Below are 72,089 nucleotides of genomic sequence, written 5' to 3'. Positions count from 1 at the left end.
GGCTAAATATTGAAGGTCTGGTGAAACACACGCACAAAGCCCATCAGTGAAGGATAAGAGACCTACTGATTCCAGACATTTAAGGAAATCTCTATCCAATCATTAGCTGACCATTAAGCTAAACAAGCAGAGATTTTAATGGCCACACATGACAAAGAATACAGGCTTTACAAATGCATTCAGGAAAGTCAGTAAACAAACTGATAGCAAACACAATAACAAGCAGCAGCAACAAACCCCGAGGGGGTGAGTGACATTTCCAGAGTTGCCATATTATTTAAAATGTTAAATATCTCCCAATAAATGATAAAATTTTAAAGATAAATAAATAAAATGTTTCAAGGCAAAAGTAAAATAAAATGTCCATATCCAGTTTTCAACAAAAAAAAAGGACAAAGCATGCAAAGAAGCAAGAAGATATGGTCTACAGAAAAGTCAAACAAAAAAAAGGAAAGTTTGCTATTGTGAATAGTGCCACAATAAACATACGAGTTGGAACCAACCCAAATGTCCAACAACGATAGACTGGATTAAGAAAATGTGGCACATATACACCATGGAATACTATGCGGCCATAAAAAATGATGAGTTCATGTCCTTTGTAGGGACATGGATGAAACTGGAAAACATCATTCTCAGTAAACTATTGCAAGGACAAAAAACCAAGCACCGCATGTTCTCACTCATAGGTGGGAACTGAACAATGAGAACTCATGGACACAGGAAGGGGAACATCACACTCCAGGGCCTGTTGTGGGGTGGGGGGAGGGGGGAGGGACAACATTAGGAGATATACCCAATGCTAAATGACGAGTTAATGGGTGCAGCAAAACAATATGGCACATGGATACATATGTAACAAACCTGCGCATTGTGCACATGTACCCTAAAACCTAAAGTATAATAATAAAAAAATAAATAAATAAATAAAAATTAAAAAAAGGAAAGTTTGAGGAAGCTAGATATTGAAATTGTGAGGCAAAGACTTTAAATCAGCTATTTTAAACATGTTCAAAGAACTTTAAAAAATCATGAATAAGGAACTAAGAGACTATAAGAATTATGTCTCACTAACTATAGAATATCAATGAAGAGATAGAAATTATAACAAAAAAGAAAAAAATAATAAATTTAAAAGGATTAAAACTATATCATTTTCTCCTACCATAATGAAATTAAATTAAAAGTTAAAAAGGAAATTTGGGAAATTCACAAATATGTGAAAATTAAGCAACACACTCCTAAATAAACAATGAATCAAAGAAGAAATCAAGAGGGAAATATGAAAATAATTTGAGATTAAAGGAAACAAAAACACACCCAAAAAATCCATAACAAAATTTACGATATGCAGCTAAAGCAGCGCTTAAAGGGAAATTTATAAACACCAAATTATTAAAAGAAAAAATATTAAATTAATCATCTGTTTACCTTAAACTAGAAATAAAGGAACAAACTAAACCTAAAGCAAGAAGAAGGAAGGAAATAATAAAGACTAGAGTGGAAATAAATGAAATAGAGATTATAAAAGCCATAGAGAAAAACAAACCAAAAATGTCTTCCTTGAAAAGATCAAGAAAATTGACAAACTTTTTGTTATGCTAAACTGACCAAGAAAAAAAGAGAAAATACTGAAATGACTAAAATCAGGAATAGAAACATTACTACCAATTTTACAGAAATAAAAATGATTATAAGGGAATACTATGAACAACAATGACGTATGCCAACAAATTGGATAACCTAGATGAGAAAGACAAATACCTAGAAAGACGCAAACTACCAGAACTGACTCAAAGGAATAGAAAATCTGAACAGATCTATAACAAGATCAAATAAGTAAACAAAAAATATTCCGCAAAGTTAAGTCCAGGCCCAGGAAGCTTCACTAGTGAATTGTATCAAATGTTTAAAGAATTAGCCCCAATCCTTCACAAACTCTTCCAAAAAATGAAAGAGGAGACAATACTTCCCATTTTGCAATTATAAGGGAACAATGCTTAAAACTTTCATAATATTGCTCAAGCCTAATTTGCCTAATACTTCCCAGACTACATCTTTTTATTCTTCTTTCTTGACTTTTCTCTCTTTTCATAAGAATTCCCTAAGGTTCCATTTTCAGACCTTTAATTTCTGCCCTTTCTCAATCAGTCCTACCTGTATCTTTGGTAGTCATTTCAAAGACAAATTTTAGGGAAGTAGGTGAGCCATTTATTTTTAAATAAATATCTAATCTGACATGGTTTTGCCTATAGTCATGCAGGTGTGCACTGTCCAACCCCAGGAGAACTATTCACGTCACAGACCCATAGATTTTAATTTCCATTACAATTTGTAGGCAAATGGTAGTAAAGCAACTTTATCTCATAAAAATCAGTAAATGCAAACATGCTACAACTAACTGCAACTCACAGAGAATGCTATAATGACCCTAACTCTGACATCCCTAGTGAGTTAGGACTGCAAAGGAAACTGATGAACTCCTAAGAGAAATTTAGTTTTCTTTACTCAAGAGATCTTATTATTAAACAAGTCAAAATCTAACTGCTTTTCACACAAAACCTGCCTCTCTTTCTGACTTTCAATTTCAATATTTGTTTCTAACATTCACCTAGAGTTTAAATCAGCTAGCTCTCTCCACCCTCTAATTATTCTATACAGTAGAGTAAGATTAACCTGCCTCTGAGATATAACAAGTGTCACATTTAAGGGAGTTGATGATGTTTGCAGACTGCAAATAGGATGTGGTGCCACCAGGTGTGCAAAGGTAGCCTCTTGAGCTAACGTGCTTGCTCTAATGGTAAACCATTTCTACTTTTGCTCCAGGAATCTATTCTAGAGCAACATGTACAAACTCTACAAAAATCTTCTCATCTTCTGTCATTTCACGTTTAGTGTTTCTGAAATTAAAGTAGTAATTCTGAGTTCCTTTTTCATCTTTCTTCCGGAATTCACCTCTGAATGCTAAAGTTTCCTCCTGAGTATGACTAGACTGTATGATTCTCTGCCTCCTAGATATGCTCTGTGTGCATAGCTTGGTTCATTGACCACATTAATTCATTTACATGTTAATCACTTCAAAACCACAACAGTTTTAATAAGGTCCTCTGGGGAAACTCAGCTTCCTTTGTTAACTACTCTTCTTACCACAGAGAAGCATTTAGAGACCAAAGAGTAATCAGTGAGCCTAAGAGTTCTAATGAATCACCAGAGGCATCCCTTGGTCTTATCTATGATAATGGCATGAGCCAGAGAAACACAGGAGATTAATTAAAAAGTTGCATTTTCCTCTAGGTCTTCTTAAGAGGCAGTCTCTATTGACCTGTAACTTGTCAAAAGTAACCAAACTCTAGTCTTCTTGCCTCCAGAGCTTGTGTGTGTTACAGTCAACCTCTTGAGTGCCATTCGACCCAGCAGAGCAGAAGCAAATTAGTACCCTGTAACCCTATTCCTGCCTGCACAGCTTCCTTCAACATTAAGAGAAAACACCGTGTGCGAAGAAGACTTAATCTATAGTCACCTTCTTCACCAAGGCCCTGTGCGTGGTAGTTAGCCCATACAATTCACTTATTATTTTCATTTCCCACTGAATTGGTCTGTTGTCTTAGGCCCAATGGGAGATGCAGTTCAAGATAATAAATTATTATCCAAGAAATCTGAAGTTGAAAGAAGTCTTAGAGTTGACCTTTACAGGAGAGAAAGCAAACAGTCCAGAAGGTTACACAACTAATCTAAGATCATAAAGTTTGTGATTAAACAAGATTTACAGCTTGAATACTAGTCTCCTAGTAAAATGTTTTTCCAAGAGAAATTACAATTCTCTGTCACCTGAAGACAAGCCTGGAAAAAAGTTAAGGGATTCCTTCTATTAAATTGCAGTTAGAAAAATATGATTCCCTATCATTTCTTCCTTGAAATTTTGAAATCTCTGATAGTTTCCCTTTCCTCTCCATTCTCTTTGCCTTGTTTTTATTAACTCATGCTCCTAATGCTACCATACCCTCCTTACTTTGGCATCCATAATTCAGTGATTATTATTTCTAGTTTATCCTTTGCACCATGACTAAATAGTCTTTCTAAAAGGAGATCATGTCACAACTGATTTAATAAATGTAAACTATACAATCTTAATAATGTCATTGTTCTTCTTAATTATCCATGCTATATTAAGTGAAGTGAGGGGTCTAATCAGATTTTTTGCCTCATTTATCCATTTAATAACTTCAAAATACTTGGTTTAAATTTGCCTACTTTATTGATTTATACTCTCTTTTTTATCACATATTAGATTCTTAGGCATAGCGGCATTTATTTCTGTGCTGTTGTTGTTGTTCTATGCATCTTTTAGTTAGTTGCCTGTGCTTTACTTTGTTTTGACCACCATGTGCTTATACATTAGAAAAACAAACTGTGGTATAGCCAAGCAATGGAATGCTACTCAGGAATAAAGGTGAGTGAACCATTGGTAAAAGACATGACATAAAAGAATCTCAAAATGATTATGCTGAGTAAAAAAAATAAAAAATAGACCAAAAGAAGTATATATTGTTCATTTATATAAAATTCTAGAAATTCTGGAAAATTTAAACTAATCTACAGTGACAGAAAGTGCATTCATGGTTGCTTGGGAAAGGAAGATGGGGGCAAAAAGAGAAAAACAGGATCACAAGAGGGCACAAGAAAACTTTTGTGATTGATGGTTATGTTAATCAATTTGATTGTGGTGATGGTGTCATGGGTGTATGCATATGTCAGAATTTATCAAACTGTGTACTTTAAATATATTCAATTTATTGCATGACTGCTATACCCTAAAAAGGCCATTATGGGGGGAAAAAGTCTTTCTAAAATAACCATTATGAGGTCACTGGTGACCTTCAAGGGAACAGGTTCCATAAGATAGTAAGTGTGGAAACCCAAGACATAAAATTACATAAAATTATGTAATTATTATATAAAAGTACTTGATATAATTTCAATTTTCTGAAATTTCTTGAGACTTGTTTTTGTGGCATATCATATGGCCTCTCCTGGAGAATGCTCCACGTGCTGATGAATAGAATGTACATTCTGCAGTTGTTGGGTAGAATATTCTGTAAATACCTGTTAAGCTCATTTGTTCTAGGATATAGTTTAAATGCATTGTTTCTTTGTTGACTTTCTGTCTTGATGACCTGTCTAGTGCTGTCAGTGAAGGATTGAAGTCCCCTGCTGTTATTGTGTTGTTGGCTGTCTCATCTTTTAGGTCTAGTAGTAATTGTTTTATAAATTTGGGAACTCCAATGTTAGGTGCATATATATATTTAGGATTGTGATATTTTTCTATTGGACAATTCTTTCATCTTTATATAATGTCCTTCTTTGTCTTTTTTAACTGCTGTTGCTTTAAAGTTTGTTTTATTTGATACAAGAATAGCTACTCCTGCTTTAGCATCCATTTGCATGGAATATCTTTTTCCATCCCTTTACCTTAAGCTTATGTGAGTCCTTTTGTGTCAGGTGAGTCTCTTGAAGACAGTAGATACTTGGCTGGTGAATTTTTATCCATTCTGCCATTCTGTATCTTTTAAGTGGAACACTTAGGCCATTTACATTCAGTGTTAGTATTGAGATATAAGGTACTATTCTAGTCATCGTGCTATTTGTTGCATGAATACCTTGGTTTTTTATTGTGTTTTTGTTTTATAGGTCCTGTAAGATTTATGCTTTAAGGAGGTTCTATTTTGGTGTATTTCAAGGATTCGTTTCAAGATTTAGAGGTCCTTTTAGCAGTTCTTGTAGTGCTGGCTTGGTAATGGTGAACTCTCTCAGCATTTATTTGTCTGAAAAAGACTGTATCTTTCCTTTTTTTATGAATGTTAGTTTCATTGGACACAAAATCCTTTGTTGATAATTGTTTTGTTTAAGGACCCTGAAGATAGGGCCCCAATCTCTTCTAGCTTGTGGGGTTTCTGTGAAAAATCTATAATTAATCTTACAGGTTTTCCTTCATAGGCTACCTGGTGATTTTTCCTCACAACTCTTAAGATTCTTTCCTTCATCTTAACTTTACATAGTCTGATGACTATGTGCCCGGTGATAATCATTTTTGCGATAAATTTGGCAGGTGTTCTTTGAGCTTCTTTTATTTGGATGTCTAGATCTCTAGCAAAGCTGTAGAAGTTTTTCTCGATTATTAACTCAAATTTGTTTTCCAAACTTTTGATTTCTCTTCTTCCCTGCGAACACCAATTATTCTTAGGTTTGGTCATTTAATATAATCCCAGACTTCTTGGAGGCCTTGTTAATTTTTTTTTATTCTTTTTTCTTTGTCTTCGTTGGATTGTGTTAATTTGAAAGCCTTGTCTTTGAGCTCCAAAGCTTTTTCCTCTGCCTGTTCGACTCCATTGCTGAGACTTTCCAGTGCATTTTGCATTTCTCTAAGTGTTCCTTTTCATTTCCAGAAGTTGTGACTGTTCTTTATTTATGTTATCTATTTCACTGAATACTTTTTCTTTCATATCTTGTATCTTTTTTTTATTTCACTAAGTTGGACCTCAGCTTTCTCTGGCACCTCCTTGATTAGCTTAATAATCGACCTTCTGAATTATTTTTCTGGCAATTCAGGGATTTCATCTTGGTTGGATCCATTGCTAGTGATCCAGTGTGATCTTTTGGGGGTGTTAAAGAACCTTCTTTTGTCGTATTACCAGAATTGTTTTTCTGGTTCCTTCTCATTTGGGTAGACTATGTCAGGGAGAAGATCTGGAGCTCAAGGGCTGATATTCAGATTTATTTGTCCTGTGGTATGCTCCCTTGATGTGTGTTATCTCCCTTCCCATGGGGATGTCACTTCCTGGGAACCAAACTGTAGTGATCATTATTTCTCTTCTGGATCTAAGCACCCAGTGGTGCTACTGGGCTCTGGGCTGGCACTTGGGGCAGGGGCGGGGAGTGTCTGCACAGAGTCTTGTGATGTGAATCATCTTCTGGAGTCTCAGCCATGGATAGCAGCATCTGCTCCAATGGAGGTAGCAGGGGGGTGAAATGGACTCTGTGAGGGTCCTTAGTTATAGTTTTGTTTATTGTACTAGTCTTGTGTTGGTTGGCCTCCAGCCAGCAGGTGGCGTTTTCAAGGGAGCATCCACTGTGGTAGTAAAGGGAAGACCAGGCAATGAGCAAGGTCCTACAGCTCCTAAGAGAGTATGTCCTTTGTCTTCAGCTACCAGTGCATGTAGAGAAAGACTATGAGGTGGGGGCAGGGTTAGGCATGTCTGAACTCAGACTGTCCTTAGGCGGGGTTTGCTAAGGCTGCTATGGGAGATGGGAATGTGGTTCTGAGGACAATAAAGTTATGTTCCCAGGGGCATTATGGCTGCCTCTACTGAATCATACAGGTCACCAGGGAAGTGGGAGAAAGCCAGCAGTTACTGGCCTAATCCAGCTCCCGCAAAGCCCAAAAGGCTGGTCTCACTCCCAGCCTTTTGGTGCCCCCACCAACAGCACCAACTGCTTTTGGTGCCCCCCTAACAGCACCAAGTTTATTTCCAGGCAGAGGGTGAGCAGAGCTGAGAACTTGCCCCAGGCTACCAGCCTCCTGACTCAGAAAGCAAGCAGGGCTTACAGGTTTCACACCTTCCCACCTGCTTCGGCTTCTGTGCTGTGTCTGCGCTCTCAATTTCCCCCTCCGCTGAGTTCTGTCCAGGAAACTTTGAGTTCAGTCAAAACTGTTACAAAGTTCAGCTGGATGTTTCCTCCTCCCTATGGTCTTTCTCCAGTTCCTGTGGCAGCCCTCTCCAAGGACCTCTGTGGAACAAAGTCAGAAATAGCTTCCCTGGGGACTGAGATTACCCACAGGGCTCTTCCCACTTCTTCTACCCCTGTATTTCGCTCGGCTCTTTAAATTTGTCTGAGCTCCAGGTAAGGTTAAACATACTATCTTTGCAACAACACTAACTGTGAGAAAATTCTATACTTATTAAACAGTCATTCTCCACTTCTCCTCATCCCCTGGTAAACACTAGTCTACTTTCTGACTCTACAAATTTACCTATTCTGGATGTTCAATATAAAAAGAATCATACAAAATCATACAACAGGTGGTATTTTATGTCTGGTTTCTTTAACTTAGCATAAATCTTTTGAAGGTCAGTCAGTACTTCATTTGTTTTTATGGCTGAATAATAATAATTTGTAGCTATATCACATTTTGTTTATTCATTCACTGATGGACATTTGGCTTGTTTCCATCTTTTGGCTGTTGTGAATAATGCTACTATAAACATTCATATATAATAATTATTAGAATACCTTTTCTCAATTCTTTTGGTTATATATCTAGGATTGGAATTTTTGGATCATATTATAATTCTATATTTAACTTTTGAGGAATAGTCAATCTGTTTTCCACAATGGCCACACCGTTGTACATTTCCACCAGCAATTGATGAGGTTTCCAATTTCTCCACATTCTCAACAGCACTTATTTTCCTTTTTTCTAAATTATAGCCATCCTAGTTGAGTGTGAAGTGGTATAATTCGTAATTCCCTGATGACTAAAAATGCTGAGTATATTTTCATATGTTTGTCAGCCATTTGTACATCTTCTTTGTAAAAATGTGTATTCAAGTCTTTTGCCAATTTTTAATCAGGTTGTTTGTCCATTTGGGGTTGGACTACAAGAGTGCTTTATTCTAGATACTAGACCCTTATCAGATAAATTATTCATAAATATTTTCTCCCATCCTTTAGATTTTCTTCTTACTTTCTTGATATGTCCTTTTACAGACAAATTTATTAATTTTGAAGAAGTCAATTCTAAGAATCTAGTGGCAAGTCCAAGGTCATAAAGATTTACTCCTATGTTTTCTTCTAAGAGTTTTATAGTTTAGCTTTTAATGTAGATACTTGATCCACTTTGAGTTAATTTTTTCATATGGTATGAGATAGAGGTCTAATTTCATTCTTTTGCATATAGATATCCAGTTGTCTCAGCACCATTTGTCAAGTAGATCATTCTGCCCTCCATTGAAATGTCTTGGCACCTTTGTTGAAAATTAACTGGACCCTCAATCTATTCTATTGAGCTTATTTCTTGGGCTTATTATTATTATTGGGTTTATTTCTGGATGCTCAATCTATTTTATTGATCTGTATGTCTATCCTTATGCCATTAGCATAATGCCTTTGCTACCACAGCTTGTAGTAAGTTTTGAAATATAAAAGTGTGAGTCTTCCCACCTTATTTTTCTTTTTCAAGATTATTTTGGCCATTCTGGATCCCTTGCAATTCCATATGAATTTTAAAATCAGCTTTTCCGTTTCTGCAAAAAAAAAAAAAAAAAAAAAAAACGGGTATTAGGATTTTGGTAGAAATTGCATTGAGTCTGTCAACCATTTGGAGTAGTTTGCTATTTTAACAATATTAAGTCTTCTAATCCATGAACACAGAATGTCTTTACAGTTATTAAGGCCTTCTTTAATTTCTTTCAGCAACGTTTTATAGTTTGTGTTGTACAAATTTTATACCTCCTTGATTAAATATACTCCTAAGTATTTTGTATGTTATTGTAAATGAAATTGTTTTCTTATTTCATTTTCAGATTGTACTGTTTTATATAAATCCTCTGTTGCTTTTTCAATAATATTTCTCTTTAAATTAAGTGATTTCTTCTTGATTAAGTTATTTTTGGGAAGATAGTGTGCGTAAGCCTTCAGAAGAATGTTCTAGGCCAATAAGGATACTCCGTGGCTCACAGTGAAGCCCTAGATAGTACATATTTTGTGTCTGTGAGATTACAAGGTGATTTGACCTTCTCTCTTCATTGGTTAACAAAGGTAAATAGCTGTAGAGTTGCTTGTCATGCACAGATTCTTCTTCATAGTTAGTGTTGTTCAAAGATAGTATGTTTAAGGTTTCCTCATTCAACCTTGCCTCTTCTGTTACACTGTTGTAGCGAGTAGGTTACAGAGACTCACAGCCTTTCATGAGTATGTTCCAAAGTACGGCTAACCATTGGCCCCTATGGAGAAATCTATGCTGTGCTGACTCTGTCCAAACTCTATAATGTAGTCATCCTCTCCTGGCATCTTCCTTTACCCTGATCTAATTTCAGATGCACTCATTAGCTCTTCTAATGAGTGTATTTTCACACTTAAAGTGTTGCCTTTTAATTTAAAAAGATGATGTTTCTCCCTTTCTCATTCATTTTCCTTATTGTCTCCAGTTTATTTTAGAGATAGGGCAATAATGGGCAGTTAAGTCTTTATTCTGCATCTTCCATTTCTAGTTTTTCAAACCTAATCCCTGTTGAATCCTTAATATGTGCTATGGCATATTTTATGTGCATTATCTATTAATTCCAATTACCACTCCAATGATATAGACATTATTATTACACCCAACTTATAGATAAGGAAACTAAAGCTGAAAGGCATTAAGTTATTTGCTTAAAGTAACACTGATAACAAATGCTGGAATCAGGGCTTAGACCCAAATACATTTGACTCCAAAGCTACTTTCAATTACTGTGCTATTTTTTTATTTTAACATTAGGTTATAGTCTCCCTCCCAGGTCTCCCTTCTGGAGTTAACATTGGGTAAGTCTAACCCCAAGATAGCAAGCTTTAGGGTCAAGGGCCAAATTGAGACTGCAAATGTATATTGCCTGCCCCACGCAATGAATTTTAAATGTTTTCAATCAATCAACAATTTAAAACCTGGGTGATTTTTTAAGCAACTCAGGATTTCCACCTCCTTTTGAAAAAGCAGAAGATCTAGCAGCACTGGGCTGGACAGTTTCCACACAGCAGTAGTTAGTGTGTCCTAAGTAGTAGCCATTTATTTGAGAAGATGCATTTATTCCCTGGTTAGCAATAGTCCCTACCCAGTTCTCTTGATTCATTTATATTGCCTGCCTGACCCTGGCATATCTGAGTTTGTGACCCTTTATCTAAACCCTCTTTTACAGAAGAAACCTCAAAATGTTTTTGTACCACTAATTATTTTATTTTCATAGGAAGAATCTGTCTTCCTGTAATTATTTTTCACATTGCCTAATTTCCAGACCCTTCATCATCATGATTTCCCTCTGCTAGAAGTTCAGAATTTGCGAATGTGGGAGAAGTGAACTGATGGGGATAGAGCAGCAGAATTTATGTCTCTCTTTGGACTGTAAGACTTTACCTTATGACTATACAAATAGGCTAGGACCATATACATTTTTCACTAGAATTAAGGCAAATGACACCAAAACACCCTCCAAGAAAAGACTTCCAAAAGCAATGGGAAAATTAATATTCTAATTCTACATTCTAACCAAATTGTTCTAAACCATTGGTTCTTAAAGTGTGGTCTCTAGAACAGCATGAGCTCGGAACTTGTTATAAATGCAAATTCCCAGGCCCATATTAGACCTACTGAATCAGAACTTTGTGTTTTAACAAGTCCTCCACATGATTCCAATGCATGCTAAAGTCTGAGAACTACTGTCTTACACTACTGTTATTTTCAAAAAGCTGTGACTAACAAACCACGAGATTTAAACCCAGCTCTGCCTGACTCCAAACATACATCCTCCTTCTTTTTCCAACGTGTTTTCTTATTTCCTTGCCAGCAGTCACTGCTTTCTTGGCTAACTAGTCACAAACTTTTATCCAATGTATCCATTCTAGAAATATAGGAAAGACTGATGTCAACCTAATTATTCGTGATTTAGTGGTTATAACTTCTAACTTTTTTGAATTTTGAGATATTCTTCCAAATCTAATCTTCTCACATCTCTCTTGTTCTGTAGGACTTTTCAAAGATAACCAAAAAACTGTTTCTCTGCAAACGAGTCCGCTACTCTGGGGTCTATTTCATCTAGTCCTGATGACAGAGCCATTTTAAACGGATAGACATTGCTAGATTTTTCTTTTGATTTACAACTCTATTAATCATGCTTATTTTGCCATTTTCAGTCTTAGAATTATTATACCTGATATGGAACAATGCTTTTCAAACTTTATATGTCATGACACATGTAGAAAATAATAGTAATATTTTAACAGTACACTGTTGTGAAACAAATAGATACAACCAGTCTAAGGACTTCAGTCACCCTGGACCAGATGAAGGGACCAGTATCTCTGAGTCCTTATAATACAGCAAGATACACTGCTGTTGCAGGGCACATCAGGAACCAAGCTTTGATTTAGAAGTGGAAGCTTAGCCAAAATTAAGAAAGTATGCCAAAGTCCATCTCCTCTTATTTGTAACAAGTTTTGCTTTGGCTCGTTCTGTGCTTTAAACTTGTTTATTCCCACAGCTTCAAGAAATAACCCTATATATGCATTCTTGATTACCAGTGACAACCTTCAAGTACACATGCACATAACACACTTTTGCCTTTTAAGATTTGTTCTTAACTGAGACTCGTTTATAGAATCATATGATATCTTTAGGTACCTTTGCCTTTTCTTCCTTTACAAGGTTGTCAAATTGCCATAATTTCACTTAAAAAGTCCTAGGGTACTGGGAATGGTGGCTCACACCTGTAATCCCATCACTTTGGAAGGCAAGGCAGGAGGATTGACTGAGGCCAGGAGTTCAAGACCAACCTGAGCAACATAATGAGACCCCGTCTTTACAAAATTAAAATTAAAAACATTAGCTAGACATGGTGGTGTGCTCATACAGTCCCATCTACTGAGGAGGCTGAAGCAAGGCAGTTGCTTGAGCTTAGCAGTTTGAGGCTGCAGTAAGATATGATAGTGCCACTGCAGTCCAATCTAGATAACAGAGTGAGACCCTGTTACAAAAAAATAAAATCTATGATAATCTATATTATCTTTCAGTGTTTCTGGCCATGAAATTATACCTATCTCATTTTTTTAGATTAACTTTCCTAATATCCAGGAAACATCTAGCTATGCCCAGCAGTTCCTCCCCAATTTTTGCAAACTCCAAAATAATGTTGACACATATTCTCTCCAAGCTTCTGAGACTTCCATAATACATTAGTTTCCTATTGCTTCTATAAAAATTACCACCAATTTAGGTGCTTAAAACAGCACATATTTATTATCTTACAGCTCTGTAGGTCAGAAATCCAAAATGGGTCTCACAAGGCTAAAGTCAAGTTGTCGATATGGCTGCATTTCTTTGAAGCCACCAGGGGAGAATCTATTTTCCTGAATTTCCCAGCTTCTAGATGCTACCTACATCTCTTGGCTTAGGGATCCCAGTCAACAGTCTCATTTCCCTTACCTCTGCACTCTGCTTCTCTTGCTTCCTCTTTCACTTTTAAGGACACTTGTGATTACATTGAGCCCACCTAGATATTCCAGGATAATCTCTCCACCTCGAGGTCATACCCTAATCACATTTGCAAAGACCCTTTTGCCATGTAAGGCAGCTATTCAAAGGTTTCCCATATTAGGATATAAAGGTCTTTGGGGGAACCTCATTTAACCTACCATACATGTCATTAACAAGTTCTTTCCTATCAATCAGAATTAAATCCAGATTAACAGTATTCTTCATTGTCTCCATTACATTCTTTTCAATAAAATTGTCAGTGAGTCAAAATTTATTAAATGTTTTATCAATCAAGATTGTTTCAATTGCAAGAAACAAAAATTTCAACTCGAGCTGAAGGGGATTTATTGGCTCATAAAACTAGAATGCCCAGAGAGAAAACAGGGCTTCAGGCAAAGCTTAATGCAGTATATCTCAATGACTCTATTGAGATATGGGCTAGAGTCCAATGACTCCATTGAGATATGGGTTAGAGTACAATGACTCTATTGAGATATGGGTTAGGGAATGGGACCAATCAATCAATCCATTCCTCTCAAGCTTCATGATGCAACACAATAGAGAGGAGTGACTGGAATCTGGGGAGGCAGCCATTGTTGCCCATGCATATCCATGCCTAGCAGAATAAGACTCTTACTGGATAGTTTCATCGTTACCAAAACAAACACTTCATAGTGTCTTACATCTTACAAAGGCTTTTCACATACATTTTATTACTTTGAATAATTAAAATAAGTATGATTAATTCTCATTTTGTCAATAATGAAAAGGATAAAATGCAAATACTAGAACTCAAGCTCAGGTATTCTAAGACTGGGGCCCATGCCTCCAAAGCGACAGATAGCTTTATGAAATTAATACCACACCATCATGACTGCCTTGCCTCTTTACCAGTTTTGTCATTCTGATTAAGCAATCTGTAATATTTATTAAGAAAAATGTTTATTTTGCTCTAAAGAAATCTCATCGAAATTCACTCCCATACACTTCAACTCTTAACTTTATGGGTTTCCATACACTTATATACTTCTTAACATGCAGTTCTAGCCCTCCCCTCCCACGCCTTCATTTAGATGTATCTTATGAACAAGGTAAACCTTCTGTTCTAATCCTGAATCTCATCCTGCCAAGACTTGGTGGAAAATAGAGCAGGTTTAACAATAACCATTACTTTTTCAAATTGTCTTTCTTTGCTATTGATAAACTATATACTGCTGTATAGAAATTTGGAATTTAAAAAAAAATTCTAGCATCTCCCTTTTATTTTACTGGCACATTGTAAACATGCAATAAATACTAGTTCCCTCTTTTCCTCTTAACCCTATTGGAAAGCCACCCACCACTTTTGTTCATCTCTTTCTCTTGAGTTTATAACAAAACAAAACCATAAATATACATGATTGTCTTTTGAAGCACAGGAATTGTCCTTCTTTTCAGAATATTCACCTGTTGCTTACAACTGGAGCCTTTTGTGCACTCATATAATGTTTTGGTCTAAATAGCCTGAATAATTTATTCTAGCCATCCAAATAATATTTGAATTCTTATTTCAAACAAATGATAGTCCAGGCTTTGAGTGAAATTTTTACTAGTCTTCCTCATTTCTTTTTTTTTTTTTTTTTTTTTGAGACAGAGTCTGCCTCTTGTTGCCAGGCTGGAGTGCAATGGCACGATATCGGCTCACTGCAACCTCCGCCTCCTGGGTTCAAGCGATTCTCCTGCCTCAGCCTCCCGACTAGCTAGGATTACAGACATGCGCCACCATGCCCAGCTAATTTTGTATTTTTAGTAGAGATGGGGTTTCTCCATGTTGGTCAGGCTGGTCTCGAACTCCCAACCTCAGGTGATCCGCTCGCCTGGGCCTCCCAAAGTGCTAGGATTACAGGCGTGAGCCACCACGCCCGACTCTATTCTTTCTCATTTCTAATGAAGAAATGGTTCCATTCTTGAATACCTGTAACTAGTAAAAAAAAAAAAAAAAAAAAATTATGTTAAAACTTTAGCTTCTAGTCCCATTATCTTTTCTTATTGGAGATTATTATAGTCTTATTCCTGTTTCACCTGAGAGACTCCTCATAGGAGGCAGCTAATTGGTTCTTCTCCATCTAAAACTCTTCTTTTCCAGTTAAAGGCAGAATATTTTTATTTAGGCCCAAAGAGTGGTATGACAACTATTTGAAAAAAAAAAAAAAACAAACAAAAAAAACTTGCTTCCAGTTTTCTAAATCCACAAACCCCTTTTTCCTTTTGTTTATGAGAGGGCTGGACAAGCACTAGGAATACTGACTCAAATACAGAGGAATCCTCAAAAGTTTATTGCTAATTTCAGTCTTTTTTATGTTACAATAGTCAAGATACATCACCTTGCCTAAAACCTGTATCAGCAATGAAAAGCTTCAGTTAATTTAGTTCTAGGATTTACACTGAACTTTATGATTCCTTACACTTTACAGACCCTGCAAATGACAAAAATCCCTCAAGCTTCTCAGCTATTAGCCAAACTTCTTATGAATTATTGTTTCTTTGCCTTTACATGTCTTTTACTGTCCATTACTTTAACACTTACACATCACTGTGTATTACTTTAACGCTCTAACCCCGGTCACCTTCCTTACGTGACCCAAAGGAGAAGCCCATGACTGCTCACTTAAATTAGACAACAACTCATACCTTGCACAGACTTACAGACTCCCTTGGATATTCTTGATTCAATATTACATAATAGCTTATTATTTTTTAAAAACTGAAAATTGCAAAGCAGGTTATGCTATCTCAAGAGCTTTAATTCAAGAGCTTGAATTTACTCTTGAAAATTAAACTTCTCCCAGAATTTAAATCAGCTTGGATAGTCAAATTCATTGCCCTTGCCTGGACCTGCCAGAGGAAAAACAGTAAAGAAACAGACATTTATATTGATAGTAGATATAATTTTGAGTTAGTCTATTATTTTAAAATGCTTTGAAAACAAGCAAATTTCCTCATCTCTTTAGGAATCCCTATAAAATGAAAGAATTAATAAGCTTTTAGACAATTTGATATTACCTAAGGATATAGCCATAATAAAAGTGCATTTAACAAAAATGCTTCACAATATTATCCAAAATAATAAAGGTGCATTGACAATAATATTTAACCAACATGGTGGAATAATGTTAGGAATATTGCCAAAGACCTTTTCTATGCATGCCCTACCTTCTGATGAGATTATTCTGTGAGGATTGCAAAAGTAGGATACTGATAGGAACCAAAGGCTCAAGGCCACTTTGATCACCTCTGAATGGATTTTATATAAATGCCCCGGCAATGGACTATAAATATGTTCTGGTTATTATTTACTCTTGGGATGAGTTGACGCTTGTCCTTGACAAAGAGCTATGGCCCAGTTGTGACCAGAATGTTTAATTTCTTTTTCTCTAATATGGGAAATTTCAATTTATCTTTCTAGTAATAGGGGCATATATTTCACTTTTACTATTACCAAATAACTCTGTAAACCTGTATCTTTTACTTAAGACTTCACTATCTTTATCATCTACAAACATCAAGAAAAGTAAAAAGAACTAATGAAATTCTAAAACTAAAATTAGCATAGCTCTCAAAAATACTCAGACTTCTATTAGCCTTGATGCTAATGAGATCTACCAGCTCTGGGAACCACAGGTGATCTCCTTATGAGCTAATAATAGGCTACCCCGTTCATTTGAAAATTTTACTTCTAAACCTAAATTATGCCCTACTACAAGTTAATGTGACCAAATAACACATGAGACACATATGATGCTTCCAGCTTTAACACAAACAGGTTTAAACTACATTTTCAAAACGCCCACTGTCTGATCAGAAATAGGGAGATCTAGTCTTCTAGAAAATACATCAGAGAGAAACTGCCCTGAGCCCCAGTGAAAAGAACCTTGGCAGGGATTATTAACAACTGACACAACAGTAAAACTTCAAGGTGTTGATCGTTGGAGTCATGCTTTCTTATTTTTTATTTTTATTTTAGATTCAGGGGTACATGTGCAGGTTTATTACAAGGGTATATTCCATGATGCTGGGATCTGGGCTTCTACTGATGTCATCATTCAGATAGTGAACATAGTATCCAATAGGAAGTTTTTTTCCAGCCCTTTTCCCCTTTCCTCCCTCCTGACTTTTGGATTCCCCAGTATTTGTTGTTCTCATCTTCTGTGAGTACTCAAGGTTTAGCTCCCACTTATAAGTGAGAACATGGGGTATTTGGTTTTTTGTTTCTGTGTTAATTCACTTAAAATAATGGTCTCCATCTGCATCCTTTGTTGCTGCAAAGGATATAATTTTATGCTATTTTATGGCTATGTAGTATTCCATTGTATCTACGTACCACGTTTTCTCTATCCAGCACACAATTGTTGGAAACCTAGGTTGATTCCATCTCTTTGCTATTTTGAATATGCTGCGATAAACATGCAAGTGCAGGTGTCCTTTGGTAGAATGATTTATTTTTCTTTGGGTGTGTATATACCCAGTAATGGGAGTTAGGCTTCCTAACTAAAAAGATACATCTATTTCTTACAAAGCCTGGAAATCCATTCACTTGGAAGACCCCGAGTTAAGGATTCTTAAAAATTCTCTACAAGCTGATGACTACAGAAGTGGATAGCTTTCACCCAAGACCACAAAACAAGATTAATTTTCTGATTTCTCAGCCCTCTTTCTTTCATTTTGATCTGCAACTAATCTAACCTCCTTTATTACCTAATGAAAAGATGCATCAAGATAACCTTCCCTATCTTTATCCTGCTGATTTTGACACTCTTTGGTCTTCTACCACTTAGGGAAAAAAAAAAAAATTCAGGTGTGTCTTTCTTAGACCACACCTACTATTCTGTTTCAACTGACTGCCAGATTTGTAATACCCCACCTAATCCTGCTGACAAAAATGTAATTGTTGTTCCTTTAAATATTCCAGAAAGTAAATTTCCTTATATATATCTGCTCTGGTACTTACTTTTATCATATAATTAATCCAGTATTTCAGTCTTATAAAAATTGGATTTTGGGCCAAGCACGGTGGCTCACGCCTGTAATCCCAACACTTTAGGAGGCTGAGGCAGGCGGATCACCTGAGGTCAGGAGTTCGAGACCAGGCTGACCTACATGGAGAAACCCCATCTCTACTAAAAATACGAAATTAGCTGATGTGGTGGTGCATGCCTGTAATCCCAGCTACTTGGAAGGCTGAGGCAGGAGAATCGCTTGAACCTGGGAGGCAGAGGTTGTGGTGAGTCGAGATTGCACCATTGCACTCCAGCCTGGGCAACAAGAGCAAAACTCTGTATCAAAAAAAAAAAAAAGTTTGATTTTGACACCATATCAACAAAATGCTGCCTCTAAGGTTATTATAATCCTAACAACAAAACCCAACCTATCAAAAATAGACACTGATATTGGGGCTATCTTTGCTACAGTACTCATTCAGTTTGTTCTCTTTAGAGACCTTGCTACTTTGCAGGAACTGTTTAACTTCAATTTAAAAAATCTTCCTACCTTAAGATGGGACCAATGATTGTCTCTCTCCTATTAGACAACACTTATATTCCCAATAAAATGTGTCCCTCTAAGTCACTGCTATTTATGAAAATGCAGCTTTGCTCTGGAATCCCAAAAAGCAGTTTCGATTTTCATTCATTAGCCAGAGTTTTCAGGAATTAGCATGTAACTCTTAATTTCCTGTTCACTACACAGAGAAACTTTATGCTATAGCAAAAATTTCTTGATGCACCAATAAAACTATTGCAGATCAATTAAAACAGTCTGTGACTAAGCCAAAAGAAAGAGTCACTTGGTCCTCTAGAAAAGATCAGCCAAACTTTAGGTTACGTTTTATTGCTTGAGTTTGACCATGAAAGTTCCTGTCTTCAGGATTTGTTATAAGAACTAATAACCGGTAGTTTCCTGGGAGAGATGAAAGCAGGAACAAGAGCAGAGTGGAGCACAGTCCTCCCAGCATCAGCTCCAGCATCCCGCCAGGTGTTGCAGGTGTGTGCGAGGGTGGCTGGCAAGATGGCCGAATAGGAACAGCTCCCAGCGAGATCAGCGCAGAAGGCGAGTGATTTCTGCATTTCCAGCTGAGGTACCCGGCTCATCTCCTTGGGACTGGTTAGACAGTGGGGGCAGCCCACCGAGGGCAAGCTGAAGCAGGGTGGGGTGTGTCACCCGGGAAGCGCGAGGGGTCGGAGAACTCCCTCCCCTAGCCAAGGGAAACCGTGAGGGACCGTGCAGTGAGGAACGGTGCCCAGATCCTAGGCTTTTCCCATGATCTTCACAACCGGCAGACCAGGAGATTCTCCTCGGGTGCCTACACCACCAGGGCCCTGGGTTTCAAGCACAAAACTGGGCAGCCATTTGGGCAGACACTGAGCTATCAGCAGGAGTTTTCTTTCATACCCCAGTGGCGCCTGCAACACCAGTGAGACAGAACTGTTCATTCCCCTGGAAAGAGGGGGCAGAAGCCAGGGAGCCAAGTGGTCTAGCTTGGCAGATCCCACCCGCACGGAGCCCAGCAAGCTAAGATCCCCAGGCTTGAAATTCTCGCTGCCAGCACAGCAGTCTGAAGTCGACCAGGGAGGCTCAAGCTTGGTGGGGGGAGGGGCATCTGCCATTGCTGAGGCAAGAGCAGACAAATTCAAAAGCTAGCAGAAAACATGAAATAACTAAGATCAGAGCAGAACTGAAGGAGATAGAGACACGAAAAACCCTTCAAAAAAAATCAATGAATCCAGGAGCTGGGTTTTTTGTTTTTTAAAGATCAGCAAAATAGATAGACCACTAGCCAGACTAATAAGAAAAGAGAGAACAATCAAATAGACACAATAAAAAATGATAAAGGGGCTATCACCACTGATCCCACAGAAATACAAACTACCATCAGAGAATACTATAAACACCTCTACTCAAATAAACTAGAAAATCTAGATTATTTGCAATCTGGATGCAAGGCTGGTTCAACATATGCAAATCAATAAAAATAATCCATCACATAAACAGAACCAATGACAAAAACCACATGATTATCTCAATAGATGCAGAAAAAGGCCTTTGATAAAATTCAACAACCCTTCATGCTAAAAACTCTCAATAAACTAGGTATTGATGGGACGTATCTCAAAATAATAAGAGCTATTTATGACAAATCCACCGCCAATATCATACTGAATGGGCAAAAACTGGAAGCATTCCCTTTGAAAACCGGCACAAGACAGGGATACCCTCTCTCACCACTCCTATTCGACATAGTATTGGAAGTTCTGGCCAGGGAAATTAGGCAAGAGAAAGAAATAAAGGGTATTCAAATAGGAAGAGAAAGTCAAATTTGTCTCTGTTTGCAGATGACATGATTTTATATTTAGAAAACCCCATCATCTCAGCCCAAAATCTCCTTAAGCTGATAAGCAACTTCAGCAAAGTCTCAGGATACAAAATTAAAGTGCAAAAATCACAAGCATTCCTACACACCAATAATAGACAGAGAGGCAAATCATGAGTGAAGTCCCATTCACAACTGCTACAAAGAGAATGAAATAACTAAGAACACAACGTACAAGGGATGTGAAGGGCCTCTTCAAGGAGAACTACAACCCACTGCTCAAGGAAATAAGAGAGGACACAAACAAATGGAAAAACATTTCATGTTCATGGATAGGAAGAATCAATATCGTGAAAATGGCCATACTGCTCAAAGTAATTTATAGATTCAATGCTATCCCCATCAAGCTACCATTGACTTTCTTCACAGAATTAGAAAAAACTACATTAATTTCATATGGAACCAAAAAAAAGAACCCCTATAGCCAAGACAATCCTAAGCAAAAAGAACAAAGCTAGAGGCATCATGCTACCTGACTTCAAATTGTACTACAAGGCTACAGTAATCAAAACAGCATGGTACTGGCACCAAAACAGATATATAGATCAATGGAACAGAACAGAGGCCTCAGAAATAACACCACACATCTACCACCATCTGATCTTTAACAAACCTAACAAAAAACAAGCAATGGGGAAAGGACTCCCTATTTAATAAATGTTGGGAAAACTGGCTAGCCATATACAGAAAAGTAAAATTGGACCCTTCCTTACACATTATACAAAAATTAACTCAAGATGGATTAAAGACTTAAACATAATACCTAAAAACATAAAAACCATAGAAGAAAACCTAGGCAATACCATTCAAGACACAGGCATGGGCAAAGACTTCATGTCTAAATCACCAAAAGCAATGGCAAGAAAAGCCAAAATTGACAAATGGGATCTAATTAAACTAAAGAGCTTCTGCACCGCTAAAGAAACTATCATCAGAGTGAACAGGCAACCTACAGAATGGGAGAAAATTTTTGCAATCTATCTATCTGACAAAGCGCTAATAAATCTACAAAGAACTTCAACAAATTTACAAGAAAAAAAAACAAACAACCCCATCAAAAAGCAGGCAAAGGATATGAACAGACACTTCTCAAAAGAAGACATTTATGCAGCCAAGAAACATATGAAAAAAACCTCATCATCACTGGTCATTAGAGAAATGCAAATCAAAACTAAAATGAGATACCATTCACACCAGTTAGAATGACAACCATTAAAAAGTCAGGAAACAACAGATGCTGGAGAGGATGTGGAGAAACGGAAACGCTTTTACTCTGTTGGTGGGAGTGTAAATTAGTTCAACCATTGTGGAAGACAGTGTGGCAATTAGTCAAGGATCTAGAACCAGAAATACCATTTGACCCAGCAATCCCATTACTGGGTATATACCCAAAGGATTATAAATCATTCTACTATAAAGACACATGCATGCATATGTTTATTGCAGCATTGTTCACAATAGCAAAGACTTGGAACAACCCAAATGCCCATCAGTGATAAACTGGATAAGGAAAATGTGGTACATATACACCATGGAATACTATGCAGCCATAAAAAAGGATGAGTTCATGTCTTTTGCAGGGACATGGATGAAGCTGGAAACCATCATTCTCAGCAAACTAACACAGGAACAGAAACCAAACACTGCATGTTCTCACTCATAAGTGGGAGTGGAACAATGAAAACACATGGACACAGGGAGGGGAACATCACACACGAGGGCCTCTCAGGGGTTGGGGGTCTAGGGGAGGGATAGCATTAGGGGAAATACCTAATGTAGATGACTGGTTGATGGGTGCAGCAAATCACCATGGCACCTGTATACCTATGTAACAAACCTGCACGTTCTGCACATGTATCCCAGAACTTAAAGTATAATAAAAAAAAAAAAGAACTAATAATCATTGTGTTACTGGTAACTGCCTGCACTGCAGTTAATATAGCTAATGTACACTTTCCATATTCTTAAATTCTACCTCAAATTTATTGTCATGTCAAAGGATTCAACAATTTGTTATGCAACAAAAAGAACAGGAGAGACCAATCCTAGTCCAACTACAGACGACATTCTCTAGACAACCTCCTAACCAACATAATTTTGACAATGATGAAAACACTGTATGGATATTATAGATTAATATCCTGTGGCCTGACCTAGTCTGCTTTCAGCCAAAAGAGAGGACTATGAAAGAGAAAAGCTACCCTGATAACTAGAAAATGGCCTGGCACTATCACATAGGCCTTGGTGTGGCTAGGAGCTAGTCCAGCACTCATAGTTAGGACTTGATGATCTCCTATTAAACAGCTTCTCAGAACACCAATATCTGACAAGATGACTCAGTACCATAAGGGAGCAAGACTATTCCATATTCAAAAATAAGACTATTCCATATTCATGTCTGAACACAGACAAAAAGAAGACCGTGTCCAAACCGTAAAAATAACCAAATATTCCCCTATCCTGGTTATATGAGTGACTGTTGCTTTTTGAACCCATTAAAATTTTCATTTTCTCCATTCTTAACTGCCTTCTAGAGGAGAATTATCAAGATATCCAACTATAGAATTACTCTTACTTCCTAACCACAGTCATTTGAAAGAAAAGCCTGCTTCCTTGAACCTTTCCCATTATCACCTAACAAAAACCCAAACCCTATATGTTCTTTCTAAAATCCTCTTACTTACTGGAACTTCCATGGTCTCCCTTATTACAAGGAGTCAACAAACCCAACTTAGTTTGACTACAGATTTGCTTCTAATGGTGATTGGCTGGAGGTCATTGACAGCAGAATTAGATTTGGAGTGTTCTTTTTGGCAACCTCTCTCAAAGAAGTCCTCTCTCATGCGGTGATATTCCATCAGAGACCTGAAGAAAGTGAAGCAGAGAACCAGGTACTATAAGGTGAAAAACTAATCTAGACAAAGAGAATAGCTAGTCCAAAGGCCATGCGAGAAGAGGATGTTTAGTGTGCTCAAGAAACACAAGGAATTCAGTGTGGTTAGAGTTTAATGAACAAGAAAGGATAGAGGGAAGTGATTACTTTTGAGTACAAACAGGCACATGATTCGTTCTGAAGAATGAATCGGATTGCTGATTGGAGAGCAGGCTATGAGAGGAAGGCAAGAGTTGAAACAGAGAAATAGATAAGAAGCTGTTGCAGTAGTCGAAGAGCGATAATGGTGCCTTTGATTATGGCTGAGAAGTGGTGAGGTTCAGAATATACTTTAAGTGCAGAGCTATTTGTATTTGCTGATGAAAGTTTGACTGTGGGACATGAGAGAGAAGACAAAGATGAATTCAGAATGTCTTGTTTAGTAGTTGGATGAATGGTAATGCTGTTACAAAAATGGGGAGGACAATGGAGGTGTCACTTTGGGATAGCATGCAATTAAGAGTTTTGTTTTAGATTGCATTTAAAGTTTGGATGCTCTTTAGAAATCCAAGTAGAGACGTTAAGTAGGCCACAGAAGAATATACAAAACTATAGCTCAGAGAAGTTAGGGCTATAGATAAAAATTCCGGTTATCAGCACAAAGATGGCATTAAAATAATTAGCTTGGATGGGTTCACTTAGAAAACATAAGCAGAGAAAAGAAAAATCTGAGGACTGATCCTTGAGGCATTTCATTTAGAGGTCATGAAGAGAAAGAGGGTACTATAAAGGAGAGTTTAAGAGAGCAACCAGGAAATTGGGGCAGGGGGAATAGGAGAGTCAAGTGTCCTCTTTCAAAAAAGAGAAAGAGCCAGGCATGGTGGCTATCTCCAGTAGTCCCTAGTGCGACCCTTATCTCTACCAAAAAAAAAAAATTAATCAGCTGGGTGTGGTCATGCACAACTGTAGTCCTACCTTCTAGGGAGGCAAAGTCAGCGCACCACTCCAACTTAGGCAATAGAGCAAGACCCTGACTCTAAAAAAAAATTTGTTTTCTTTTTTTTGAGACAGAGTCTCACTCTGTCACCCCAGCTGGAGTGCAATGGCACTACCTTGCCTCACTGCAACCTCCACCTCCTAGGTTCAAGTGATTCTCCTGCCTCAGCCTCCCAAGTAGCCAGGACTACAGGCATGCACCACTATGCCTGGCTAATTTTTGTATTTTTAGTAGAGATGGGGTTTCACCATGTTGGCCAGGCTGTTCTCGAACTCCTGACCTCAGGTGATCCACCTGCCTCTGCCTCCCAAAGTGCTGGGATTACAGGTGTGAGCCACCACGCCCAGCCTAAAAAAAAAAAAAGTTAAATTAAAAAAAATAAAAATATAAACAAAAAACATAGTTGACCATGTTAAATGATGCTGAAAGGTCAAATGAGACAAGGACCAAGAACTGCCCATTGAATTTGGAAGTATGGATGTCACTGGTGCCCTAGGTGAGAACTATTCTAGCAGAGTCATTGAGACACAAAGTCAGTCAGAGTAGGTTCAATAAACAAATGATAGCAGATAAAGTGGACACTATTAGTATAGGTAATTCTGTCAAGGAATGTGGCTATAAAGAAAAGCAGAGAAAATAGGTGGCCGTTGAAGAAAAATGTGAGGTCAAGGAATTTGTTTTAATATTGAAATTATTACAGCATCTTTGTGTGCTGATGGGAATGCTTCAACAGTGACCGAAATGTGATGATGCTAGAGACAGAGCTGCTTGAGCAAAGTCCTTGAGAGGCAAGAAAGGTTGGGATCCCGGGTACAAATGGAGGGGTTGGCATTAGATAGAGCAGAATGCCCATTATAAGAATAGGCAGAGTTTGCAGTTTCAGATGCAGACTGGTAGATGTAGTTAGCAGTGGGATGGGGTAAAAGTTCTCTTCTGATTACTTTTTTTATTAAAATAATAAGCAGTTCTTTAGCTTAATCTAAAAGTTAGAAGGATTTACTAGAGATTTGAGTAAACTCAGTATAAAACAATTACCATGGAGAGTAAAAATGTAAATTGACTACAAAATATGTAGAGCTGCCTATTTGAGATTGTGGTCACAATTCTAAGACCTTCTATCTTGTTGTGTGTTTTCCGTCATCAGCTCAGGCATACACCCAAAATGGGCATTGCATTGAACTTAATTCCTGGGAAAACCTCCAGTGGATGGGGCAGATGAGCAAATGAGTAGAAGGTGTATGCAAAGGAAGTATTATAAACTTACACCTTGAAGTTTAAGTTGGATAAGGAAGGAGTAAGAATCTGAGAGGAGTAAAGGATAGTGAGAGGATGATAGGATCAATGGATTGGTGTTTCTGGCAGGTTTGAAAAAAATGTATAATTGGGAGTACTAGAATGAATGAACAGGAAAGGTTAAAAGTTGGTGATCAGAAAGTAGAATACTTGAAACAGAGCATGGACGGGTTGCTGTTATTGATAATGAAAATTCAGGAGCATGTTCATGGGAATGGCTGAGTTAGGGTTGGAGGGTGAAATTACTGTAGAAGAGGCTAAATAACTGAGGCCAAAGTATTGAATGGTCATCTGTGCAGATGATTATAATTGGCAAAATCTTTGAGGAGGGAGGGTGAGTAGCTGAGAGGATCACTGAAGATAAAACAAGAAAGGGTTGCAGTTGGAATAGTCTGTTAAAATTTTCTTCAAAGCATAGAAATTTCTACAAAGGAAGAAAGAGAAATTATCTGAATCAGCATGGTTTTGAAAAAAAAAATGGCACTTACCAAAACTTGAGACCCAGCATAGCAGAAAAACCCTGCACTGCTTAACAGGACTGCAGTAATGTAAAGGTAATGTGCAAAAAAAAAAAAAAAAAAAAGGTGGAGGTCATGTGGGATTCTGCTTGCAAAATGCTAACCAGAGTACATAATGAAGAGTATGTGCAGGATCAGAAAAGGATAAAAATTAGACTACAGAAAGTACCAAGCTTTATGGAGATAAGAGTCCATAAGGGTGATCTGAAGGTTCAAAGATACCATGAACACTGGAATAAACAGGCATACATAGCTTGAGGGAATTAACCTGATTGGTGTCTTTTGAAAGCGGGTGGGTAGGTGATGAGATCTAATTGTAGCTTCCTCTTAAGGTCTGGTTTCAGCAGTTTATTGTGAAAAACAGAATGATGGTCCCACCAGGAGAATGCAAGCTCCGTTGATTTCCTGTCCTCTTCTGTGGGGGATGGAAGGGCTCAGACGGAAGGTCACAACACATTTAATTCATATTGCATTTACTGGTATCACCTCAAAGTTTTTTCCTTTTTTTTTTTCTGTGTTGAAAATTTTTTATTGAATAATTTCAGTTATTCCTAAAAGTCAGAACCTCTTCTCTTTCTCATTTCACTTTGAGGTCAAATTTAAAAGTCTGCCCATGGCCACTTGGTAACTATATGCCTATCTGTCTATATATGTTTTCCAGGGGCCATTGACATTTAGGGGTATGACCATAGAATTCTCTCTGGAGGAGTGGCAATGCCTGACACTGCAGAGCAGAATTTATATAAGGATGTGATGTCAGAGAACTACAGAAACCTGGTCTTCCTGGGTGAGGATAACTTTAATACACAATTCCTATTATACTCTAGAAGTTTCTTTTTTTTTTTCCTTAGGCTCTATTTCTTTTTTTTTATTATTATACTTTAGGTTTTAGGGTACATGTGCACAATGTGCAGGTTTGTTACATATGTATCCATGTGCCATGTTGGTTTGCTGCACCCATTAACTCGTCATTTAGCATTAGGTATATCTCCTAATGCTGTCCCTCTCCCCTCCCCCCAACCCACAACAGTCCCGGAGTGTGATGTTCCCCTTCTGTGTCCATGAGTTCTCATTGTTCAATTCCCACCTATGAGTGAGAACATGCAGTGTTTGGGTTTTTGTCCTTGTGATAGTTTACTGAGAATGTTTTCCAGTTTCATCCATGTCCCTACAAAGGACATGAACTCATCATTTTTTATGGCTGCATAGTATTCCATGGTGTATATGTGCCACATTTTCTTAATCCAGTCTATCGTTGTTGGACATTTGGGTTGGTTCCAAGTCTTTGCTATTGTGAATAGTGCCGCAATAAACATACGTGTGCGTGTGTCTTTATAGCAGCATGATTTATACTCCTTTGGGTATATACCCAGTAATGGGATGGCTGGGTCAAATGGTATTTCTAGTTCTAGATCCCTGAGGAATCGCCACACTGACTTCCACAATGGTCGAACTAGTTTACAGTCCCACCAACAGTGTAAAAGTGTTCCTATTTCTCCACATCCTCTCCAGCACCTGTTGTTTCTTGACTTTTTAATGATTGCCATTCTAACTGGTGTGAGATGGACCTGTTTCCTGACTTTTTAATGATCGCCATTCTAACTGGTGTAAGATGGTTGCATGGGGTAACCAAATTAACATTTTGGCATCCTGGACAGAGAAAAATACATGTGACAAAACATAGACATTAGCCACTTTGCTTAGCCTGCAATGTCGAACTGGCAAGGCTCAAACTTGCCCCTGGTTGAGCCCTGTCACCTTTAATCCATTTTTAACCAAGACGCCCAGGCTGGAGTGCAGTGGCACGATCTTGGCTCATGCAAGCTCCTCCTCTCAGGTTCACGCCATTCTCCTGCCTCAGCCTCCCGAGTAGCTGGGACTACAAGCACCTGCCACTGCGCCTGGCTAATTCTTTGTATTTTTAGAAGAGTTGCATTTTTAGTAAAGTTGGGGTTTCACCATGGTCTCGATCTCCTGACCTCGTGATCTGCCCGCCTCAGCCTCCCAAAGTGCTGGGATTGCAGGCATGAGCCACCACAGAGGAGCCCTCATTTTTAAATGGGCTTCTATGTTGTTTATTCAGAACATTCCACTGTAAGTTATCTTTAGTAATATTTCACCATTTCTGTAAGACCTTGCTGCTTCCCAGGCCTAATGTATAAGCTGGCAGGAATGTATATGTTTGTATAATGTATGTATAATGTATAAGCTGGAAGGAACTCAGTTTTTCAGAAATTGAGGATCCCATTTTTACCTAAAATATTGGCGTGGCTCTAGGTTCCATTGATTAACTTAGCCAATGATCTTTCCTACCTAAGTGTGCAAGAAAAATGAAACAAAGGGGTAGAACACAAAAATCCCTGTGAATTTTTAAAAGCAAAATTGTATAACCCCTGCAATATTACCTCTTACTACCAGTTTCTTTCTGACCCAGTCAGATGTAAGAGGTTTCTAACTGGATCCAAGCTAGTTAATTATCTGATCAAATTTGATCCTCAACCCGTCCAGTTTCTGTCATGACTTTCTAACCCAGTTTGGATCAGAAATTTGCTCAAAGAAACTTGAAGGGCTCAAAACATAAATCTGTGGAGCTCCGAAATCTGAGAGAGAACTTACCACAATCCCCAGGCATTCTGAGACATCAAAGGACACAAATACGTTCATCAGGTACCTTGCTTGTTCACTCAGCGATTTTGGAGGTTGTTAGAAGATCTACTCAGATCCCATTTCTGACACCATTTGTTAAAAGAAAAGCTTCAGCCAAATTAAATTTAAAGAAGTTTAATTGAGCAAAGTATCATTCGCAAATCAGGCAGCCCCCAGAATCACAGCAGATTCAGAGAGACTCTAGCACAGCTACATGGTGGAAGAAGATTTATAGACAAAAGAAAAGGGGAAATGAAGTACAGAAATCAGAAGTGAGGTATAGAACAGCTGGATTGGTGCACCAGGTTGACATTTGCCTTATTTGAACACAGTTTGAACACTTAGCAGTCTATGAGTGGTTGAAGTATGGCCACTGGGATTGGCCAAAACTCAGCTATTGTTACAGGTGCATACTCCTAAGTTAGGTTTTCAATCTCGTCTGCCTATTAAGCTAGGTTACAAGTCATCCACAAGGACTCAAATATAGAAGTACAGAGTCCTTCTCAGGCCATATTTCCTTTGTTTTAACAGATAATTAGTATAGCCAGCATATCCCTCTTCTTAATGTGTCCCCTGATTTCCAAGGCTGTTACAGTGACAATACAAGTCCCACAGTGACCAAGTAGCAATATCTGTAAAGTTCTGTAAGCTACAGGTTCTTCACTACAGCCAAGTCTGGACTTTTATCAGTGATAATGAATCAAACAAGAAAACTAGCGAAAAGAAGCCCAAGCCACAAGGCCTTAGGAGAAAGCATTTTCTGTAACTTCTTATATGTTCACTCTTATTACCATCTTCTCTTCTACACACTGTCACATGGAGAGTTGGCTATAAGATTTATTTTATGCTACATACCCTTTATTTAAGATCTCCTAACCATCCCACAAAACTATTCAGTCTTGAAATTCAAACTGAAAGTATAATCTTCATACCTCTTCTTTGGGATCTTCTTTCACCAATTTAAACAACCAAGCTCATATATCTAAAGAGAGAAAGCAAAAAGAGAATTGGAACAAGAGGCTCTAAATTTTCACTGTTATCCAAAATAATGAAAAAATGAAGCCAAAAATGTTGACTGGTAGTAATGGTCAGCTGTTTTTTTGTTTGTCTGTTTGTTTGAATTACATTTAATATATTAATATAGGTAACATGCTAAGAACTACATGCTTTACAAAGATTTCAAGAGTTCTAAAAAGTTTTACTATTATTATTCATGCTTGATGGATGGAAAATCTAAGGACCATAGAAGCTAAATAACTTGCTCCAATTAACACATCTAGGACATTGGAATTTGCACCCAATCTGCTCTGGAGTCAAAGCACTTAATCTCTCTGTCAGAGAGCTGACTAAAATCTTAACTTCATTACCCTTCTCTCATCTCTGCATTTTTATATGAGTTAAATAAGAAAACAGGAAAGCCTATTATGTAATACTTAGCACATAATAGGCAGTCACTAAATAGTAGTTAATTTAACCATATATAAATACATCCTAAAGATTTAGATATTTAAGTACTGTTTTCTCACTCTTGGTGATTATTGCAAAGTCTGTAACTTCATTCCCCACAGAATTAACTTTTCTTAACTAGTGAGTAGGGCAAGCTGATGTCATCGCTTAAAAGTTCCCAAGGACATAAAGCCTATATAATACAGGTAGAACAACAGCAACACTACAGCTGCCAGTGCTTCTTTCTCTACAGATTCCCCTTCAGTACTTGAAGGTGGAATAATCCACCCAAAACTAACAATACAAAACTTGCACCTAAACAGTGTGCAGCAAAGGAAATAGGATGCTTCTGCCACGCTGGTTTTCTGAATAATTAGATCAAGTTTTGTGTTTGAAGTGTCCTAATAAACCTGAAGGGCCTGCAAAAGTGGCTGACTTTTTTTTTTTTTTTTTTTTTTGGACAGGGTCACTGTGTTGCTCAGGATGGAGTGCAGTGGTAAAATCATGGCTCACTGCAGCCTTGACCTCCTGGGTTCAAGAAATCCTCCCGCCTCAGCCTCCTGAGCAGCTGGAACCACAGGTGTAAGCCAATATGCCCAGCTAATTTTTTGTATTTTTTGTAGAGACGGGGTTTCGCCATGTTGCCCGGGCTTGATTGTGGCTTTTAATCTCCTCTACTCACCACTACAATCTGGAAAAGTGAAAAAATATATATTATTTCTGTACTACATTTTCTGTTAACTGGAAACCAATCCTAGAAAATCTTGCTGCAGTTACATATTTTGACATATTGAAAAATATGATAATAATATAGCTACAAAAGTGTGATTTTTACAGACAGCCTGAAATAGTACCTTTTGCCAGAAAATATCACCAAATACATCTACTGTGACATCACCAAAACTGTGAACAGGACCTAAGGAGGGAACTTCAAGGGCTCTCACCTTTCTTATTGGAAAAAGCAAGGTAAATGGGGGTTATCTGACTTGTCCAACTTCAAATAAGTTGTTATTTCTACTGGAAGATAAAAGTCTTGATATTGAAAGTGCAGGACTGACACTTCTGTTACTTTTGGAGGTAATAAGAGCATCAGAAACAACCCAGGTGTCTTTTATAGATATTTTAGTTGGATTTTATTTTTGTTCTTAATCATCTTTCCCCATTTCCCTGAAATGTATGCAATAAACACTAGGTTTTCTTCTTGTGCACCATATTCTTTCTACTACAGTTGAACACAGCTTCATTTTCCAAAGCATTTTTTTCCCGTGGCTCCACAGAAATAGAAAAAAAATGATAATTACCGAAAAGGTTTAGTTTAAAACCTATATTTATATTCTACGAGGAGGGAACAGAAGCCTTCATTTCAGACCTAGTTCTTGATCTGCACACCCTTTTCAGTCTGTGTAGGTGAAATTTCCCATACTGAATAAAATCCTAGCCCCATTCTTGGTCAGCTCTTCGGCTTTGAATTTTGCAACCACGAAAACAAGTGTAAATCAGTAACACTTAAAATCACTTCTTGGAGCAAAAGCTTCAAATGAATACTCGAAGAAAAATTTCTAAACAGTAAAATTAATCTATGGTTATCTTTAGATGCTGCTGTAGATATTAATCCAAACACTGGACACAGTGAGTTTAATTTTCAAGTGTTAACTGAAAGACTTCTCTAGCCCCAAAAATATCTTCTTTGCCACAGAATTGCTTTTCCAGTTCCTCGGTTTGACACTACTATTAGTCATTCCTCTGACATGGACAACAAAAAGGGCTGCTATCTCAGAAGGCCAGCATGATAAGGTATAGGACATAATTGAGGAGAAAAAGAGAGCTAAGAGGAGATAAAGAGCCTTCTCTAGCCTATTTTCACAAGGAGTGTGGGGTTGACTCATTAGTCTGCCAGGGAGCCTGATCTTAAGGGATGATATAAACTGATATAAATCTCCAGTAGTCACTCATGATAGGAAGGAAGTAGCAAGGATCATGGGCCCAAGCAACCAAGAGAGACAGCTTCCTTGGGTGGGCCACCCCTGGAAGGCTGTGTGTGTCAGGGCAGCAGCATGAAGGAGGAAAGCTAGAAAAGAGAGAGTCCCCCTAACCCTGCCCCACAATCTGACTCAGGACACCAAGGAGAGGAAGAGAGAGGCCACTAAGACATATTCTGCTTCACTCCCTGATTCTACCAACTACCACAAAAATTAGATGAGAGTGGCGGTAGAGCGGAGAAAGCCTGAAACAAGAGTCAGGAGACCTGAGCTCTAGACCCAGCTGTGACTCCCGTTCCATGTAACGTTGGACCAGTTGATTTGCCTCTCTGTGCCTCATTTTCTCTATTTGTAAAATGAAAAAAAAAAGATTATGTCAACTCTCAAGTCCCTTTAAGGACTAAAATCCTGTGGCTATAATGCATATACTCGTTATTTTAAAAAATAGTGGTGCTTGAGTCATAGGCTAATTTAAAAGAAAATAACTATTTTCGTTTCACTTGTGGGCCAGTAAGTCAGACAACAGAACGGGACTTTGAAAAGAGCTAGAGTAATCTAATCAAGACAGTAATGCTATTAGGCTTGGATCTTGACTCCCAGTTTAAGAATAAGTCTGCCCTCAGCTGAGGGGTGGAGGAGAGGTCAACTTCCACATTTTCCAAGCCTTCCAGGGTTTTATCCTGCCTTCTCCAAATAATTGTTCAAGAACATCACAGCCACATTGCCAGTTGTCCAGTAGCTTGGTACAAAGCTTCTGCCCTCTGAAAGTTTTATCGTGGAAATTACAGTCTCAGAGCCCCATGGCAAAGCCAACAGCTGAGCAAGTGGTTTGGGTTGATGAAAAGTGCAGTCTACAGGCCTATTAAAAAAAAACCTATGTTCAGGGACCAGATTTGTGTAGCCTTGAACAAATTAGGTATTTGAGTTAAAGAGAATCTTAACTTCTTCTCCTGTAAAAATCCATAACTTAAATCTAAGCGTTGGTATCTTAATACATTAAGGGAGAAATAATTTGTTTGGTCTTTCCCTCTCTCCTCTCCCTCTTCAAGATTGTTTTATATCTCTTAATAAATGAAGATTCTCTATTTCATTATTCCAAATGTGTATGTTAAGTACCTACTATGGTTGTATCACGACGTAAGATGTTAATGGAGATTTTTAAAAGAAATGCAAGATATTTTACCATAAATTCTAGATGGAGAGAAAAGGCATAAACACACAAGAAATTAAATGACCAAATGATTGATGCCGATACTAAGTGTTATATTAGACTTTTTTTCTAATTCTTTACAGGTTATCTAACAAAGAGAATGGAAGAGGCCGTCCTACTCAATCGAACTTCTTTAGTGACATATTTTTGGCTTAGAGGTTTATCTGTAAATCAGAAGGCACAGATAGCTATGTTTTCCATGTTCCTCATTTTTTATGTCCTGACACTGATTGGGAACATTCTCATTGTCATAACTATTATCTATGACCACCGGCTCCATACCCCCATGTATTTCTTCCTCAGCAACCTGTCCTTTATTGATGTCTGCCACTCCACTGTCACTGTCCCCAAGATGCTGAGAGACACCTGGTCAGAGGCAAAGCTCATCTGTTTTGATGCCTGTGTGACCCAGATGTTCTTCCTGCACCTCTTTGCCTGCACAGAGATCTTCCTCCTCACAGTCATGGCCTATGATCGGTATGTGGCCATTTGTAAACCCCTGCAATACATGATAGTGATGAACTGGAAGGTATGTGTGCTGCTGACTGTGGCCCTCTGGACAGGAGGGACCATCCACTCCACAGCCCTCACCTCCCTCACCATCAAGCTGCCCTACTGTGGTCCTGATGAGATTGACAACTTCTTCTGTGATGTACCTCAGGTGATCAAGCTGGCCTGCACTGACACCCATGTCATTGAGATCCTCATTGTCTCCAACAGTGGACTGATCTCCGTGGTCTGTTTTGTGGTCCTGGTGGTGTCCTACACAGTCATCCTGGTGAGTCTGAGGCAGCAGATCTCCAAGGGCAAGCGGAAGGCCCTGTCCACCTGTGCAGCCCATCTCACTGTAGTTACACTGTTCCTGGGACACTGCATCTTCATCTATTCTCGTCCATCCACCAGCCTCCCAGAGGACAAGGTAGTATCTGTGTTTTTCACTGCAGTCACCCCCCTGCTGAACCCCATTATCTATACCCTTAGGAATGAAGAAATGAAGAGTGCCTTGAACAAGTTAGTGGGGAGAAAAGAGAGGAAAGAAGAAAAATGAAAATGTCTACGTCCTTAGGATACGTGGTGCTCCAAATTAAAGAAATGCCTTGCAAAGAATAAGTTACATACCATATTTATCAGACTATGTGACTTATAAAATTATCCTTGGTCCAATATCTGACAGTCATAGCAATTGTTGTGGTTATTAATATCTTCTCTGTGCTGGAAATTATTCTAGGCACTGTGCATTTACTTAATTCTCACAACTTTGAAAGGTAGATATTATTACGCTTGTTTGTACATGAAGAAATTAAAGCTTGAGGAGAGCAAATAACATGCCCAAAGTCACGCAGCTAGAAAACAATGAAGGCAGCATGTGAACCCAAGTGTATCAACACAAACTCAAGCTGTTTTCATGACATATCCTGCCTCTTTCTGCTTTTCTGTTGGAGTGATAACCAAGGTCTAAACAAACCTTCAGATTTCTGGGCAGCCCTTGCCTGCACCATTCACTCAGATGCTTATATAAACAGCTTAGCAAACACTAGTGAAACAGACGAAGTGAGCTTCCACATGACTTTTGTGACAGAGAAAGAAGACTTTGAACAGGTGAAGTTTACTGACACTCTCAAGTATCCAGGCAAAATCTGCCATCAGAGCAATGAAATGGGGATATCTTACTATTCATTCATTTGACAAATATTTACTGAGCACTTATTACATACCAGATATTAGGTTTATAGCCATAAATAAGACATACATATAGTCTTCCTTCATGGAGTTTAGGGTCTAATGAAAATAGAAAACAAAAGTATGAATAAATAAATTTTAACTACAGATTGTAATAAATGCTATAAAACAGCAGGGTGCTGTTAGAGAGTATGGAAGAGACTTGCTTTAGATTAAATGGTAAAGGATGGCCTCTCTGAGGAAGTTACATTTAAGATTAAAAGGAGCCAGCCATAAGAAAAGAGAGGTGATGGACATTCTAGGCAGGGGAAATGGCCGGTGCAAAGATCTATGCTGGGAAAGAACTTGGCTTGTTCAAGGAAGTAAATGATCAGTGTGATTACAGCTTAGACTATAAGGCAGAGAGTGGCAAGAGAGTGATATCAGAGAGCTAAAAAGAATCTTTCTATATACTCTCAAGAAGTTTAGAGTCTTTTCCAGTACAATAAGAAGCCACCAGAATGATTTAAGCACAGGTGTGGCATGAAATAATTTATGTTTTAATAAAATTATTTTAGTTATTATGTAGAGAATTCACTCAACTAAACAATAGCATCCAATATTGTTCTTAGAGCAATGGATGACTGTTAAGTATTTAGTAATAAATACTTAGAAAACAACTTGGCAGAAACTTGGTAGAAAACACCAAGTTGGCTTCCTTCCTTCCTTCCTTCCTTCTTTCCTTCCTTCCTTCCTTCCTTTTTTCTTCCTTCCGTGGCCCACGCTGCAGTATACTCGACTTGCTGCCGACTCCCTGCGTCCGTCCTGCCTCGGCCTGCGGGCTGCCTGGGATTGCGGCCGCGCGCCACCACGCCTGCCTACTTTTTGTCCTTTGGCTGGAGGCGCGGTTTCGCCATGTTGGCCACGCTGCTCTCCAGCTCCTGACCTCGAGTGGTCTGCCCGCCTCGGCCTCCCGAGGTGCTGGGACTGCAGACGGAGTCTCGCTCACTCGGTGCTCCGTGTTGCCCGGGCTGGAGTGCGGTGGCGTGGTCTTGGCTCGCTGCAGCCTCCGCCTCCCAGCCGCCTGCCTTGGCCTCCCAGGGTGCTGGGATTGCAGCCTCTGCCCGGCCGCCGCCCCGTCTGGGAGGTGGGGAGCGTCTCTGCCTGGCCGCCCATCGTCTGGGACACCCCCCCTAGGAATGAGGCTGCCTGGCCGCCCCACCTGGAGGTGAGACTCTGCCCGGCCACCCCTCTGGAATGAGCCTAAGAAGTGAGGAGCGTCTCTGCCTGGCCACCGATCATCTGGGAAGTGAGGAGCGCCTCTGCCCGGCCGCCCCGTCTGGGAAGTGAGGAGCGCCTCTGCCCGGCCACCCCGTCTGGGAAGAAGTGAGGAGTGTCTCTGCCCGGCCGTCCCGTCTGGGAAGTGAGGAGCGCCTCTGCCCGGCCGCCCATCGTCTGGGAAGTGAGGAGCGCCTCGTCTGGGAAGAAGTGAGGAGCGTCTCTGCCCGGCCGCCTCTTCTGGGAAGAAGTGAGGAGCACCTCTGCCTGGCCACCGATCATCTGGGAAGTGAGGAGCGCCTCTGCCCGGCCGCCCCGTCTGGGAAGTGAGGAGCGCCTCTGCCCGGCTGCCCCGTCTGGGAAGTGAGGAGTGCCTCTGCCTGGCCGCCCCATCTGGGATGTGGGGAGTGCCTCTGCCCGGCCGCCCCGTCTGGGAGGTGTACCACGGAGGCCAGACGCAATGTGGGGGCTGGACGTGGTGGCTCACACCTGTAGTCCCAGCACTCTAGGAGGCCGAGGCGGGTTGATCAGTTGAGGCTAGGAGTTCGAGACCAGCCTGGGCAACATAGCAAAACATATGAAAAATAGACAAACCAACGAACCAATCCAGCAACAACAAAACAGGTCTACCCTGGAGTCATACTCTAATTTTTTCTGTTTTCCTCCCTTTCTGATCCTTTATCCCACTTTCTTTTTCTTCCTCTTCCTTCTCCTTCTTCTTTGTCAAATAGAGGATTGAGTTATTATCATTGATCCATACAAAGTCCCTCTCTCATTTATTTTCTTTAATTCCTACCCCCCATTTCTATTCCCCGTCTTCCAATGTGCAACCTTCCTAATATGTTTGATATGCATCTTTTTGTCTGTATGTATTTTTAGAAAATGTTTATTGTTTTGTTTGCAAAAAAAATTAATAATAAAACTGGCATGTCTTCAGGAAAAAAAAAAGAGTACAAAATTACAGTTAGACGAGAGTAAGTTCTGGTGTTCTATAGCACAATAGGGTGACTCTAGTAAATGATATTATGGTGTATATTTCTAAATATCTAAATAACTAGAAAAGAGGGGGCTGAATGTTCTCACCACAAAGAAATGATGAGTGTTTGAGGTGATGAATATGCTGAACACCATGATTTGATCATCATACATTGTACACATGTATTGAAACTTCCCTCTGTACCCCACAAATAATGTACAATTATTATGTATCAATTAAAAACAAAATAAAAAGTGAAAAAAAAAAAGAAAACACCAAGTTGGATAAACCATGGTCTATAAACCAACATCTTAAATCTCACTGTGGTGGCACATAGTGTAGCAGAATGGAATGTGGTGAGTCAACTGGGATATGAAGAGGATATCCCAGATAATGGCATCTCATATTCATGTTTACAAAAGAGCATGACACATTGGAAATCATCAGTTTGTTCTCACTCCATCACTAAGAAAGGCATGCTTAAATGCAGCTGGGATTTCCTAAGCACTCAGTGAGTGTATGATCAATAAACCTGTGAGCCACAAGGTCTGCATCATGATTTTTAGGAGGAAAATTTTTATTTGCTAGGAAATGTGTTAGGAAGGATATTCAAGTGACACAAGCCATTTCAGTTACAGAGAGGCATGATTTTAAAAGCATTCTGTAGGGCTTTCCGGGTATCATAAGTCAACTTCCAACAGACAAATCTAATAATTAATAGTTTCTTTCCCAAAGATAACCCCCTGGAAGGTATAAAATGATGTTTATTTGAACTTGGTGGAATAATTGAGCTGAATTTAAGAATTATAAAATTGATGTAAAATAAATGCCCTTTTATTATAGGCAATGGCGGACAATAAGGAGAAATATCTAAATGTCTTTCCAATGAGCCCAAATAGAACTGCTTGTGCAGGAATCAGCCACACAGAGGAACACGTGCAAAATTGTCATATTGTCTGTCAACAAGACAATGCTTCAAGGTAGTCATTAAGATTGTAGCTGGTAAAACTATAACGGAACAATGATGTGATGTTTGCTTATTTTTTTCATAGTAGCAAGCAAAATTTCTGACACTACCCATTTTTAGTCACACTAATTTTTACAACTCTCTGGGGAGGTAAAAATAAAACATTTTGTCTCTGTTTTACAGAAAAAAGCTTTTCAGACTCAGAGACAAGATAAAAATGTATTTAATTACTCACTAAATAAATAGAGACTCTTAAAGAACAAAAATAAAAGATCTTGACGCTTGGCTCTGTGGTTTACTTACTTTAACAGGAGAGAGGAATCATTATTTATTAATACAGAAATCTTCTCAGCAACTTTGTATTCAACAATTGAATTCTTCAGGTTACAACCATGTTCTATACAGTAAAGTAATTAATAGTGCCATAATACAAATAAACAAATAAGACAGTGGGAATTTATTTCTGCATAAAAGATACTAATGAGTATGAATACCTATGCACATAAAAGTCCAGAAACTAGAGGCATAATTAGATCAGTTTTCTAAGTTTTTAACATGTACATAGTAGTGATATCTGGACTTCATTTCATCATAGATATCTAAAACTCTTACTATGACTCAAGTTTTATATGAGAATTATAGGGGGCTGACCATATTCTACCCTTGTTTGTCAACTTGAAGTAATGATATTTAGATATTTTCATGAGCACCTCTCAGTTTAATGAATAGACTGCTTCTGATTCTTTGTCCTTTTGATTACTAAAAGGTAATCGTGTATTACCCTTTAGTTAGAGTTAGTGGGTCACTCACTCTGTATTGTGTATGTCTGTAATGTGTGGATGGCTATGTTGTCTGCTCTCCAGTTCTCCAGAATACTCAAGTATTATTTCTATAAGTTGACAGACCATGTGGAAAATAGTGACAAAGACCCCAATTAATTATAATTTTTTTCAGAATAAGCAAGGAAGCATATTTATACTTAATATTTTTATGATTAACTATATTTCATTTCATTCCATTAGCTCCATTAAAGTTGATATTGTATGGTAGCTCTCTGACCATCTATAGGATCTTTATTTACAGCTAATCCTACTCATTTTAGTCACAGAATATCATCATCATTACCTAAGAAATTTGTCATGGATCCCTCTTCATATGGACTTGCCCATTCCACAATAAACTGATATACTTCAGCCCAATGAGTGATAGTAGTTAATGATTAGCTGAGAGGGGCGGGTGGCTGAACTCAGGAGTTTTGAGACCAGCCTGGCCAACGTGGTAAAACCCCATCTCTACTAAAAACACAAAAGTTAGCCAGGCATGATGGCACGCACCTATAGTCCCAGCTATTCAGGAGGCTGAGGCAGGAGAATCACTTAAACCAGGAGGTGGAGGTTGCAGTGAGCTGAGATGGTGCCACTGCACTCCAGCCTGGGCAACAGAGTAATTAGAAAAAAAACACTTGGTATTTTCTACCTTTTTAATTTTTACTATTCTGGTGGGTGTATAGTTTTGTTTTGTTTTAACTTTTTATTTTGACAATAATTTCAGACTTACAGAAAGTTGCAGGAATAGTACAAAAAATTCCTGTCTCAAAAAAAAGTACAAAATAGATCTAGACATGAGAGAATTACATTCAAAAGCAACAAAAGTTTAATTCAATATAAATAAGTAAAGGCTTATTTATACACTTGAAAATATATTGGAAAGCAAGATTAAAAATACTATAATGTATAAATCACAGGAGTGATGTATAGCTTCCCAGAGGCAATAGCCCACAGAATAGTATAAATCAACAGAGTCAATTCTCACTCTACCTGCTCCTGAAACTGAGACTGAACTGAGTTCCCCAAATTGTATTCTTTTACTGATGAAATCAAAAGCTGTCTTTAAACTTTCCCAAGTTATTTTCCTTGTAACTTCCACTATGATCTTTTGCTTTATTTAAATAAGTTAATAAGTTCTTATATTTAATGAACAGAATAAGTTCTTATCTTTAATGAGCAGAAATCTGACCTGCTCCATGCCATTTTACCTAATTTACCAAGTTATATAAGTTGATTTTGACTCTTTACTTTTGCTCTTTCATTAAGGATGTGGTTGCAATTAAGTCTGCAATCCCAATGCCCATTATGTATATGATTTCGTGAAAAAAACTCGTCTCTGCCTGAGCTGCTTCATGGCACTTTTTACCTCCTCATTCCTCAAGGTGTAAATGAAGGGATTCAGCAAAGGGGTGACCACTGTGTAGAAGACAGACACCACCTTGTCAATGGAGAAGCTGGTGTCTGGCCGAGTATAGATGAAGATACATGGCCCAAAGAAGAGGGCAACCACCATGAAGTGGGCCGAGCAGGTAGACAGGGCTTTCCGGCGCCCTTCAGCTGAGTGTTTTCGAAGAGAAACCAGGATGACCGTATAGGAGGTGACCACGGCCAAGAAACAGGAGAGGGAGATGGTTCCACTATTGAACACAATCAGTATTCCCGTGAGGTATGTATCTGTGCAGGCCAGCTTGATAACAAGAGGCACATCACAGAAGTAGCTGTCAATAATGTTGGGGCCACAGTAAGGTAGACGAATAGTCAAGAAGGTCTGCCCTAGTGAGTGAACAGTAACCCCCAACCAGAGAGCAAAGACAAGCTGTATACAGACTCTCATGTTCATCACATTGGGGTAGTGGAGTGGAGTGCAGATAGCCACGTAACGATCGTACGCCATAATGATCAGCAGAAAGATCTCAGCACAGGCAAAGAGATGTAGGAAGAAGAGCTGTGTGATGCAGTTGTCAAAGGAAATGGTCTTTCTCTCTAAAAGCAAACCCTCCAACATCTTAGGCACAGTGACAGATGAGTGGCAGATGTCAATAAAGGAAAGATTGCTCAGGAAGAAATACATGGGGGTATGGAGACGTGGAGTAAAGACTGTGGCAATGATGATGAGAATGTTCCCCGAAAGCGTTAGCACATAAATGGCTGAGAATGCCATGAAAAACAGCATCTCCCGCACCCAGTTATCAGTGAGTCCCAAGAAGACAAATTCAGTCACTCTTGTTTGGTTTAGACTGTCCATTCAATGAGCTTAGGGGGAGAAAAATGAAAGCTAATTTAGTTTTATTATTATAGGAATAGAACTAATTGAAATGACTTTGTATTCTTATCTGAATTGCTTATTTATCATCAGAGCATATAGCTTATGAAATCAATTTAACAATAGTTGTTACAGTATACCCGCTACTTACCAGGAGACATGCCAGGCACTTCTATTTAAACACAACCACCCCATGGCACAGGAATCAATTGTTTCTGCCTTGCATATGAGATCAGTGAGCCTTTACAAGAATAAATCAATGCCCAAAACCCTTACGCATTAGTTATTTGGCTCTTTTCACTTCAAACTAAAGCACTGATAACATTAAGCTAATATTCCAATACAACTTCCAACTAAATAATTTGACTCTTCCTATCAAATTGAATATACATTCAAAGCCTGCAACAGTCTGCAGCACATTTTCATTTTTTCAATGTGAGTGTCCTTTTATTTTCCCTATTAATTCTTCTCTCCAGCCAGGCAAGTCACTGTCCTCCAGGCATCCTACCTCCACCTACTTACTTTCCAAAATCTTTGTCTTTGCTTTTTCTTTTCCCTCTGCTCAGAAAACATACACTCTATTCAAGTGTACTCTCCTCACCTCATTGTTGACTATTAATATACAAACAACTCCATTAAAAATGGGCAAAGGACATGAACAGACACTTCTCAAAAGAAGACATTTATGTAGCCAACAAACAAGAAAAAAACCTCAACATTACTGATCATTAGAGAAACGCAAATCAAAACCACAATGAGATACCATTGGCTATTATGAAAAAGTCAAAAAATAACAGAAGAACAGATGTTGGTGAGGTTGTGGAGGAAAAGGGACACTTTTACACTGTCGATGGGACTGTAAATTAGTTCAACCACTGTGGAAGACAGTGTGGCAATTCCTCAAAGATCCAGAACCAGAAATACCATTTGACCCAGCAATCCCATTACTGGGTATATACCCAAAGGAAAATAAATCATTCAATTATAAAGATACATGTACATGTATGTTCATTGCAGCACTGTTTACAATAGCAAAGTCATGGAATCAGCCTAAATGCCCATCAACAATAGAATGAATAAAGAAAATGTGGTACATAACACCATGGAATATTATGCAACCATAAAAAGGAACAAGATCATGTCCTTTGCAGGGACATGGATAGACTTGGAAGCCATTATCTTCAGCAAACTAATGCAGGAACAGAAAACCAAACATCACATGTTCCCATTTATGAGTGGGAGCTGAATAATGAGAACACATGAACACACTCTACATCTGTGGAGGTCTGGGCTTAATATCTGATGATCTGTGCTGTAAACCACCATGCCACATGTTTACCTGTGTAACAAAACTGCACATCCTGCACACGTATCCACGAACTTAAAGGTTGAAGAAAAAAATACTATTCATCCTTCACTTTGTCTTTGACTATTTCAAAGAACACTACCTTTAAGAAAACTTTCCTGACCCAGTCAAAGCCTATCTATTCCCTTTCAGGCTTCTTTTATGGTCCTTGACCTGTAAAATAAAGTAAAATAAGATGTTCATTTTTGCTCTCCACTAAATAAAAAAAAAAATTTTTTTCTTCGAGACGGAGTCTTGCTCTGTCGCCCAGGCTGGAGTGCAGTGGTGCGGTCTCGCCCCCCGGGTTCACATCATTCTCCTACCTCAGCCTCCCGAGTAGCTGGGACTACAGGCTCCCGCTACCATGCCCAGCTAATTTTTTTGTATTTTTAGTAGAGACGGGGTTTCACCGGGTTAGCCAGGATGGTCTTGATCTCCTGACCTCATGATCTGCCAGCCTCGGCCTCCCAAAGTGCTGGGATTACAGGCGTGAGCCACCACGCCCGGCCTAAAATTTTTTTGAGAGTAGTAACCACACAGGACTTATCTTTTGCAGCACTTAGTAGGTGCCTTGTACACAATGGGTATGCAAAAAAATTTTTACTTGAACTGAACCTAACTTCTTAGGCAGCCTGAAAAAGAACTCAAGGCTTCCTTTACAATGGAGCTAAGAAAATACTTAAGAAACTTACTTCTTTAAATTCTTTAATATGATATTATTGTATAAATACTAAAGTTATATTACCCTAACTTTTTATACTGATGGCTGGCCAAAAACTATAACAGTTGGGAAATAATTGTCACAAGCCACAAAAATAATTTATATTCTTGATCCAATTATTTCACTTGTAAGCATTCAAATTATGAAAAAAGCTAAATGCAAGGAAATATTAACTATAGTGTTATTTAAAATAATGTGAGGCTTACATTAGCAGTTTCCATCAGGAACAATGTCACGGGGCTTACATCAGGAACAATAGTGACAAAGGCCTACCAACATGAAAAAATATTAAACATAATGAATAAAAATGAGATAAAGCATGTTAAACTTTCTCAATAATTTAAAATATATAATGCCAGCCAGGCGTCATGGCTCATGCCTGTAATCCTAGCACTTTGGGAGGCCAAGGCAGGTGGATCACGAGGTCAGGAGTTCAAGACCAGCATGACCAATATGGTGAAACCTCATCTCTACTAAAAATACAAAAATTAGCCAGGTGTGGTGGTGCGCGCCTGTAATCCCAGCTACTCAGGGGGCTGAGGCAGGAGAATTGCTTGAACTGAACCAGGGTGGTAGAGGCTGCAGTGAGCCAAGATCACGCCACTGCACTCCAGCCTGGGCGACAGAGCAAGACTCTGTCTGAAAAAAATAATAATAATAACAAAATATATAGTGCCATATAAATTATCAAAAAAAATAGTAGACTTGAAGAAAATATTGTAATGTAGATAACCAAAAAAGAATACTCCTGTTATCCAACATCTCTTAAAACTTGATAAGAAAAGACAAACGACTCAATTAAAAATGAGCAAAGAATATACTTAAGTCACAGAAAAAGAAGTGACAATGACAAATAAGTATGAATAAAAATATGCTCAATTAGTAATAGATTAAAAAGAAAATCAAATACTTTTTGTCATTCATCAGATTAACAAAGACATAAGGAAAGGAGTACTCTTAACACTGCTACTAGAAGTAGGTATTATTGAGATCTTTTTGGAAAATAATCTAGCAGTGTCAATTAAAATTTTAAACACTCATACCTCTGAACCTAGGAACTTTACTTATAGGACTGTATTTTGTAGAAATAAAGAAACCAGTAACTGAAGAACTAAAGATACATGTTTAAAGACTTTTTAGTAGAGTGACACACTGGAAACAAACTGAATGTTTCTCAATAGAGGACTAGATAAACACATTTTAGTACAGCCACAATATGGAATACTATGAGCTATTAAGAATAATAATAGTGAGTTGGATCTAGATGTATAACCTAAGGCAGTGGTTCTCAATGTGGCTGCACATTAGAACCACTTAAGGAAGTTTTATAAATTTTGATACCCAGGCCTCAAGCCGAACAATCAATTCAGAATTTCTGAGAATTGGACCCATCAGCACTATTAATGCTCCTTGGAGATTCCAGTGTGCAGCCAAGATTACAATATACTAATTCATGGAATGTCAATAACATATTGTTAAGCAAAAGAACCTATTACGAGTATATTATGAACCTCAAAGGAAAGAAGGGAGTGAGAAGGGAGGGACAAAAGGAATGAATGAACAAAGAAAGAAAGAAATCAAAAAAGATTTGTGTGTGTATGCATATATATTTATGCATATATGTATGTGCATATGCTTCAACATATTAATATTTATACATATTCAAACATATATACATATTCATGAATTATGTTTGTATATATTTATTCCTACAAGGACACAAGATAGATGTTGAAGAACGCACATCAATTTTAACATTAGTTACCTCTAGAAGTATGGAATTGAAGGAAATGATAGGATTTTATTAATTTTTACATTATAGTTCATAATTGTTCAAGTTTGTATAATAAGCATGGGTTACTTTGTTTTAAAACAGAGTATTAAGAGCATGCATAGGGAAAAGCATGTGAGAAGAATACCCATAGCTTGTTCTTATCCTACTGCTGTTATCTTTAATTTGTTCCAATTGTATTATAAACATATAATTTTATATTCTATTTTTCACTCAGTATTATATCATAAGTGTATAACCAAATGGCATTTCATCACATATATGCATTCGAATGTATGTACCCAGTCCATCCTTTGTGGCCATTTATGATGTTTCTAATTTCTCACTATTAAAAATAATGGTACAATCTGTTCTCAACATTACAGTGAGAAATCCTATTAAAATATAGGTCAAGCTGGGTGCAGCGACACGTGCCTGTAGTCCCAAATACTCAAGAGGCTGAAGTGGAGGATCTATCACTTAAGTCCAGGAGTTCAAGATCTGCCTAGGCAACACAGTGAGATGCCATCTCTAAAAAAAAAAAAAAAAAAAAAAGATCAGATTAAATCATTTCACTAATTCAAAGACTTTCGATGGCTCCCTGTTCACACATTATAAGTGAAGTCTTTACCTTGGTCTGCAAAGCCCTCAATGACACAACTTCCCATTTCCTCTCTGACCTTGTCTCCTACCACTCTTCCTTTCAGCTCCAATCACGTTGTCCTCCTTGGTATTCCTCAAATACTCAAAACACAGTCCCACTCTGGGGCCATTGCACTGGCTGCTTCCTCTGTTTGGAATCTCTTCCCCCAGATATCCCATAATTCTGGGGTCCCCAACACCTGGGCCACAGATGGGTACCAGGCTGCGCAGCAGGAGGTGAGTGCTTCAGCATCACTGCCTGAGCTCTGCCTCCTGTCAGATCAACCTCGGCATTAGATTCTCAATCGCAAACCCTACTGTGAACTGCGCATGCGAGGGATCTAGATTGTGCACTCTTTGTGAGACTCTAATGCCTGATGGTGTAGGTGAAACAATTTTATCCTGAAACCAATCCCCCCCACCCCCAGTCCATGGAAAAAATGTGTCTTCCATGAAACTGGTCCCTGGTGCCAAAAAGGTTGGGGACCACTGGCATAATTAACTCCCTCACCCCCTTGATGTCTTTGCTCAAACATCACCTTCTCAACAAGGTTTATGCTGATGAACATATATAAAACTAAAACTCACCCAGATTCCAGCACTCCTGATCGCCTTTATCCTGATCTACCTTTTTTATTTTTTGAAAGCACTGATCACCTTCTAACATATTATATAATTCACCTATTTAGTCTATTGTTTATTATTTTCTTTCTCCTGCTGCCAGAATATAAATTCCAAAAGGACAGGGATCTTTGTTTTGCTCATGAGTCATCCAAATTATCTAGGAAAGTATATAGAACATAGTAGTTGCTCAATAAATATTTTTGAATGATTTTAACTTCTCTAATATATTATTCTGTTAGGAATAGATTACTAGAAATGAGTTTACTAGCTTAAAGATTATACCCCAAAATACGTTATTATCAAATTGCTTCCCAAAATATTTGCAAGATTAAATAATTCACTCATGGTCACTCAGCAACTGGCTAAAATGGAATTTGAATTTTTCAGAGCCTACGTTCTTAACCATGTGCCATGCTGCTTTGGTTCCATAGATTGAACTAAAAGAAAAAAACATAAAGTGGGTTGTAAGTAGCAATAAGATCCGACTCTGCACTCCCTGAAGGAAGGGAAATACCTCATTCATTTTTCTATCCACAGAGCAAAGTAACTGGCATAAAGGAAGAACTCACTGAATACTTATTGAATTAAATTTTTTAATGTTTTAAAAGTAGGACAAAGCAATCTTCCTGCCTCAGCCTCCCAGCACTTTGGGAGGCTGAGGCAGTAGGATTGCTTGAAGCCAGGAGTTCATGACCAGCCTGGACAACATAGTGACACTGCATCTCTACAAAAATTTTAAAATTAGCTGAGTGTGGTGGCACATGTCTATAGTCCTAGCTACTCCAGAGACTGAGGCAGGAGAAACATTTAAGCCCAGGAGTTTGAGGCTGCAGTGAGCTATGATCATGCCACTGCACACTAGCCTGGGCAACAGATCAAGACCCTGTCTAAAAATAAAATAAATAAAATAAAATTTTTAAAGATATTTTTAAAGTAACACTACAGGTAAGAATTATGAAAAATTCAAAAATTTGGAGGGAGGTTGATCTGTACATCAAAATAATTACCCATTTTAAGGCAATTGGCAGAAGTCTTATCTACAAAGGGGCAATTGAACCAAAAGCACCAGAATCCCCACTAGACGTCAGTATTGTGTATTGTGTACTGTGTATATTAGAATTCTTCATTAAAAAAAAACTGAAGGTCAATGAAATCTACCCCTTTCTGCTCTTTGTCTACCTTTTTAACCTTTCTTCCAAGATCTCTAGAGTTCCCACAGCAGTTCCACAATGTAGACAGCAACAACTTTCCCCTTTTTGAAATCGCACACCTGAAGAGTATCATGACTTTCCAGAGATCAGTGACCTCTACTCCCTGACCCCAGTTTCAGCCTACTCATCTTTACTTTTCATCAATGATACCTCCAACCCTATCTTTCTCTGCCTCTTCTCTGTTTCTACCTGATCTCTCTTTCAGCACTAAAGGCTCAATCCTTGGCAGGGACACACTTAGAGAAGTGTTACTTAGAGAAGTCTCCTTTTGCCAAGAGGAACATGATTTTCCTTCACAGTAGACCATTATCGTGTTGGCCTCAAATGGATTTGTAAAATCCAGAGCTTCCAAGGTCTCGCTTAGATGGACCTGATATAAGAGAACTGCCTAGACTGATTGAATGCCAGGGCTTAAACTCTAAAGAAGAGACAAGGCAGAAGTTCATAGGAACACGCTGTAACCTTTGACAGGTTCATCTCCCTAATAAAATGGGATGCAGGTAAGCTTCAGAGGTGTTCTGTGGCTTTCCCAGCTTTTGCATGGCAAGATTGGAATTCTGTCCCAATTCTCCTGTCCCTCGGCCTTTCTATTACTCAATAGTTGGCTGCAGAGAGCTGAGTTGGGTTAACTCCTAAATCTCTTTCAGCATATTTAATTTAGTTTATTTTTTGAAGATCTGATTCTTCACCATATATGAGGAGACCATCTACTCAGTTACCAACTAAAACTGGGAAAGAAATCTCTGAGAGAAAAAAAACTGCTGTGAAAGTCTTAGAGCTGAAGGTTGTTTAGGGAAGAACAAAATGATGTCCTTGCTTCTGCATACACAGAAAGCATTTAGAGGCTGGGTGCAGTGGCTTATGCCTATAATCCCAGCACTTTGGGAGGCCGAGGGGGCGGATCACCTGGGGTTGGGAGTTTGAGACCAGCCTGGCCAACATGGAGAAACACCGTCTGCACTAAAAATACAAAATTAGCTGGGCGTGGTGGCGCGTGCCTATAATCCCAGCTACTCGAGAGGCTGAGGCAGGAGAATCGCTTGAACCCGGGAGGTAGGGGTTTCAGTGAGCTGAGATTGTGCCACCATTGCACTCCAGCCTGGGCAACAAGAGCAAAACTCCGTCAAAAAAAGGAAGGAAGGAAGGTAGGAAGGAAGGAAGGAAGGAAGGAAGGAAGGAAGGAAGGAAGGAAGGAAGGAAGGAAGGAAGGAAAGGAAGGAAGGAAAGAAAGGAAGGAAGGAAGAAAGGAAGAAAGGAAGAAAGGAAGAAAGCATTTAACATCACAACTCCATACATTACAATGATGTAGTCACGGTGAGTTATGTCCCAAAGAGTGACCCTGGGTAGGAAATCCCAGAGGAGCAGAGCTACCGTGGCTCACCTGTAGTCCTCCAAATCTTCTCCAGAACAGCCCAAAACTAATCTGTACGCTGACTTTCAGAGCACAGGTTTGCTGCATGAGGACTTCCTTGCTCTTACAAACAAAGACTGGATGGCCATCTGCCAGTAAAAAAGACTTCATCTTTTCAACATTCAACATTCATCCTATAATCATGTGTGAGTGTCTGCTATATTCCAGGCACTGTTCTAGGTATTCAGATCCAAAAAGCAAACAGAGGTGATGGTCTTGATCCCTTACAACCTCAAGACTCCATAACCTATGGAGTGTTCGATAACTAGGAAAAGGAAATCAGTGCTGTGGCAAAATCTAAAGGTGACAAGTCATAACCCCAGACATCTTGAGGAATCCTGTTTTGTCTGTGTGTGTAGGTGCCTTCACAAACAGCAACATGTTAAAAAAGAATCCTGATTCCTTAGACAGAAAAGAGGTTAAAACAACTCTCATAAATTAAAAGGCCTTCTATTAAACTTCTAAACACACACTTAAGTGACATATCAGACAAGCGGCTGAGACAGAGTCTTGCTCAATACCATGTACTTATGAGCATACACGTGCAGACCCACAAAAAGTATGACGAGCAATGCAAGCAGTGGTAAAACACCAGTTTTCTCCAGTTGTGCAGGGATGCTTCAGCTAATTGTTATAATGTTACTGTAATGTTATTTCATTCACTTTTCTCATAATTGTTTCTAGAAATGAAACAGAAAAGCAAAATCCTAAAAAACATGAAATAAAATACACTCTGATTTGGATATTAGTAACTGGCTTTCGGTTTGAACAGTTTCGCCTTTTTAAATTGTGTGTGTGTGTGTGTGTGTGTGTGTGTGTGTGTGTGTGTGTGAGAGAAGAGAGAGAGTCTCACTGTGTCACCTAGGCTGGAGTGCAGTGGCGTGATCACAGCTCATTGCAGCCTCAACTTCCTGGGCTTTCGCGATTCTCCCATCTCAACCTTCCAAGTAGCTGGGAATACAGGCACACACCAACCATGCCCAGCTCATTTTTTGTTTTTTTGTTCATTGCGGTTTTTTTTGGTTGTTTTGCTGTGTTTCTCGTTTTTTGTTTTTGGTTGGTTGGTTGGTTTTTTTGTAGAGACGAGGACTTCACTATGTTGCTCTGGTTGGTCTCAAATTCCTGGGCTCAAGTGATTCTCTTGCCTCAGCCTCCCAAAGTGCTGAGTTTAGAGGCATGAGCCATCACGCCCAGCAGTTTCACCTTTTTAATATTGGTACTTGGTTTTTTTTAATCCTTTTTCTTTTCTGCAAATTTTTTATTTTTCCTTTACGATACTTTGACTTCTGTCAGGCCAACTAAGACAGAACGAAGTCTACTTGCCATTACCACTTTAATCGGTAACTACCATGGGCACCATTAGAACTGCATTTTAAGACATCCAAAAATCTGTTACTCAAAGGTCATTCATTCATTCAACAAATTTTTTTATAGAAAGAAAGCATTCATTTTTAGTTCATATTAATAGAAAGCATACTTTTAGGGGATGTAACTTGATACTAACATTAAGCTTAAAGTTTTGTATTAAGAAAATTTTTTTAACTTTTTTTAGGGACAGAGTCTTGCTCTGTCACCCAGGCTGTAATACAGTGGTGCAATCATAGTTCCCTGTAGCTTCAAACTCCTGGACTCAAGCAATCCTCCCGCTTCAGCATTCCCAGTGGCTGGGACTACAAGCATGTGCCACCATACCTGGCTAGTTTTTTGGGTTTTTGAATTTTTTTAGAGACAAGATCTCATTATGTTGTTGGTTTCGAGTTCTTGGTGTCAAGCTATCCTCCCACCTCAGCCTCCTGAGTAGCCAGGATTATAGGATCAAGCCACGGTGCCCAGTAAGAAAATATAAAAATTTTTAAGGGGTCTGTGTCAAATCAAAGCCAATTTGTCTTAGTCTATTCTTGTGCATCAGAACTAATAAATATTGTCAAATGAAAGCATATTTCCTGAGTCTATATATATATATAAATTTGGATTCTACTTCTTTTTGCTCCTTTAGCCAATTCATATATTACTCTGCATATACTTGGGCAAGTCTCTTAACTTTATTTTCATTATGGAATGCAGGTAATAATTTTATCCCTTTAATTACTGTAATAGTTAATTTTATGTGTCATCTTGGCTAGGCCTTGGTACCCAGTTATTTAGTCAAACAGTGATCTAGCTGTTGCTTTGAAGGTATTTTTTAGATGTGATTAATATTTAAATCAGTAGACTGTAAGTAAAGCAAATTGCCCTCCATAATGTGGCGAGGCTTCATCTAATCAGTAGAAGGCCTTAAGAAAAATGACTGAGGTGCTAAGAAGAAGAAAGAATTCTATTTCCAGACTGCCTCTAGATTCAAGACTGCAGCAGTAACTCCTGCTGGAATTTCCAGCCTGCAGGCCTGCCGTTCATACTTTAAACTTTCCAAACCCACAATCCAGTCTTGTAATAAATCAAGCTCTCTCTCTGTCTCTCTCTCTCTCTCTCTCATTTTATATATATAATGTATATACACACAGTTGACTCTTGAACAACATGGATTTGAACTGTGTGAGTCTACTTATACGCAGATTTTTTTTCAACCAAACACAGATTGAAAATGCAGCACTCACAGGATGCAAAACCCATGTATATGGAGGGTCAACTTAGTATATGCCAGTTCTGCAGAGATGACTGCAGATTTGGCTATTGGTGGGGGCATCCTGGAAACCAATCCTCCCATGTATACCAAAGGACTAATTTATGTATGTGTGTGTGCATGCGTGTGTGTGTGCGTGCGTGTGTGTGTGTGCGTGTGTGTGTGTCTGTGTAAAACCTTTGATTCTGCTTCTCTGGACAACTCTGACCAATATAATTACCTTCTTTGCAATGATCACCAAGATGGGACTGTGGTGAAGTTTAGGAATACATGGGAAGACCACTGTACATTTATCACTCTCAGGAGATAAGCTTTTCTTAAAGAGCCTATTATCTCCTCTCTCCTCACCTCAGCACCCACCTTAAATAAGTAACAATAATCATGATCACATTATAAAGGTGAGGCAGCAAGAGGATAGCAAAACTCAGCATCATAAAATCAAATCAGTCAACCCAGGAGCTCTATTAAGCTTAAGCTGTCTTCTAAAGTCCAAAGCAATATTCTTCAATGTACAATCAGTAACATTTGTTTATACATAAAAACTATCTTATTTGTTTAAAATAAATGTTCTCAATATATATCACACACTTACCATCTACTCTGTAGATACTCTATTATAGAAGCCTAGGATATAAAATCATGAAACTCAAAATTCTGCACAGGGTAAGTTTTAGGCTTGAAAGCTTTGGAATTTTTATCTATCTGACACAGGATTTTGAAGTGATCATCACATGACATAACTGAACTGGCCATCAGTGAATACTCTGAGGTATTATTAAAAGTTTTCCATTCCAATGCATTTCCTGTTATTAGTCTCATTCATTTAGCCGTTTAATAAGTGGACAGCAAATCCAACAGCCTTCAAATATGGAAGAGTTCCAAACCTTTGGCAATTAGCGTGACATCAGTTTGTATAGCCACTGTAATAACCACTGCATACACACCAGGGATTCAAAGTCCATGAACAAGTGAAACCTCACCCATGAACACTAAGTAAATTGGTACCAGTCAGTGGGTACCCAGGATGCCTGATATACAGCCTAGAACTAACTTAGCTTCCAGAAGTATCTTGCTAAACACTTCCTAATTTGCCTCTTCTACTGCTTGGGCAGATGTTCAAAGCAATATATCTATAAATCTATATTCTCCACACTTTACAGATTGTCTGGGTAAGGTAATCTTTATAAGTAAGGCAAAAATATCAAAGCGTTTTATAATCAGTTTTTAAATCGCTTTTTAAATATTTTGACTATGTAAAGCAAAAATATATTGTGAAATTTATAACATGTAGAAGTAAAATATATTAAAGTAATAACAAAAAGCCTGGGAGGAGAAAAACAGAAGTTTGAAAGTTTCTTATATCATACAGGAAATGATATAATATCATTTGAAGTTATACTGTATTAAAGATGTATAATCTAAATTCTAGAGCAACAGCTAACATAAAGTAGTATAACTAATAAGATTATAGTGAAGATGAAATAAAATTAAAATACTAAAATAAAACCCAAAAACAAACAAAAAAACTCAATCTAGACCAAAAAGGAAAGAAACTGAACACAGAGGAAATGGGGAAAATAGAAAACAAATCACAAAATGGTAGATTTAAACCACTCATATCAATAACTACATTAGAATTTTTAAAAAAGGAAAAATAATATACCACCCTAATATTTATCAAAAAAAAATCTGGACAGGATGTTACAGAAACCTCCAACCTGGAGCCACCAATATGCATAGATAACAAAAGCTCCAAGGAAAGCCCATTCCTTCTAGCCAAAGGACAAGGAAAAAGGCGGTGGCCTAACAGCAGGAAATCTTTCTGGCAGTACCCTTCCTGCTCCAGCTAAACACCACCAAATAAACCACACCCCTCATCTCAGTCAGTGAGCAGAGAAGTTGATCTTCCACCCCACCTTCCTTCCCAATAGAAGCCACTGTGCACTCTGGTTTCCCCCTTGGTAGTGTCAGCAGGCCAAACAGGGAGCTGATCTTCCATTCCCCAGATGGCAGAAGCAGGTGGTGCTCAGTCTCCCAGCAAGATACTGTCAGTGAGGTCCAACAATGAGCTGAGCCTCCATCTCTACCTGGCAACAATGAGGCAGAATGAGGTGCTGTGAGGTGAGACGGTAAACACTCAGCTTCCCCCACCCCAATGTCAGCAATGCCAGTGAGGAGCTGAACCTCCACACCCATCCAGTGGCCATGTAACTGAACAAAGCAATGGAAAGCAGGGCTAATCGAGGTTCCTGTTCCCACCCCCTTGTCAACAAGGCCCACTGGTGAGCTAAGCCTCCACTCCTGCCATCCACCCAGGCAGGAGGTAAGTCTAGTTGGCCCTCTCCTTTCCCCCCTTCCAGCTGGCCCAGCAGAAAGCTGATCATCTCCATTCAGAGGCAATAAAGCAATGTGACTTAATGGTCCCCTTTTTGCTGGGGTGGTGCCAGTGGCACCCAGCAGGAAATTGAACATATATATCCACCAAACCTTACACTACATCTCAACAGGAGAACTATCCACTAAAAAGAAGATTAAATAGGATCCAGAGTTTCCTAATAAAAAACCCATCATGTCCAGGCTACAATCAAAAATTATCTTTCATTCCAAGAACTAGGAAATCAGAACATAAATGAGAAAAGACAATCAACTGATAGCAACACCAAAACGAATCAGATGCTCAAATTATTGGAAAGGGACTTTAAAACAGCTCTCACAAAAATGCTTCAATGAGCGAGGCCAGGTGTGGTGGCTCATGCCTATAATCCCATCACTTTGGGAGGCTGAGGTAGGAGGATCACTTGAGCCCAGGAGTTTGAGACCAGCCTGGGCAATATAGTGAGATCTCATCTCTACAAAAAATTGAAAATCAGCTGGGCGTGGTGGTGTGTGCCTGTAGTTCCAACTACTCGGGAGGCTGAGGAAGGAGGATTTTTTAAGCCCAGGAATTTGAGGCAGCAGTTGAGTCGAGAGAACTGAAAAATACAATAACTGAAATTAAAAAGCTCTCTGGATAGATTTAATATAAAGGGGAGATGCCAGAGAACAGAATCTGTAAACTTTAAACAGATCAATAGAATTTACTCAGTTTGAACAACACGGAGAAAATAGACTGAAAGAAAAATGAGCAGAGTTTCAGAGACCTATAGGATAATAACAAGAGATCTAAGTTCATATCATTGGAGTTTTAGAATAAGAGGAAAGAAGTGGGACTGAAAAAGTCTTCAAAGAAATAATGCCTGAAAACTCCCCAAATTTGGCAAAACTATAGTGGCAGAGGTAATTGACTATAATCATGAGGATACAGAGTTGCTACTATGTAACAGGGATAGAGAGAAGTACCAGTGGAACTCAGAGATTTACTGGAACATGTCTTGGTGTTTCCATGCTTGGTGATAGCAGTGAAGAGGTAATTGCATCAACCAAGGTCTGAGAAAGGTACAGTAACCAAGGGCTTGGGCCCTTCAGGGATGAAGGTCTGAGTCACCAAAGAGCAAGAAACTGAGACCAGCAGGAATGCTGAATGAGGGAGCCTAGAATGAGTGACAGAAGAGGGAGACAATAGTTAACAGTGATGGTCTTGGGACCAACTGCAGCAGCGACTCTACTTATCTGACTAACTCCCCTGTTTTAGGTCTTTTTTTTTTTTAAGAAACTGTAATCAGCCACCACCTTGAGGAATCAATGACAGTACAAAGCAAATATAATGTTGGGTAAGAGTGTATCAGAGCAGTGGAAGGGTTGACTGACACTATCAATACCCTCCTCTGTATAACACACTTACATTTTTCATGTGTTAGCACACAGCCCAACTTTCAACTGTCAGCACCTCTGTGCCTGAGGGGATCTTTCTGGCAACTGCAGCTTCCTTTGCCCATGTACATAGTAAACCCTGAATTCTAGAAAATTAATATCCCTGGTAATTAATAAAATTAATATCCTTCAACCAATGGCTGACAGGAGTTGGTAAATGGAAGCCAGTCAAAAAGATGACCTCAATGATCTCCATCATCTCTGGTATTCACACCACTGTGCAATCCCATTCTACACTGTATAAGGGTGGGTCTGTGTGACCAACAGAATACAGCAGAAGTGGCCAGAATCGCCCTGTGGATCTCAGGAGGAGGGTTGAGTTGGAGGGTGGTTTGTGCTTGCTGAGACAGCACCTCAGGGATGATGGCAGAGGGAGGTAATCACAGCACCAATTTGCTGGCTGCAGAGACTGCAAGTTTAGAACAATAGCTGCAAGAATGGGGAAAAGTGATGTTGATGGTGGATAAAGTCTTATTATGGGAAAGAGCTTGGTTTTCACCTGCCATCATGGACTTGGTTTCTTTGGTGCTTCAATTATCTACTATCTAGATCCATCTGTTCTGTCTGCTGTTTCCTCTTTTGTTATGTTTTGGTGCTTGGCTGACTACCTTGTTCCCATTCTAGAACCTAACATTTTTGGCTCCAATAAATGCACCGGCGATCAACAGCAAAGATTCCATGAAATTCACAGCAATCTACTAAAAACTCAATGCAGAGCTATGGACTGGTGGAAACAAATCTTCACACTAAAGGAAGAAAAGCCTGAAATATGTTTCATGGTCATGATAATTTATCTCGCTGCAGTTGTTTGGATGGGACAGCAAGTCCACAACCTGCTTCTCAACTACCTGATAGTGACTTTCTTACTGTTGCTTCCTCAACTAAACCAACACGGAATCATTTCAAACCACACTGGAAAGGCCAAAGGGAGATAAACAAGCTTCTCGAACAAAAAGAAAAGAAAAATGAATAATTCATCCTCTTTATTCAATGTGATTAATGGCATATACATTGTCCCTAGGAACAGTTTCTACTATACTATCTAGATACTAAAATGTTAAAGAAGTAGCTCTTTGTTCTCCCTCACTCTGCCCTTAATTATTCAATAGTCTAAATCCAATGGGATAAAAGAAAAAAAAAAGAAAGAAATTCACACTTACCAAGTAAGTGTCTTCGAGTCAAATATAGTTAAAAGCATTCTCATTGGTGGTCTTACATGGATAACTCATTAGAGAGTATGACTTGTTTTGATTTTTCTCTCCCAGAGTTAATGGAATTCTTACATTAAACAACTTCCTTTAAAATAACATAGTGGTGAACTTTACCCTTTAGTACAGTTAAAGTGACTTTGGATAATTGTTTAAGTTGATCCTTGCTTCAGTTTGATACCAGGTAGTGGTCTGTGGCTACAGGAATCTTGTTCTACTGTCTGCTTCCACTGCCTGCTTAAAAACTGTCTAGTTTCATGAATACAGAGACCAAGTTTACCTCTTCTGATGAAGAGACCAATTAAGATTCATTCCTCGGCTGGGTGCAGTGGCTCACACCTGCAATCCCAGCACTTTGGGAGGCCGAGGCAGGTGGATCACAGGCCAGGAGATCGAGACCATCCTGGCTAACACGGTGAAACCCCGACTCTACTAAAAACGCAAAAAAATTAGCTGGGCATGGTGGTGGGCACCTGTAGTCCCAGCTACTTGGGAGGCTAAGGCAGGAGAATGGTGAGAACCCAGGAGGCGGAGCTTGCAGTGAGCTGAGATTGCGCCACTGCACTCCAGCCTGGGTGACAGAGAGAGACTCCGTCTCAAAAAAAAAAAAAAAAAAAAGGGTTCATTCCTTCATTCCTCATTCTGTTTTTTTTACCATAGGAAAAGGATGCTGATGGAACAAAATTAAATTAATTCTATACCCTAGTATGTTTAGGTTTCACCTTTATGCAAAACTCAGCATTTTGTAGGGAACATTGAGCCTTTCTCCCAAATGAGGAAGATCTAACAGCATTAGAGCTCTTATGCCCTTGCACTTAGACTTAGTACATCCTTAAAGGCGTTTTCATAGCCGACTTCCAAAAGATTCTACTTAGGATTTTTGGCATACTTTTGATTTTGGATTTTCAGCTGACTTTAGCTATGACAGAGAGTAGGTTAAGACTCATGTGTATGACCTTTACCCTAAGACCAGCTAGTAAAAGACTATTCTTTTATGTTAGCCAAAATTCATTTCAATAGAGAATAATCTTATCTAATTAATTTCTGAGACCAGAATAAGCCTTGAAAGGTAAGCCTCAATGTTCTCATTTATGGTAATACTGCTTGTTTCAGTCCCAATAGGTTTGGCATTGGAGATAGTGACTACACTGGTGTCTGACTATTTTTTTTAGATATTTCTCTGAAAAATGCAAGGCTGTTGGTGAGAGCAGACATGAGGTGATGATAGTTGGCCTCTGGTCTCCATAGATTTTGTAACTCCTTGGTGAGTTTCGTGTGTGTGTGTGTGTATGTGTGTTTCTAATAATCATTATAATCATGATAATAATCATTCTCTACCTCTCAATAGCTAGAAATTTGCAGTAGTTGAAATCTGTAGGAATGGACCTCTGAGGGCCAAATATATGATATATTTGGAACAATTCTTAAATGGATTAACAAGCTGTAATATAGTTTTGTGAATTTATTCCACTGATGCTGTACCTTGTGGAGTGTTGTTTTCTCCCCTTTAATGTTGCTGTAAACAGTGGTGCCCATTGTAGGATATGTTTTGTTTTTTAAATGTTTTATGTGAGAACTACCTTAAATGTACATGTGTTTCTTCATTGTAAATAAGCCTGTCTTCTTATGGGGATTTTGTGTGTGTGTATACATTCTACTGATTAATTACTTTTGCAGTTTGAATCCTATATTATTTCTTCTACTTTGTTATATGTAAAAGGAGAAAAATGTTAGAAGCTGGGGGAAAAAAACAGCAGAAGTGATGGTATAACAATTCTGAGGCTGGACTATAAAAGATCTCTCTCTCTCTCTCTGTCTCTCTCTCTCTCAACACACTATAAAGACAGCCGTGTCATAGGAATCTGGGGACTTTTGCCAACAACAGCTATGTGAGCAAACCATCTTGGAAGTGCACCCTCCAATCCTAGCCAAAAGACTAGAGGGAGAGAGAGAGAAGAAAATCTACCCATACTAAGACTTCTAGTAAGGGAAATACAGTAAAGAGGGAGTATTATTCCTTTCCCTGTTTTTTCTATGCCCAGAAGTTTTCACACAGCTGTGATTATTCTGCATATTCAATTATGCACCCTGGTTTTCTTGATTCATTGTTATATCATAAGCAGTTCACCATTTTTATGCAGTCTTAATGAACATCCTTTATTTGCTATGTGGTAGGTAAAATTTCAGTGAATAGGCCCAAGATTCCCTGCCCTAATCCCCAGAATCTTGAATGTGATGCAATATTACTCTGGTGATTGTGTTGGGTTCTATGGCACAGTTGACTTTTATTTTATTTTATATTTTATTTTACTTTATTTTATTTATTTTATTTTATTTTATTTTTTGAGACAGAGTCACCTCTGTCCCCCAGACTGGAGTGCAGTGGTGCAATCTCAGCTCACTGCAACCTCCGCCTCCCAGGTTCAAGCAATTCTCCTGCCTCAGCCTCCCTAGTAGCTGGGATTACAGGTGCCCATCACCACGCTCAGCTAATTTTTTTGTATTTTTAGTAGAGATGGGGTTTCACCATGTTGGCCAGGCTGGTTTTGATCCTGACCTCAAGTGTTCCGCCCAACTCGGCATCCCAAAGAGTTAGGATTACAGTCGTGAGCCATCACACTGAACAAACAGTTGACTTTTTTTTTTTTTTTTTTGAGATGGAGTCTCGTTCTGTTGCCCAGGCTGGACTGCAATGGTGCGATCTCAGCTCACTGCAACCTCCGCCTCTCGGGTTCAAGCAATTCTCCTGCCTCAGCCTCCCAAGTAGTTGGGATTACAGGCACCCACCACCACGCCCGGCTAATTTTTGTATTTTTAGTAGAGAGACAGGGTTTCACGTTGGTCAGGCTGGTCTCAAACTCCTGACCTCAGGTGATCCACCCGCCTCGGCATCCCAAAGTGCTGGGATTACAGGTGTGAGCCACCACACCCGGCCCACAGTTGACTTTTTAAAAGGGAGATATCTATGTACCGGTTGGCATGCGACCTTAAAAACACATGAACTTTGGAAGATTAAGCCAGAAAGATTCCAAGCATGAGATGAACTTCACATGCTATTGCTGGTTTGAGGCTGGTGGGACTCACATGAGAAGGAGTGCAGATTGCCTTAAGGAGCTCAGAAAGCCCCCAGCCCACAAACATTAAGAATATGGGAACTTTAGTCCCACATCTACATGGAATAGAATTCTGATAATAATAAGACCTGGCCGGGCACGGTGGCTCACACTAGTAATCCCAGCACTTTGGGAGGCCGAGGCGAGCGGATCACTTGAGGTCAGGAGTTCGAGACCAGCCTGGCCAACAAGATGAAACTTCGTCTCTACTAAAAATAGGAAAATTAGCCAGGCATGGTGGCGGGCGCCTGTAATCCCAGCTACTTGGGAGGCTGAGGCAGAAGAATCACTTGAACCCAGGAGGCAGAGTTTACAGTGAGCCGAAATCATACCACTGCACTCCAGCCTCAGCAACAGAGCAAGACTCCATCTCAGAAAAAAAAAAGCACCTGTAATCCCAACTCAGGAGGCTGAGTCCGGAGAATTGCTTGAGCTCAAGAGTTCAAAACCAGCCTAGGCAACATAGCAGGACCCTGTCTCTACAAAAAAATATATATATTAATTAGCCAGGTATGGTAGTATGTGCCTATAGCCCTAGCTACTTGGGAGGTTGAGGTGAGAGAATTCCCTGAGCCCAGGAATTTGATCCCACAGTGACCTATGATCATGCCACTGCCCTCTACCCTGGGCAACAGAGAAACACCTTGTCTCTAAATTTTAAAAAAATATTAAAAATAGACCAGGCACGGTGACTCACGCCTGTAATCCCAGCACTTTGGGAGGCCAAGGAGGGCGGATCACAAGGTCAGGAAATCAAGACCATCCTGGCTAACATGGTGAAACCCTGTCTCTACTAAAAATAGAAAAAATTAGCCAAGCATGGTGGTGGGTGCCTGTACTCCCAGCTACTTGGGAGGCTGAGGCAGAAGAATGGCATGAACCAGGGAGGCGGAGCTTGCAGTGAGCCAAGATCGCGCCACTGCACTCCAGCCTGTGCGACAGAGCGAGACACCGTCTAAATATATATATATATATATACATATATATAAAATAGAAAAAAATTTAAAGAATTAACTTGGAAGAGGACTCTGAACTCTGGGTGAGCACTTGAGTACTCACCCAGCCAATGCCTCGACTTTACAATGGTTATGTCCTAAGTATAGAACTCAGCTAAACTTGCTTGGACTTATGACCTACAGAACTACAAGCTAATATATGGGTATTGTGGTAATTTGTTATGCAGCAATAGAAACTAATACAACTTTAAAATATTCCATTGATCATAGCATTCACAATATCATTTGCATAATATAGTTTTCCCCAACTGATAACTGTATGAACAATTCATACTCACCAAGTCCAAAGCCCTTAAGTATCATTTCTATGGCTTCTTTGGTTTTCTTATAAACTGGAAAAAAACAAAGCCTTATTTCTAGCCTGCATTCATTTAAATGAGAGCTCAGAAAAATGAATTATTAGACAAAAGGAGCATGAACATTTCAGTGGCCTGGATTCATGTTGTCAAGATTACTTTCCAGTATGACTATGTCTGTTCAAATTCCACCTTAAATGTTCATTTTATAAATTAGAATGAAAAAGCCCTCCTATCTCACCCAAAGAGAATTTTGCTTAATCTTTGACTCCAAAAAACTATATATGTGTAACATATGACTGGCCATATAACTATGTTAACTTGGAGCAGCCCTCACTTTTGATGTCCCAGTAACCTGCAATCTGAGCTTCCACTCTCTGATCGGCTTTATCTCATGTGGAGGTAGCCACACAACAATCATGTACTCTCTAAACCTAGCTGACAGCAAGTTGTAGCATTTAACAGACTTCATTAAAAGATTTGAAGAGAACATAAGGGAATTATAAAGCACGAAAGGAAAATCTTAACATTTACTGTAAATTTTTATTGTGCTTAACGCCTACTGACTACATCTTGTCATAGGAATCTCCTACTGGCTCTCCTGCCTCACCCAGATTTGCCACCAAATTTTTCATGTTCACTCTTCTTTCCCATCTTCTATAGACTCCCCTGATTATGTTCATGCTCCCCAAGTCTAAAGCCCCTCAACTTCACTTCTAGCCTGAGTTATAAACCTCCAAAATATGTTAAGATTATATTTATTTATCAAGGATGCACAAAATGAAGATAGCCTTTCATAATTAATCAGACTACTTAACATCTCACTCTGAAGCATTTGCATTTGGATTTCCAAAGTTCAGAGTCCCCCTAAAGAAAATGAGTATCACCACAGTGATCCTTCCACAGCAACAATCCATCCGAACTACAAACTCCATCTAATAGCTTTAGATCCACAAAATACAAATAGTGGTCAGGATTTCACCCTCCACAAACCAAGGGTAGAGAAATACTGAGTTCCAGTCCTGGAAGTCCTACTACATAATACTTAGTGAAAATTCAAGACTAGAATTGAAATAACCAAACTTAAATAAAGCTTACTGTGTGCCACTACTTCTCTGAGTAACACTAGATATAGCTATAGATAGAGATATAGATGATATAGAGAGTCATAATTCACAACAGCCTTGTGAGGTAGGTACTCATTATTTTCACTTTCTGGATAAGGAAATAAACCAAAAAAAAAAAAAAAAAAAAGTGACTGACTTAAGACCACCCAACTAGAAAGTAGCAAACTCAAATCCAGGCAGTCTGGTTCCAAAGTCCCCAGTCTTAACTCACAGCAGGCATACACTCAGGAAATACAACTTCTCGCTGCTGTGGTTGCCTTTTGAATTTTGGTGCAGCTAAAGAGGCCTCATAGTCACCGTGTCTCTCACAGCACAGAGGTAAGAGGCAGAGTCTTTCATCTGGAGCTTCTTCAAAACGAGGTAACTGTACCCTTTAGAGCGACTAAGGAATGAAGAAAAATGACCTTTCTCCTCCAAACCATCCAGAACATTGTAAGAGAGAAATGTGGGTGCTTCGCCATCATGTTGCTGGTACCAGAACAGCCCGTTGAACCCAGATGTCTGGTACGTGCAGTTGATGTGGACAATAGCTCCTTCCGTAGCTGTCATCTCAGTGGGCTGGTCAATGTTTTGTCCTGTAGTGCCTAAGACAAGATACATGGCTGTTACTAGGGCAGCACTCCTGAAAACCCGTTATTATTAAAAATGATGTCTCCACGTGGTCACAAAAGAACTGCCATTAAGGAGAGATTCTTAGAAATAAATGGCAGCAAAGTAGTTATTATTTGATATCCAATAACAATTAGCACCACATAAAGAAAATATCTATTAAGAAACACTCCTTTGTTACAAGCGTCAGAAATGGCAATCATTTAGCTGAAAGAAAATTGTTTTGACAACTCCCAGCAGCATTTGCTATTAGATTGAGACTTACCTCCCATCTTCATGGAAACATAAAGAAGGAAAGCTCCCCACACCTGCTGCAGGATACCACGAGCCTGGCACTGCATGCCCGGTTCCTGAGCCATTGGAGTCTGCAGAAGGTAGACACTTCATGTGGGTGAGGGAAGGAAGCTCAGCCTGGATGCAAAACCCAGTAGAGTTACAAGGGGAGGAGCCCCTTTCTTGAAGGGATGATTTTCAACTTCCTTCTACAGGAGCAGCTATAGGTTCTGTTACTACAGAAGTGTCTTCACATGAACATTTCCTACTGAGAAATCCACAGATTTTAATCCAAGTGATTCTGGTAAAGTTGAAAAAGCATAATGTATAAAGAACAGAGACGGTAAATGGGAATAACATAAGACAAAGTATTCAATTTCCCCATAAGTGTTTCTCTTCTCAAGACAGGAAAAAATGGAAACAAGGTTGCAATTAGAGGTGGTGTGTGTGTGTGTGTGTGTGTGTGTGTGTGTGTTGGTAGTGGTGGTGGTGGTGTTTGTGACAATAAGGAAGAGACAGAGAGTTTTCAACCATCTAAATGTATGTCCCAACAGATGATCAGATATTAATTTAAAGTTCAAAAGAAACATAATTTGTATGTCTGTATGTGTATGTTCATGTATGAATATACAGGAAGAAATGAGAAAAAACCTATTAACATTAGTTACTGCCAGGCACGGTGGCTTACGTCTGTAATCCCAACATTTTGGGAAGCTGAGGCAGGTGGATCACCTAAGGTCAGGAGTTCAAGACCAGCCTGACCAACAAGGTGAAACCCCATCTCTATTAAGAACACAAAATTAGCCAGGCATGGTGGCGCATGCCTGTAATCCCAGCTACTCGGGAGGCTGAGGCAGGAGAATCACTTGAACCTGGGAGGTGGAGGTTGCAGTGAGCTGAGATCACACCATTGCACTCCAGCCTGGGGTGACAATAGCGAAATTCCCTCTAAAAAAAAAAAAAAAAAAAAAAAAACTAGTTACTTCAGAGGAGTGAAATTAAAAGAAAATGGTGAAAATGTTAACTTTTTCTTATATATCTGTTTCGTTTGACTTGAAATTTGTTACATAATAAACTGAGAATGTGGAAGAAAGAAAAAGAAGGAATAAAAAAGGAAGAAGACTAGGTGTAAAACAGGAAGGAAAAGACGGAGGGAGGAAGAAACCTATATTTCAAACTATTTCCCATGTGTTGCAAAAGGAAGTTAACTCTTTTTGATACATAGTTTTCCCAAACTAATGAATGACTCACATATAATATCTTTACCAAAGTAATTTATATCCCTCATGAACTCTCTGGATTTATTTCTATTTACTCCATATAGCAACTGTACTTTGTTTCAATGAAGATGATACTGTCATCTCGTGGCAAAATGTAGCAGTGCAACTTCAGACACACACGTGCACACACACACACACACACACACACGCCTAACATTTTCTTACTTTGGAATTAAAAAGAAACTTAGAAATCATCCAGTCTTTGTCCAGCTCCATCATCTTACAGGGGAAGTTCTTGAAACTCTTGAAGCTTTATCACACTCCAGGCTTCATATCTTCATTTGTAGTCAATTTCCCAGTGTTGTTTAGATTAACATGAATTTTTTTTTTTTTTTTTTTTTGAGAGAGAGGGTCTCTCTCAGTCGCCCATGCTGGAGTGCAGTGGCAGGATCATGGCTCACTGCAGCCTCAGACTTCTGGGCTCAAGCGATCCTTCTGCCTCTGCCTCTCATGTAGCTAGGAAGGACTACAGGCACCCAGCTAATTTTTTGTATCCCAAACTGCTAGAATTAAGTTCCTTCTTTTCAAACTTGGGGAAACTCTTTTTGTGTTGAGAAAACGACTCAAAAAAAATTTTTTTGTATTTTATTGTTGAGATGAGGTCTCGCTATATTGTGCAGGCTGCTCTTGAACTCCAGGCTGCAAGCGATCCTCCTGCCTCAGCCTCCCAAACTGTTGGGATTACAGAGCCACTGTGCCCTGCCCAACATTAAATATGAAAAAATGAATAAACGGATTTCCGAAGCTACTTGCCCTGGTATATGCAGGTCACTCGAGGATCAATTTGATGTCAGATCTACTCCAGGTAATTTTAAACATTAGATTTATATTGGAAACCACAGCTTTTTTTTTCTGCCCACAGCATTTAACATGTGTGGCAGTTTCAACTATTAATTTATTCAGAAGTACATATTGAGAAATTATTACTTGCCAAGCACTATGCTACTAGTGCTGGGGATTCAAAGCTAAGCAAAACCCATATTCTAGTGAAGGGAGACAAGCAGTAAACAAACAAGTAAATACAGTATGTCAAATGGTGGCAAGTGCTGAGAGAAAAATAAAATAGGGAAGGGAAAGGAGAGAGTCAACAGAAACCTCTCTGATTAGGTGATGCCTGAACAGAAACCTGAAGATGATGGTGGAATCCTGATGAGTATTTGGGGAGGGAAGGGGATCAGTTGAGACTTCATAACACCTCTAAGAAATTAGAGGTCATTCAAATAACACGCAAACGAGGTTATTCCCCACAGTTCCCTTTCCAGGGATCCTACTGGAAACATTTCCAGCTCTCTCTCTCAAAACAAAATAATGAGGATTTGGTGAGGAAAGATCTCATTAGGGACATACTTCAGAGTAGGGTTTCCCTCGAGGTTAGAATTTTTCTTCAAATCTCTTGGCAGTGTCTTTTTTTCTTTTAATCCAAAAAAGCAACAGCTGATGGAAACTGATATAAAATATGACTGAATATATACAGAAGTCACACTTGTCCAAGAACCCCAAAGACAGGCGTTCTCACAGATTCTGAACATTTATTTGCTGGGCCAAACTCCTTAAAAAAGGCTTTCCGAAACAGATGTGGGAGCCCTTTATAGTAGGCTAGACTGAATCTCTGAAGACCATCTCTCCATCCGCTGGACGGTTGCACTCAAGGACAGCCAGCCTCCTCCACAATTGTGCAGCTCTATACATGTGAGTCTAAAAGAATGGAAAAAGCAGCCCTGACACCAGCTATGTTCAAAATAAGGCTGCAGACTAATTTTGGAACTTTAAGACTTTCTGTTATTTTGTCCGAGTGTTAATTTAATCCATCTCTTTTCTCCACCCGTTTCCTCAACTCTTTCCCAAACTGCTAGAATTAAGTTCCTTCTTTTCAAACTTGGGGAAACTCTTTTTGTGTTGAGAAAACGACTCAAAAAAAAAACCTTACAACACTATTTTCTTTTCATGTTCTCTTTTTATTAGGGCAGTGATAAAGGGCAGAGTTGGGCATGATAAAGTCATAGGGGTCTTTTTTTTTTTTTTTGAAAATCTGTAAAGGTCTTTAGAGAGAGTTGCTGTTTGATAGACTGCAATACATAGATATTACACACAAGCACACTAAAGATCAAGTCCTGCATTAATCAATGATTTTATAACAAACAATAAAAATTCCTCTGTGACCTCATATCAAAAAAAAATCCAGTCCCAAACCAATGAACCATATAAATCAACAAACAAATCTAAATGATATCCTGGAGCAGTAACAGGCATAAATGTTTCTTGGAGTTTTTTATAATGAAATTATACCCATATTCCATGGTGAATGAGGTGGTCCTTTGACCTAAAAGTCCCAGCCATGTGAGCACAAGGGTCAGACAAAAGAGATCAAGAGAAACAATGTATTCAGTGAAGGGGATTTGGCAACATCCATTCAATTTGCCTCAGTCATTCAGAAAATAATTATGGTATTTATCACTTTTAGCATGCTAGATGGGATGACTACTAAGAGAGAAAAACAGAAATTAGACAATGCAACGTAATGTACATGCTCAGAAAAGTATAAGCATTGCCCTCAGGGATCAGGAAAGCCTTCTTGAAGCTGAAGACACCCGAACTGAATCCTGAAGGAAAAGTGGGCACTACCTATGTGAAGGGAGCAGAAAAGATAGTGTGTGCCTAAGTCCCAAGTTAGAGCACACTACTGTGAGAAGCTTGAGGAATGTCATGCCTCCCAACAATAAGAAGGAATTACAAGTGGTACAATAGCAATATAAATAAGGGCCAGATGAGGAATGTTTTTGCATGCTATGGTAAGGAGACGAGATTTTAGCTGAGGACAAAGGGGACAATGATAGTAGGTGAAGAAAAAGTAGATGTGGTCATTATAGGGTGTTTGTTTTGTGTTGATTTTCGATATTCTCTTTCCCATGTCCTTCCTTCTTCACTGGCAATCTGGTTCAGTATTCCTCTTTTTTTTTTTCTTCTGTCGCCCAGGCTGGAGTGCAGTGGTGCAATCTCGGCTCACTGCAAGCTCCGCCTCCCGGGTTCACGCCATTCTCCTGCCTCAGCCTCTCCGAGTAGCTGGGACTACAGGCGCCCGCCACAACGCCCGGCTAATTTTTTTGTATTTTTAGTAGAGACGGGGTTTCACCGTGGTCTCAATCTCCTGACCTCGTGATCCGCCCGCCTCGGCCTCCCAAAGTGCTGGGATTACAAGCGTGAGCCACCGCGCCCGGCGGCTCTCAGTAACTCTCAATGGACAAGAGTTTTCTCCCATCTAGGAAACTAACCAGCCTCTGGAGGGCTTCTCCTGTTAAGTAAACCTAAATAACTAATGGTGACACCACCTCCTCTTTTAAAAAACAAGTTGACTCTATCTTGTTTATCTCATAATTCCTAGGCTTCAATCATCCCACAAAAGCATTCACTTACGTCATTGTGCTGTGTTTCTCTTGTCAAACTTCACCATTCATCTTAGTGTGTCCGGAATTGGTGGGTTCTTGGTCGCACTGACTTCAAGAATTAAGCCGCGGACCCTCGCGGTGAGTGTTACAGCTCTTAAGGTGGCGCGTCTGGAGTTGTTCGTTCCTTCTGATGTTCAGATGTGTTCGGAGTTTCTTCCTTCTGGTGAGTTCGTGGTCTCGCTGGCTCAGGAGTGAAGCTGCAGACCTTCACAGTGAATGTTACAGCTCATGAAAGCAGTGTGGACCCAAAGAGTGAGCAGTAGCAAGATTTATTGCAAAGAGCGAAAGAACAAAGCTTCCACAATGTGGAAGGGGATCCAAGCGGGTTGCCACTGCTGGCTCGGGCAACCTGCTTTTATTCTCTTATCTGGCCCCACCCATGTCGGGGTGATTGGTAGAGCCGAGTGGTGTGTTTTGACAGGGTGCTGACTGGTGCATTTACCATCCCTGAGCTAGACATAAATGTTCTCCACGTCCCCATCAGATCAGTTAGATACAGAGTATGGACACAAACGTTCTCCAAGGCCCCACCAGAGCAGCTAGATACAGAGTGTCAATTGGTGCATTCACAAACCTCGAGCTAGACACAGGGTGCTGATTGGTGTGTTTACAAACCTTGAGCTAGATACAGAGTGCCAATTGGTGTATTTACAATCCCTGAGCTAGACATAAAGGTTCTCCACATCTCCACCAGACTCAGGAGCCCAGCTGGCTTCACCCAGTGGATCCTGCACCGGGGCTGCAGGTGGAGCTGCCTGCCAATCCTGCGCCGTGCGCTCACACTCCTCAGCCCTTGGGTGGTCGATGGGACTGGGTGCCGTGGAGCAGGGGGTGGCGCTCTTCAGGGAGGCTCGGGCCGCACAGGAGCCCATGGAGGCAGGGGAAGGCTCAGGCATGGCGGGCTGCAGTCCCGAGGCCTGCCCGGCGGGAAGGCAGGTAAGGCCTGGTGAGAAATCGAGAGCAGCGCCGGTGGGCTGGCACTGCTGGGGGACCCAGTACACCCTCCTCAGCCGCTGGCCTGGGTGCTAAGTCCCTCATTGCCCAGGGCCGGCAGGGCCAGCTGGCTGCTCCGAGTGCAGGGCCTGTCAAGCCCACGCCCACGCGGAACTCCATCTGGCCCGCAAGTGTGGCGCGCAGCCCAGGTACCCGCTCGCGCCTCTCCCTCCACACCTCCCTGCAAGCTGAGGGAGCCGGCTCCCGCCTTGGCCAGCCCACAAAGGGGCTCCCACCGTGCAGCAGTGGGCTGAAGGGCTCCTCAAGTGCCACCAAGGTGGGAGCCCAGGCAGAGGAGGTGCAGAGAGCGAGCGAGGGCTGTGAGGACTGCCAGCACGGTGTCACCTCTCATTAGCAGACTACAAAAAGACATGGGAAAGACCAAAAACACCGTGGTGACAGATTTCATTCTTCTGGGCTTGTCTCACCCCCCGAATCTAAGAAGCCTCCTCTTCCCGGTCTTCTTCATCATTTACATCCTCACTCAGCTGGGGAACCTGCTCATTCTGGTCACTGTGTGGGCTGACCCAAAGCTCCATGCTCGCCCCATGTACATTCTTCTGGGAGTGCTCTCATTCCTGGACATGTGGCTCTCCTCAGTCATCGTTCCTCGGCTTATTTTGGATTTTACCCCTTCCAGCAAGGCTATCCCGTTTGGTGGCTGTGTGGCTCAACTGTATTTCTTTCACTTCCTGGGCAGCACCCAGTGCTTCCTCTACACCTTGATGGCCTATGACAGGTACCTGGCAATATGTCAGCTCCTGCGCTACCCAGTGCTCATGAATGGGAGGTTATGCACAACCCTTGTGGCTGGAGCTTGGGTCGCCGGCTCCGTCCATGGGTCTATCCAGGCCACCCTGACCTTCTGCCTGCCCTACTGTGGGCCCAATCAGGTGGATTACTTTATCTGTGACATCCCTGCAGTATTGAGACTGGCCTGTGCTGACGCAACTGTCAATGAGCTTGTGACCTTTGCAGACATCGGGGTAGTGGCCGCCAGTTGCTTCATGTTAATTCTGCTCTCCTATGCCAACATAGTCCATGCCATCCTGAAGATACGCACCACTGATGGGAGGTGCCGGGCCTTCTCCACCTGTGGCTCCCACCTAATTGTGGTCACAGTCTACTATGTCCCCTGTGTTTTCATCTACCTTAGGGCTGGCTCCAACAGCCCCCCGGATGGGGCAGTGGCTGTGTTTTACACTGTTGTCACTCCATTACTGAACCCCCTCATCTACACACTGAGGAACCAGGAAGTGAAGTCTGCCCTGAAGAGGATAACAGCAGATCCAAGGGCTGTGAATGAAAATAAGTAACTACATCTGCATCATCATCACTGCCACTCTCTTCAGCTACTGCTGCATGTGACAAATGCCCAATAAACTGCTAATGATTTAAGGTGAATTTACTTTCATTTTCTTTGGCAGAAAATTCTGAATTATTTCGACCCAAAATCTTTTCCCCTAATTAAACTGGTTCAAGTTGTTTTACATAATATTTTAGAAATAAATGGATACGTTACTTCTATCATCTGTATCTTGTAAGATGAGAAAATGCCTTACCAAAGGTTGAATAGGATGAGAATGTGTCAATGTCTTAGAAAGTATATCATGCCAGAAAACTTGAAAAGAGTAAAAAGGGGGCTCCATAACCCCTTTTTTCATTGTCTTTGCTCCTAATCCTAGACCTCTCTAAATTCCATTTCTTTGCTTGTGCATGGCATGAATATTTCCAAGCACTTGAACTTGAAAATTCTGGATTATTTGTGTTTTCTTCCTGTCCCTCACCCTCGTGATGTGCTAACACATCAGATTCTGTCTCCTCAAAACTATGAAACCAGCTCCAAACTGATTCAATGTAGACTGTCTCTCTCAATTCCTGACTAGTTCTTCCTCATCTAGACTGCAATCAAAATTACCCTCTGAAACACAGAATATGTAGGACTCTTTGGTGAATGTAGAATGAACAAGGCCAGGCTCCTTAATGTGGAATTCAAAGTCCAATGCAATCTTGGCCTCACATACATGTTCTCTCAAGCCATTTCCTCTGCTTCCCTCTCCCACCCTCACTGATTTATTGCCGTTCCGTGAGCACGCCCTATACTTACCTGTACTCTTTTGCTGAAGCTCTCTTCTCTGCCTAAAATATAAGTCCTCCCTCTCCATATTGACCAAGTGACAATTTATGCTTCCTTCAGATCCGTATTAAATACTTCCTCATCTGTTTTTCCCAGGCAGGACTTAACTCCTCTTCCCTGGTATTGCCATGGCTTCTTTATTATAGACCTTGCCACAGTCTGTCATGTATTACAGTCAAGAATTTATCTCTCACCAGGCACAGTGGCTCACGCCTGTAATCCCAGCACTTTGAGAAGCCGAGGCGGGCAGATCACGAAGTCAGGAGTTCAAGACCAGCCTGGCCAACATAGTGAAACCCCATCTCTACTAAAAATACAAAAAGTTAGCCAGGCCTGTTTGCAGGTACCTGTAATCCCAACTACTTGGGAGGCTGAGGCAGGAGAATTGCTTGAACCCAGGAGGTAGAGGTTGCAGTGAGCAGAGATTGCACCACTGCACTCCAGCCTAGGCAACAGTATGAAACTTCATCTGAAAAAAAAAAAAAAAAAAAATTTATCTCTCTTTCCACTTCAAATGGATTGTGAGCCCTCAAAGGACATAAAGCATTCATTTGTGTTTGTCTGCCTCTATTGCCTAATAACTGTGAGCGGACACAGAAATCAATATTTGCTGCTGAATTTTTTTTTTTTTCGAGACTGAGTCTCACTCTGTCGCCCAAGCTGGAGTGCAGTGGCGCAATCTCAGCTTACTGCAAACTCCGCCTCCTGGGTTCACGCCATTCTCCTGCCTCAGCCTCCCAAGTAGCTTATTTTTTTTAGTAGAGATGGGGTTTCACCGTGTTAGCCAGGATGGTCTCAATCTCCTGACCTCGTGATCCGCCCGC

General features: G+C 39.6%; 4 protein-coding genes and 1 gene segment (V, D, J or C); 3 read left to right on the top strand and 2 right to left on the bottom strand.

Moving 5' to 3' along the window:
- The first annotated feature begins 33,745 nt into the window (after window positions 1–33,745).
- Window positions 33,746–34,693, top strand: LOC116484547 (olfactory receptor 4E1). The gene has a single exon (XM_032179384.2). It carries the CDS (start codon window positions 33,746–33,748, stop codon window positions 34,691–34,693), a length of 948 nt encoding a protein of 315 aa, XP_032035275.1.
- Window positions 34,694–40,655: 5,962 nt separating this feature from the next.
- LOC116484548 (olfactory receptor 4E2) lies at window positions 40,656–41,597 on the bottom strand. Its single transcript, XM_032179385.1, has one exon. The coding sequence runs from the start codon at window positions 41,595–41,597 to the stop codon at window positions 40,656–40,658; it is 942 nt and encodes a 313-aa protein (XP_032035276.1).
- Window positions 41,598–56,246: 14,649 nt separating this feature from the next.
- Window positions 56,247–56,705, top strand: LOC116484552 (ADP-ribosylation factor-like protein 6-interacting protein 1). Its single transcript, XM_032753699.1, has one exon. It carries the CDS (start codon window positions 56,247–56,249, stop codon window positions 56,703–56,705), a length of 459 nt encoding a protein of 152 aa, XP_032609590.1.
- A 3,789-nt stretch (window positions 56,706–60,494) lies between these two features.
- Window positions 60,495–63,507, bottom strand: LOC116484701 (T cell receptor alpha variable 1-2-like; the record flags this gene model as incomplete). The annotated part of the segment is given in 3 exon segments: window positions 60,495–60,518; window positions 62,828–63,114; window positions 63,405–63,507. Coding segments are annotated over 3 exon segments (405 nt in total), but the record flags the coding sequence as incomplete, so codon positions are not given.
- A 5,986-nt stretch (window positions 63,508–69,493) lies between these two features.
- Window positions 69,494–70,444, top strand: LOC116484700 (olfactory receptor 10G2). Its single transcript, XM_032179571.1, has one exon. It carries the CDS (start codon window positions 69,500–69,502, stop codon window positions 70,442–70,444), a length of 945 nt encoding a protein of 314 aa, XP_032035462.1. The 5' UTR covers window positions 69,494–69,499.
- Window positions 70,445–72,089: the final 1,645 nt, after the last annotated feature.

The sequence above is a fragment of the Hylobates moloch genome, unplaced genomic scaffold (genome assembly GCF_009828535.3).
Source record: "Hylobates moloch isolate HMO894 unplaced genomic scaffold, HMol_V3 SCAFFOLD_16, whole genome shotgun sequence".
In the NCBI taxonomy this organism is placed as follows: Eukaryota; Metazoa; Chordata; class Mammalia; order Primates; family Hylobatidae; genus Hylobates; species Hylobates moloch.
Note: the sequence above shows the minus strand (reverse complement) of the source record. Positions and strands in the feature narration are given on the sequence as shown.

Excerpts from the sequence above, each read along its gene's own strand:
- LOC116484547 (XM_032179384.2), top strand. The coding sequence starts at position 33,746 with ATGGAAGAGGCCGTCCTACTCAATCGAACTTCTTTAGTGACATATTTT.
- LOC116484548 (XM_032179385.1), bottom strand. The coding sequence starts at position 41,597 with ATGGACAGTCTAAACCAAACAAGAGTGACTGAATTTGTCTTCTTGGGA.
- LOC116484552 (XM_032753699.1), top strand. The coding sequence starts at position 56,247 with ATGGGAAAGAGCTTGGTTTTCACCTGCCATCATGGACTTGGTTTCTTT.
- LOC116484700 (XM_032179571.1), top strand. The coding sequence starts at position 69,500 with ATGGGAAAGACCAAAAACACCGTGGTGACAGATTTCATTCTTCTGGGC.